Genomic DNA, 72,089 nt, shown 5'->3' with positions numbered 1-72,089 from the left:
CACTGTAAAAAACTGAGGTAGGAGAATATTGTCTCTGATAACAGACAACTACGTATTGCTGCTTTGGTTTTTCAAGCTTCCTCATGGCTCAGAGGAAGTAGTAGCTTTTATTGGACCACTGTATAGGCAGAGAATACAGGCAAGCTTTCAGACACCCATAAAGCAGGATATATATGGACAAAAGTTCACTTTGTTATTCTTCACCCGTAACATCCAATCCAGTGGAAGCTGTCAATCTCCCTACATTCCCTCCCTCATTTATGTTCAAAACCCACCACAACACCATGACTGCACTCAAGAGATGCCCAAGGCCCGCCGTGCCAGAATGAGTCACTTCTCTTTTGCAGGACTGCAGGATCTGATGTGGGTTTCGGAGGGGCTCTGTGCACACAGCCATGCCACCAGCCTGCTGAGAGGTTTATCAAGGTACAGAAGCATTTGGAGGAAGAGCCCACCTCTACCTCATGCACCCAGGGAATCAGGCCACACAGCAGCTGTATTCTGGTGCTGCTCTCCCCTGTACCCAGCTGCCACAGATAATCTAAATCGTGCAGTTCCCTCTGCTTTTGGCAGTGGACTTTATTTGGCTTGCTCCTGTGGTTTGTGGGGAACCAACAAACAGTCCCAGGCTGGGCAGTACCAGGCAGAGCCACTCAGACTGGTATCCTTTGAATCCTGGGCAGGTTGCTGTAAGGGCAGCAGCAAAGGAAGGGACAGTGAGGGGACAAAGCTCTGCCAGTGGTCTCTCCACCTAGCTATGCTGAATCAAACACCGTCTTTCAGATAAACTGATCATTGGTTTTTGGTGCGAGCCCTGAACACCATTCTCATCAGAAGAGACCATGACCTCTACTCTCCTGGCCCTCCTAGCATCCTATTCTAGCCCTTCATCCACATATGAAATGGCACCTATCTGTTTCCCAGGTCTCATTCCCAAATCATGATCCTCTCTGCCTTTCTTCCAGTTCCTCATTTTCACATAGAGGCCCAGAAGTGGCTCCAGCATGTCCACACTAGCAAGCCAAGGCGGTGTGGCGCTGACTCTGTCCATAAGGACTCCAGTAGCCCATGGGGCCAAGCTTGAGAGCATGATGCTGGGAAAGCCCACAGGCTGCCCTGCACCTGGCTCCAAGCTTGCACGTTTCTCCACACAGCAGAAGCACTCAGCCCTCCCCTCATTGCTGCCCCAGGACATCACAGCTCCATGCTCCTGCTGCCCTGACTCAGCCACCCTGAGAGTGCTCAGCATTGCTGCCTGTCGAGGCAGGAGCTGCCTGCCTGCCCCTGACCCCTCTGGCTCACCGCACACAAAGCCCACGCAAAAACACCAGCTTTTCTGCATATAGCTCAGCGTGCTGCCTCTGCTGGGGGCCCCATGGGTGGCTGAGACTCACCGGCACCGCTGCTATTCAGGTCTCTTGCAGTCTGAGTGGAGAATGGTAGGCAGGGGAAGAGACATTGCTTTCCCCCTCCTCCCAATGAGCTGCATCCCAACCCATGCATTGGGCTGCATGTCTAGCTTCTTTCATGTCCATCCCAAATATACAGCACCCTTCCCACTAAATTATAACACAGTCAGGGAGTACGTGACCAACGTAAAATAAATTTAAATTTACATTTGGCACTGATGCCTAAGTTGCGCTTTTGCTGCAGAATTGGCTTGGTAACTCTCAGCACTGAGCTAGTCTTTAGCTAGGCATTTCCCAGCCTTCACTGGTTGGGTTATAAAGGAAAAAGGGAAAAAAAAAAAGAAAGAAAGATTTAAACTTTTTTTAGGAAGCAACCCAACTTCTCAAATGCTCCAGACTTCCTGTGCCCGTCTTCCTTCTCAGGTCAGAAGGAGTTGTTCTGTCTGGTTTTCATAGACTCAAAGCATCAAGTGAAGGGTGAAACATGCCCCCCACACACACCAGCAACAAGCCCTTGCACTGCTTCAAAGAAAGGATGGGGCCAGACAGAGCAGAAGGAGCCTGCAGTGATTCACAGTGTACGTGTCCTCCTCAGAGCGTCCTCTGTCTGCAGGCGAGACCTCAAGCCCTGCAGCCGCCTCTCTGAAAGGCCTCAGAAGACATGCTTGGAACTGTTGATTTTTTTTGAGAAGGAAAGTTTGCATCCTCCGAGGACTTTCGCTGTTATAAATCACACCTTTCTTTTCTTGCACAAACACAAAAAATAGCTCTCTCACCAGCAAACTTGTTTTTTTTTTTGGGTTTTTTTTTTCTTTTCAAACGCACTGCTCCAAAATAAACAAAAAAATGGTTTGTTTTTTTTTTTTTTTTTTTTTTTTTTTTTTTAATGTAAGAAAAATATATAACCCAAGGCTGAGGTTCTTTGCTAAGAGCAATTTTAAAAAAGGACAGTTCTAAAGGTCCAAAAATAGATTTTCATAATTGGAAGTGCCTGCAAGGGCCTAAGTATAGCAGGCCTTATTACATCTTGGCTACCAGGTACTTAGGTGCTGTTCTCAGAACCTGCCATTAGCCAGGTCTTCTGAGCAGGGCACACAATTATTTTTGTTATGAAAACACTGGCTCCAGTTCACACGCAGCAAAGGTGCCGAGCCTTTGTTCCCCAGCTCCAGGCACATCCTTGAAAATGCCACGGGCTGATTGATGTGCCCAAGAAAAGGGAGATCTGCTGAAGGAAGGCAGCTGTGAGGTGCCTCTGGGCAGACTTTGTTCTGGTGGGGCTGAGCCACCAGGCAGAAGAGCCTGGTGAAAAGGTTGTCCAGCTTCTGCCAAGGGCAGGAGCCAGCTAGCCAAAACGTGCTCAGCTTCAGCACTGGCTTTCACCCTTTTTGCACGGAGCAGACTGCGGTTTGCAGCCTCCTTCCAGCAAGACACTAAGGGACTTGGAATGAAAATAGTCCATGTGTAAAAGATGGAAAGAGGAAGAAGAGACTAATTCTTTGATTTAGCTGTTGTAACATGGACTGTGTGTTTCAGTAGCTAGTAGGATGACAGAATAGAAGGGAGTGTCACCATGCAGAAATACTTTGAGCTCAGAACATAAAGGCCAACACTGTGGAAATGGGGGTCTAAACTTAGGAACCTAAATCTGTCTAGGAGCACCCTTTGATTTCAGTGGTTAGAGAGCAGCCGAAGCCTGGAGAGTCTCAGTGCTTGTGAGGCTTGTGATTTAGGAGACTGGGATCTTCTAATCCTGCTGTGGGGGTTCACCCAAAATCCCAGCGCAGTCACCTAGCTCTGCGCATCCAGATGTGAGTGGGCTCTGCAGTGCAGCATGGAGCAGAGCACACACTGGCTTTGAAGCGAGGCTGCTTCTAAATCTGCCTCCTTGAGGTGGAGGCTGCCCAGAGTATAAATCAATGGCCACGCTGCATATGTGTGTTGTAAATAAGTGCTGGAGAACATCCAAAGCAGCCAGCTTCCTGGCTGAGGCGCCAAGAGTTGAACCTAGGCTCTCCAAAGCCTCAAGCATGAGATAAGATAGCTTGGGTTGAAAAGCTAACCATCCGTAGCTGGGGGATGCAACCACCTGTAGCCTCCAGGATTCAGCCATGGAGGGTGAGCGGCATTTTCCCCACTGGTTTTTAAGAGGCTTCATTGGGAAGCTCAGGCTTCCCAAGTCTGGGGCCGGGAGGAAGAAGCGAAGGCTGCAGCTTGTGCCAATTGGGCCGGGCCTGAGGAGGAGCGAGTGCTGGCGCCGGCCGTGGGCCCTGGCTGCAGGCGGCTGGAGCCTGTGGCCACTGGATGCCTCTTAACATATCCCAGTGCCCTCAAGACAAGGTAAATTGGTGGTTGAGGCAAAACTCAGCTTTGTGTGCAGTTCTGCTGCTCTGCCTGAATTCTTGGTCAACCGATTTTTGTTTGTTTGTGTTATACACTCATTTCCCTTCCCACTTTAAAGGCCATTTTGTGCTGGCAGAGGGTGCCATGCTGGCAGCACTGGATGCCCCAAGAGTCAGATTCAAGCCTTCATGCAGGTAGCCAAATGCAGTGGCTGGGTGCATTGCCTCTCTTCTTGCTCCCCTTGCGTGTGTGTAGGGGGCAACATCCAGTGCCAAACAACATCCAGCCCCACATATGGCCGAAGTCCTTAACTACTGATGAGCTTCATGCCCCAAAGGATGCTGTAGCACTGCTGGCTGTGAGAAGCAGGGAGATATCTGCTTTTACATCTTTAATGCAGTCTCACTGCAAAAAAAAGTCTTTGTCTAGCTTCCAACAGCTTTGCAACTTTTCAATTTAACCTTTGCTGTTGTATCTTCAGACATTTCAATTGATCATGCTGACAACCAGCAACTCACTTTCCTGAGACTTACTGCTGCAAGTAACTCTGCTCTGACATTTCTTTTCTCTTGCATGACACTTTTTTTTTGTTTGCTTTTCATGTGCCCTTGATTGTGCCCTTTTCCCTGTGCTCTGATTCAGCAAGAAGCCTACTAGACCTTGTTTGTAATTATTAATTAAGCTTCTCTTCCAGGCTACATCCATCCATGACTTTGCACTCTTTGCAGCAGGCACTGAGCAAGACCTGCATGCAGAAGCTGAGTGGCAGCTGCATTAAAGGAGTTATCACCTTGAAAAACCCAAGCTCAGGTTACTGTAGGGTCAGTGCTACCCTGTGGCACCTGATCAGTTCAGAGTTCAGATAGTGTATCTCTATCTGGCTTAAAAATACCTTGTAGGCATGCCCATAGCCCCAAGTCTGATCTAAGAATAATCATGAATAATCATCCACCTAACTCCTTTACGCTTACTTTTTCCTGACAGATTTTTTATTTTTCTTTTTTATCTGGAAGCTTTGAGAACATCTCAATGATCATTTCAATCAGTTTAGCTAGCAGTTCACTGCCTCATTCAGAGGTGTGCTGGCAGCCTAACAAGATCGAGCTTCCCTTTGTGAAGATGGAGCTCTTTGGAATCTATCCTGTTGCAGTCAGTTAGGAAATTAATAACTCTGGTTTTAATTAATTGTCAGTTGATCCCATGCCCTTTATATGCAACATGCCTGCCTGGTTCCCACTGTTCCTATCCTGCCCATTTCCCATCTTTGTCTGAAAGGAAGCAGTGCAAGCATTCTCACGTTTTAAGCTCACCCATTTCAAAGTCATCAGAAGTTTTCGTTCCCATTAAGAGGTGACAAAATGTTTTCAAAACCATTTAACATCCAGGAGGAGAACGTGAGCTCTTCTGGAAACCTAGGTCAGCACAAGAGAGGAGAATGCTGTTCACTGTGACAGCAGGCAGGGAATGTACATGCAGTCTTGGAACATCCCCAGCTGCTCACCTGCAGCAAGATGGATACTTGCCGCTGAAGTGTTGCCACCTCCTTGGGGTTACACAAGGTTGTACACTGTACTCAGCATGGTGCTCTGCTGGGTGCTCTTGATACGAGCTCAGCCACTTGTTTGCCCCAGAGCAGTTCAGATATTCCTGCCTAGCCCGTGGTAAAATATTTACTATGCAGTCTTATCACCTCCCTAGAAGGCTTTGTTGGAGCTGGATGATGCATTAATTCCTCCAGGATCTAACTTGGGGTTTTTCTACAGGGGCCTGGACCACGTCCAACAGCATTAAGAAAGAAACCTTCCTTTCTTACTACATTCTTTCAGGCAGGCTTGCACCTGGAACCTGAACTGCATCTGGCACCAAGATGGCTGCACAGAGCTGCCTTCCTTTCTCATGAGGTTGGCTGTGACCATTGGTTTGCATGTGGGGAAAAACATCCACTTAACAAGCCAGTTGTCACCTCTCCAGACACAGGATAAAAATGAATGGGCTAAAGAAGAGCCAGGTTAGAATCTGGGGAACATTTTCTGACGCAAAGCGTATGAGGCAGTAGCCCTGGCTGCCCAGGAATGCACGTGTGAGAAGAGGTGAGGCACACACCTGGGCAGGGCAGCACAAGCCACAGGGTCCAGTGGCACTCTTGGGGCTCAGCTTCGTTATTTCTCTGATGCAATTTCAGCTTGACACTTAAAGGTTTCTGCAAGGTGCTATCGTTCCTGGATCTCATCCAGTCATACGAACAAGCAAGCCTTCACTCAGGATTATCAACAAGAAATTCCTTCCTAGGATAAATGAATGGCTGATGATGATGAACAGATATAGCCAGCCATTGTTTTGTGGTGTTTGGTAGCTATCAGAAAGTTTTCTATTCCATTTAAGTAGAATTTCTTATGAAAAAGCCCTTGTGAGCCAAAATGTTACACAAAGGCCACATTCAGCTCTTTCAAAATGTACATGAAATTTGAATTAACATCCAGCATGCTATATACTGTACCTGTGCAGCAGAACGGCTCCTGGGCAGGCTGAGACAGAACAATGTCACTGTCTGTTCCCTAGAGACCCCCACCGAAATCCTCACCTACATTATGGCATCATTCCACATTGCATTTCACCAGAGGGCACATCAGCTGTGGCACAGGATGCAGACTGAATCTGGGAATCCAAGCTGTGCTTTGGTCTCACTCTCTGCAATTGGCCCTGTGAAGCAATGGGAATTGAATGTCTGTCCAGCTCACAGTGTGACTGCACATATAGATGTTCTCATCAGACCCCAGAACCACGCGTGCTTCAGAGGTACAGACAAGCATAGTAACCCAACTCCATCATCACGAGCTGACCAGCTGCCTCAAAGCACTCATGCACTTATGTTGAAATGCTCACAATTCCTGGTGTAAGCACAACCTACCAGGAGCATTTACTATGATTTTTTCTTTCTTTCTTCAGCAGCTCATTCTCGTATACTCAATCTATCTTTGTGACAGAGCCTATGTCATTGGGTTATATCTAAATGCTGCACTGCCCCAGGGACACAACTTCTGCTCTGAGGACTTACAGTACTACATGAGCCTAATAGTAACTGACACAAGTAGCTCACAAAAGAGAAAGCTCTCTTTTGTGCCCTAAGTGGCACAGTATTACCATCCCTTGTTCCTGGGATCTCATTCTCCTTCCATTCCTCACCAGTAGGAAATGCAGACTCTCTCTGAAGACCTTTCTGCTTAGCCAGGGGACCGGCTGCCATGTCCTTGCTCACCTCTGCTTTTTGTTTGCTCTCTATTACAAAACGCAATACAACAGTCATCTGGCTGTCATAGTGCCAGCCATTGTATTTGGTGATGGAAGGAGAGGATTACCATCACCCCTGCATTCGTGTGCAGCTACCCCAAACAAGGATTAGCACATGGTTATACTAGGCACCATGCAAACAAATAACCCAAGCATGCAGCCTGGCCTGTAGACAATCTATCTCACAGGTGAGTAAACAAAGGGAGGATGAGCCAGGCAGGAAGGCAAAGACCAGTTAGAGGAGAGGTGCATAGCCCTCAGCCCAGAAAGAACAACCTCAGCAGCCAGAGGTGGAAGCCACAACCTGGACCCATCTCCTTGGAACAGGATTTATCCATGGGCACCCCATGAATTTGCTGTCCAGTCTTTATCTGGTAGCAGTCCTATGTCCTCTGCTGTCCTGAGTTTTTCCAAGAGCTCCCCCAGAGTTCCATCAGACATTGACCAGACCTTGCAGCAGGAGAAATCACCATCATGAAGTGTCTCTTTTTCGCATGGGCAACCGGGAGACCGGTTTGGAGGAGAGACCATTTTTCCACCCTGCAAAACCTAGGACAAAGGCATTCGGCCCCTGTAAAATAATCCTGGGAACACTTCATTCCTGCTGTAATCTGCTAGTGAGGGCAATATGTCAGGGAAACCTGCTATCTGTCTGAACATCCAGGGACTTGCTACCCACTCGTGTCAAATTGGGTCCCTTATACTGAAAATGAAGCAGAAAAACCCACAACATTACTTAACAAAACAAACATTTTCTGTAATAATTTGTTTTCCATTCATTTAATTAATGCTTTTTTATACATTGAGCAATTGAGCACAACAGTAGCAACATATCAGTGAAATCTGCTTTTCAGATTAACCTCCTTGCAAGCAGGGGCATGGGGCAGACAAGGAAAATTTTTTCCTTCTTCCTGTGCTACATTTTTTTCTATGGCTGGACAAGGGAGTTATGGTGCAATTAGAAATCACTTTCTTCTGGAATACCAAACTCTTATCAGTCACAGAAGATTGAATCTCTTGCCTTGCTAACTGAATGTTGAGGACTGACTGACTGTAACAGACTTCCCAGGCGAGTTCTCCATGCAGGTCGAGTCTCTGAAGGCCTTTTCTAGGGATCCAGGAGCAGAATAGGAAAAAAATATTTTCCCTAGTAGAAATGACACCAGCTGTGGTGAGGTATGCTTCAGAAAATACCATGGAAGTGAGAAGGCAACTGTGGAAAACAGGAAGCTGCGGAGAGCTCAGATTTCTGGGTTGATAGGGAAGCCTTGCAGAGGAAAGGGAGATGGCGAGGAAGGTCAGCAGACTCTAGGTCTGATACTTAGGTTTGGTAGAGAAGAAAAGAGTTTGGGAACATTTCTGTTTGTAGAGAAAAACTATTTTTGCGTACAGAACAGATAAAAATCCAAACAAATGAAGCTTATCCAAACCTTGCAGAAATGTTTGATATTCACCATCCTTTTGTGGGTCTAAATTTAATCTCTGGCTTTTTTCATCCAGATAAAGTTGGCGTTCATGCTGTACCAGAAAATAAGCCTGCCTCCCCAACTTGTTTCATTTTTTTTCTCCGTTTGGAATGTTTGTGTGGAATACTCTTACTTACTTACATACTTCAGGACAAATTATCTTACACAAACAGAAGACGAAGACCTGATTCCCAGTGAAAGACTGTGCACATTAGGACCCTAGCACAAACTTTCCATGCTTAAAACACCTCTGTGCAATGATATCCTTTGTGGTGCTTTTCATGTGAAAACACTTTCCTCATCTCTGTGCTGGCTGAATGAGGAGTAGACACAGCTGAAGCTATTTGAGAGAATACTGTCCACAGAATGTCAGATCCAAACCATGACACAAAGCAGTATTTGGGTCACTGAGAGGGAGCATGACAAAAAAACTCTTGAGTGTAAGAAAAAAGTGTTGTTTAAGCAAAAGAAAGAAACAGGAGTACCACATGCTGGAAATGGCATCCTACCATCAGTCGCCTTTTTATGGTGCCTTTCAGGACCTCCTGATGTGTCACAAAGAAGAAAGACCACTTTGACTTATTCCAGGCCAGATAACTAAAAGACAAATATCTGCACACCAAAAGACATGTACAGAAATTTAACATGTATTTCATCCTGCACTCTGGGCTTATGCCCTTAGATGCTATAAAATCCACATGGCTACACCGTTCACAAGTGGGCTTTGTTCAAGGAAACGCCTCTTTTTTCCCCTTCATTTTTTTCTCATAGTCCACTTCCTTTGATAGTTTTGCAATTCCCTCTTTGGGAACCCTCCTAGAAATAAGGTATATTGGTAGAAGTAGTCATAATTCCTCAGAGCTGCAGTACACTGTTTTCTTGCAGCTGGGGTCAAAACAAAATGCATTGGCCTTGGCTGTTGAGCAATGCTTACCTACTTTCAACATTAAGATTACCAGTTCCCAGTTTCTCTTCCAACCTGCAGCCCCTTTTCTTGTCCAGATGAACTTCTGCCAGATGGATGCACTCTTGAAAGACCTCTTGTTTGGAAGACCTCAGCTGTTAGATGTCATGGGTTTATACCCCATCCTGATACACGGTTGTCCGATCCTTCCCACATCAAGTCTTGCTGTTTGCAGTAGTACTAGAAGTGTCAGATCCTCTTAGTAATTCTCAAAAACTTGTGGTTTGTTCACATATCGTGTTGTGGGGTTTTACAGGATAATTCCACCAAGAATTATAAAGCCATCATTTTTTCTCAGAATGAAGGATGAGTTTCATTTCCCTGTCCCATTCTCTGTGTTCTATCTCTTATGCCATTTTACTGGTCTCATCTATATCCCTTTTCCTTTCCTGTGTACTTTCCCTTGACAAGCAACATTAAGTCATGCTTAAAAATATATTTACATATTTGAAAAATGTAAAAGTGATCTAACTTCTCAGGAAAAGCCACACACACGACTTTTTTTGGCTCCATTCTTACTCAACTTTTTCTCGGTTGTAGTTAGTGGTTTGGCAGATCTTTGCGTATTTTTGGATCAAACACTCACGCCAGGGAACACAAAGGGTCCTGGTATGAAATTCAGAGGAAGACCTCAAAGAGGGGTGTTTATTTTTGTTAAAAATAGTTCATCCCATCTCTATCTGTATTGAAATTGGCAAAAGAATGGGTATGATTTTCATTTTTTTGCAATGCTTCATTTTAAACATTTGATAAATATAGTCAATAACAAAAAAGCCAGTTTATTTTTACTGCAATGCAAATTTTTCCTCTTGCTGTTCAAGTCCTAGATGACAAATATAGGCCATGGGGATGGAATACTAAGAGGAAAAACAGAAGACTTTTCCTTCTCATTTCCACTAAACTAAGCACGTAACTAGAAGCCTGCCAATTCCTTCATCTGCTGTCTTATTTCTCCACATCTATACCACCCCCTATCCCATCTTCATGTATGCTTCCATGCTTATGTCTGGGATGGCACCTCTCTCAATTACTCTGCATTTCTCTCAGGAAGATTAATCTTAAAAAGAGACTCTTGCATGCCCAGCGACTACTATCTAACCAAACAGCATAGTCCAAGGCATTAGGTAGGAAGGGTTCCTCCTGAGTATTTTATTAACTCCTAGATCACTTTGTTCTCTGCTTACTGTAATGTCCTTCTCCTGAGAACTTTGTCCCATGGAAAGAACACCATGAAGCATGTGGTGGAGAAAGCAGTCTTTGTGGTGAAAGGCATATGTTTCCCACTTGCTTTCCATACTCCCCTATCTCTAAATCTCCCCAGCTCAGCTGCCAGAAACTGCTTATGCCCTACCAAAGAAGCACATGGCCATGCTGATTTACACCTTTTAAGGACACAGGTTAGTACCCAGAATGAAATATAGTTTTAATGCAACACATAGGTACTGTGGCATCTATTTCTGACTATTCCTCAGTAAGAAATCAGCAGTACACTCAGGGACATCTAAGGAAACTCAAGCTCTACAGTCAGCTGTGACTATGGTCTTCAGAGGATTGCAAGGACTGTGCTATAGAAGGCCATGTAGCACTGTGTGTGGTGCTGTACAAACACAGCAGAACAAAAGTTAATCCTTGCCCTAAAGGGTTTCGATGAGAGAAGAAAAGATTATTTGAAAAAAAAAAAAAAAAAAAAAAAAAGCCTCGCCCCAGACATTCAAGTGTACAGTAATGAGTCATCTGGTCAAATTCTGTAGTGGTACCTGAGAAAGAGGATGTTTCTCAGGCCACTGGCAAAAACTCTCCTGCCACAGATCATTTAGAGCACTCATACTGCGCTAAGGCAGATATTACATTCAAAAAAAATACAGCCCTCTTATAATATAGTCTACTTTTTCCTAGCAGACTGCTTTGTGCAGTGTATCAAGCCATCATCAGCACATTAGCTCCATACTTGTGGGCATGGAATACATCAGGAAATCACTGCATGTATTTTTAGGCCACTTGAATTCTGCCAACTGAAATCTGGGATTTCAGTTCAGTGTACTTCCAGCTATACCATCTTAAGCTATGCTAAAGGGAATGGATAAATTCTTCCTTTTGATGTTTTCCACAGTAAAGACAGGGAATTTCTGAAAAATCACATCCTGCTAGAGCAAACTTTGAGGCTGGGGAAGGGATAATGGCAACAACATTAATTTATTTTTCTTCACCTGGCTTCCATTTTTGATCTTCACAAAAGGACACAGAAACTGCAAAAAACTTTCCATAACATAATGCAGTCATTGAGAAAGCAGACAAATGAAAACCACAGGTTCTGCAGAGAGACTGCCTTTCTGCACTACGCAGAGGGTTATTTCTTTTTCTGAGGAAGTATATACAAGAGTAGGCCATGCACACCACACAAAAGGAAGATCACGTTTCCTTCCACCCTCCAGGTTTCTTTTGTTAATAATAATTATAAACCAACGCTTAGCCTTAGAGTCACATGCCTAGTGGTGAGAGATGGGCTCTTTCTCTAATCTCAATCCCCTCTCCCATTATTGTTTCATTGACTACTATTGACTTTATAGCATGGCTGGAAGCCAGAAATGAATGGGAGAATTGGAATGGCAAAACTGGTGGGGCAGGTTTCCCTGGATAATGTTGCAACAGGCTGAAAATAAATAAATAAATAAATAAATAAATAAGTAAAATAATGTCCTTTATCAACAGCCAGGATCCAAGTCCTTCTAGGGTCACTGTGCACATATGTCACAGCTGGAGGACAATGCCTGGAAGAACTGTTCAAGTCCTGGAAATACAATTCCATTTCCACAGGCATACTCCACACCTAAACATTAATGATTTTATTTGGCCTCTAAACTCATGTTAATGCCTAACAGAACCAAACTCATCCCTAAAAATATATTTTTTTCCAAATGAGGCTTTCAGATCACATCTTTAGGTAGCATTATCTCATTAGGAGAGTGAAAGAATTTTTCCAGGTGGGACTTTGTAACATGATGGAGTTGCTGTTGTGCTACATTCTGGAAAGCAGAGCCAGCATGGGACAGAGAACATTAATCTCTGCTGTGATCTTGCTGCCAGCATCCAAGGGACTAGATTCTCAAGCTGTGTGTGAATTGGCTCTTCATATTACAGTCATTTAAATGCATGAGTTGAGATTCTGTCCCAGGATTTTCCTCAGCTGTTTCAGTGCCCAATCTTAACCTGACCTACTACGTCCCCATCAGAGGGAGAGAATGCATTATACCAGGAGCGAGTGCAGAAATGTAATGTGTGAGCACTATAGGTACAATTAGCAGGTCTGTAATCTTTGTTGCAGCATATGCTTTGGGTCATAAGATGATAAAACAATGTCCCTGTTCTCACACAGCTTGCCTATGCTTTCTGGCTCTGCTCCACTATGGATAGCAGGGGTGCCCCATAGAAGATAAGTACAGTTCTCTAATGCTAGGACTTCAAAGAAAGCTCTGAACCATCCCTCTCTGCCTCCTTCAGCTACCCCAAGCCATGTAGTTGTTTACTCCAGGGGTATGCTACCCATTGAATGGAGCTGGACTCAGATCTAGGATATCACCCTGCTACTTACTCTGGAAACATCTGGGTTTGCTTGAGAGAAGGAATGGAGATGGCGAGAAGAAACTAACCCCTCTGGCTGAAGGTGAAGGGATCCAGGAGGTACTCAGAGCCTTTACTCAAGATTGGAGTCCTATGTCTGGTGCTGGTTAGGCAGACCATGTCATGTCAAATTGAGCTATACTACATCCCCCAGGAAGGGCAGCAGCAGAGTGCAGAGTGTGATGATATAGCTTTCAACAGACCGTCCAGGAAGCAACTCATATTTTAAACAAACAATTCAGCCAGACCAGACAGAACTGCTTCCAGCTCCATCTGGCTCTATTACTCACTGGATATCACACCTTCTTTAAGGCAATTCAAATTACTTACCCACAAATGAACTTACCTGAATCATCCATTGAGACTGGAAGTTCTCATAACAGTGAGCAGTGATCCCACTAAACTGTGCAATCTTCAGGGTACTTCAGAGTGACACAGGATGCTAGTGTTAATATGTAGTTATCCATGCACTATTCAGAACTATGGCACAGACTCTCAGTTCAGAAAGTCACGCATCCCTTACACAGTAATTTCTTATATGACTTGATCTTGACAGAGGAGAGGAACTGATCAGTGATCATATTAATAGTAACTTACATCTGAGTAATCAAGATTTGACTGGACTCACTACATTTATGCAATGTATATCCAAACCCAGTGCTGCGTGTGGGCTTCACTCAGTACTGCATGTGGAGACTTAGGTCAGGCTCCATAAAGCCAAGGCTGATTAGAAGAAAGGACTTCAGATAGGAAAAAAAATAATATTGAGGAACTTGTTTATAGGCATGCTGATGTTTACAGGCATGTAAAGTGATCTAGGAGGGATACCTGAACTCAGCAAGAAAATGAAACTGTGAAATGAATGAGGACTTCGGCATGAAGAAAATGAGGAGGGACGTCATATCCCCGGAGAAAATAACACGCACAGTAGGTACTAGATTTCACATTTTTCTAGCAAGTCTCATGGGTGACTATAAATAGGGTAATTTGTGATTCAGCATCATGGGGAGCAGTGCAGATTGCAGACAATTTGGGACACTCTTGGAAAGGAGCCAAAGAACAGCAGTGTTCACACAAGCTACTGGCAACCCCTTTAGCCCTACCAGTGATAGAATGCAAGGATGAACTAACTACTGGTTAGCTGAGGGAAGTGACATTGGAGGTCTGGGTTCTGTGGGGCACTGGGTCATGTCCCGCATATAAACAGGATGACAGGCTTATTGCTGGTGCAGGAGAACTAATCTTCCTAGCCTCAGTCTAGCAGTAATCAAGGCATTACACAGTGCAAGAACTGCGGGTTAAGTAACTACAAACAAGTTTGACATGTTGTAAAAAGATTTAACCATGTGACAAAGAATGTGAAAAGAAGACATTTTCCATTTGCTTTTCTGTAGACACTAGGCGTCCGAGTAGCAGGCAAGAGGAATTGGAAATTCTCATTAGTGAGAAGAAATGTGATATAATCAGCATTACTGAAAGCTGCTGGTTTCAATTTGCATGATCGGAATGTTAAAGTGACTGGTTATAACCTGCTTAGGAAAGACAGAGTTGGTGAAAATGAACTGAGTGAATCATGCCCTAACATCATACCATAGAGTAGGAATTACTCTACAGACTCAATGAGAATGCACGGAGAGAAGCAGTGTCACATGGACTTTAGTACACGGGGGCTCCAGACACTCACTGAGAAAACATCCTGATTTGGGGAACACTATTGACTATTATCTAACACAAGGAGCCATCATGTGGTAACTCTTCTGACTTTATTCTGACAAAGATGAATTAATTACTCGGCTGAGAGTTGACGGTTGTCAAGGGAACAGTGTGGATGACCTGATTATATTCAATATGGGCAAACAGAGGGCTGTCCCTAACTTCAAAAGAGCTAATTTCTCACACCCAAAGTAAATTAGGAATCAACTTGATTGTGAGAAAAAACTGAGACAGGAAAAGATGTGAATGGAAGTAGGATGTACAGGAAAATTGTATTTGATGGCCAATAGCTGCAAGCCTACAAAGAAAAAAAAAAAAAAGAACTAGTATGGCATTAGACAAAGGCTTTGTTGTAAAGTTAAGAGTAGTAATTAAGAATAATAATAGTAATAAAAGTAAATGGATAAGAAAAGAATAGAATTGTAAAACTTCAGAAAAATAGTAAGAACATCTATGGAGAAAACACGCAGCCAGTAAAATTAAGGTAAGCATTAGGACATTTTCAAAAGGATAATCAGAACAAAGGAAACTGCAGTAATCACTTAGGCCTATTACTGGGTGAAGATAACATGAAGAGGCAGAAATGGTTCAATAAATATTCCTGCTTTGGTGTCAAACATCTTTGAAAGTTGAGCATCGATTAAAGACACAGCATTTCTAAAACAGCAGACCCAAATAATGCGCATTCAGGGACCACAAAATTGTTAGCTGAGACCTCTTGCAATTAATTTTGAAAGTGCTTTGTGAAATGGGAGTTTCCAGGCTATGGAAGAAGCGCTATCACTATCCCAGTTCAAACAGGGCAAGCTGGATGAGCAAGGTAACTATAGATCACTTAACCAGTGCAAACAAAATGGAAAAAATGACGAATAGGAGGACAAAAAAGCAGCTAATGCTGATAACATGACATTGTGGAAAGTATGTCTCAGTGAACAAATAAAGATGCACACCTTCAATGACATTACAGGAACGACCAGTAAAGTCATTAGTTGGCTACTACATGATAGTCCTTGATAAAGCATCTTCATTAGTATCACATACAGTGTGATTACCATAACCAAACGTCAGGAGAGCACAGGTGAAACGGCACGAAGAACAAAGTGAGTGACAAATTTAAACAAGCTGTCAACAGACAGCTCATGCTGAAGGCAGATGCATTGTTGCTGAGATTGGTACTAGATTATCCTACTCAACGTTTTCATCAATGAGCCGGAAGCTTGAAATTACCACTGATAATTTGTTGATGATACAAAGATTGGCAGATGGGTAAACAGTGTTGGAGGCATTGCAGTAACACTGCCTGACTGCATCACTTGATTAATTGGGCCCTTCAAACAACACATGTTTAACGAATCAAATGCTAGTATATTCATCTAGGAATAAGGAATGCAAGCCGTTCATAGAACCCAGGGGTGGCATTCTGAAAAGAGATAATTCCAAAAAGGATTAAGGGAGGGAAGAGTATAACTGAACTTACCATGATCGGGGCTCTCTTACAGTTAATACTACAACCTGAGTTATTAAAAAAAAAGGCTCATAGGAGACGGTGATACTTCCACACTATTGCTGAAAATAATGCCAGTTGATTCTGCTTGCATTTTTTAGAAGATGATTGAGTTTGATGGAGAGGCAACTCAGAAAGAATCATATTGAAGATTTTATAGGAGAAAAGTTTCTTACAGAGTGAGACTTAGAAAAGAAAAAAAAAAAAAACCCACAAGGATCTGCTTCAAGCCTCTTCAAACAGGGCAGACTTAAAAGCTTGGTCTGCCTGCTTCAGGCATTGCCTGCCCAAGTTTTAAAACTCCCCATCAATCTCCAGTGCATTATGACTTTTCCAAGTGAGAAAGAACTTAATGTCCAATCAGAAAATGCCTTTGAAGCAACTTACACCCATTGCTTCTCATTCTTTTGTACTGCCCCTCTGTAAGAAGTCTGTCTCCACCACCTCCATAGCCACCCAGCAAGCAGCTCCTCCTTAGCGTTTGCTTCTCCAGGCTGAGTAATCCTGGCTCCTTCAACCTCTCCTCACACACTGTATGCCCCAGCTGCCAGTGATTTCAGTGGTCCCCTGCTGGAATTTCTCCAGTTTGCCAGAACCTTTCTTGTACTTATAAAGCCCCATTTCTTTTGCCTATCTAAAGCTAGAATGAGAGAAGATTTAAAGTCTTGAGGCCTCTGTAAGCCAGAAGGAAAGGAAGATCAAGGATCTGTAACTGAACGCTTGAAGTCAGATAAATGGATTACAGCATGGGCTCTTTGCTATTAAGCAGACAATACAGGTGCTGGATTCTCCATTTCTTGATGTAATCAAATCAAGACCAGATGTTTATATGAACATTTTTCTTCATCCAAGCAGCACAATCTTGCCTAGGATCAAGGCAAGGATAACAAATGGGAGATCATGAGTTGGTGATATGTGAACTGCAGGACTCAACTGCCTCTAAATTATGGAATATTTTCAGCATTGTACTCTTAAGGTCCAAGCCACTGTACATTTTCCAAAATGCCCAGCCCAGTCTAACTCATGGGAGAAATAACAGAAAGAAAGGAGAACCTAAATATATTATATATTGGATAGAAAAAAAGGAGAAGTTGATAATAGTGAATGTCTCTGATTGAGTTGTCTCTTGCTGGATACCCACTGGACCTCTGGAGTGTGTGTCTGAGAGGCTTTCTCGACCAAACTGTAGTGCAACAAGTGTCTGGGCTGAAATACATCCCTTGTAGCTGACCAACCTTTGGCCCTAAGGACTTGTTGCCCAACGCATTCCAGTTACTTAAAATACAGTCTTCTGGAACCAAAACTGTGTTCTTTAGGAATCAGAAGTTTTTGTCTGACCTGAAGCCACCATTTGTCTTTTCAGGGATATATAACAGATGTAAGTACACAGATATATTCTCCGAACCAGAGATTTTGAACATGTTTGGTCTTAACTCAAATGGCAGATATGGTATATTCAGGCCTCAGAAAATAATCTCATGAAAGGAGCACATTCCACTATTGCTCACCCAGAGGGAATAAAGTGAATCTGTGTCAGTTTAGACTGTAATCTCAGATTTTAGGAGATTTACAAACTCAGCCAGTGGAAGGAAGAGTTGATGTGATTTTCCTAAACTTCGGTGATGCATTTGGCTTGGAATCACACATTTTTATTAAGGAAATATGTAATACAAAGCACCCTTGAAACTGATTAAAAATCAACTGATAGGCTTTCAAGTGTCATTATAAATTGGGAGTTACTGTTTAGCTCACATATTTCCTGCAGAATTTCTCCAGATATCTCCTCTTGGCACTCTGCTATTTAACATCCTTATTGATGACCTGGAAGAAGACATAACTTCATTAATAACAAAGTCTCTTCCGTCTTTAGAGAGGTGTGACAAATGTGTTTGGCATGATATATTGCCCTCCAAATAATCCTGTATTTCTGTAGAGTTTATAGGATGGTCAGAAAATCAGATCAGACCAGTGGTGTAATTTTAGGCGGGTAGTTAGTCTAGATGAATCCTAGACTTAAAGCCTAAGTTGACATTTCTGCTGATCTCCACCAAAATAAATAAATAAAATAAAATAAAATAAAATAAAATTGATTGACATCTTTAGAGTGAAAGAAGTTTGACTGTCAATTAGACTGAAAAGCCTATGAAGAAAAAGCAAGATCTTGTATCTGGCGAAGAAAGAGGCAAACTAGAAGTGAGGCAGCAGGCACTCCATGGGTGATCTTTCATATCAGACTGCCTGTTTCCTAAAAGCTCCTCTGTAGTTTAATCAATTGGAAATTCTAGCTTGGTCTGTAGCTTATGTTATTTGTGACAGAAAACTAAATTACTCCTTTCCAACCTAATCAAGCTATGGGTCTCTCTATGCCATACCTGCAAGCTCTGTAGTTCATAGCTTTGCAGCGCTCTTTCTGTAGCAGCTGTATTGAAGGAGTAAGAGTGCAACCGCCTGGTTGTTCCTTGTGAGCCACCAAGCTATGTGAGCATGTGGTGACTCTGAAGAAGACATCTTATTGCCCAGTGATAGTGACTAGAAGCAGAGATGGCTGTATAACCACAACTGCCTGACATGGCCCATAGTATGATTTTCTGTTTGACATTTTTGACAGACAGCTCTATCTGAAAGATGGTGTCTGAGAAAGAGGAACTGGAAGCTTCACCGAACTGTATTGCAACAAGTGTCTGGGCTGAAATACAAGCCGTAGGCACCGCAAGAGGAGGCTGGGCATTTTATATGGAAGTCAAGAGCTTTGCTGATTTACTGTTTGGCAGTTTTCCTCCTAGTCAGTGAACAGGTGGCTCCAAGAACTCTTCCAGGGAAGGCCCACTGCAGGGATTTGAGACTCATTGCCAGGAGAGTTAAAGCACTGCTGGAGTTTTACCTAACAAAAGCCTCACTTTTGCTAGAGAAAACAGCATCTGCTATATTTTACACCTGTTTTTCCTTGTATTTATATTTGTGGCTTTTGCCCCTTTTCTCACGATAGTTACAAATCTTTTTCCAAAGGATTATTTTCAGGACAGAGGGAAGTGTTCCTTACCATACTGTCTTATGCTCCTGCTGGAAAAGGAAATGTTGTCTATCTGTCCAGGACTGTGGAAAAGTAGATCTGTTGACCAGAAAGAAGCTCTTACGCTCCTGCGCTGTCGTGAGGCCTTCCCTACCCAGATCTGGCATTCCAGGGTGCAATCAGTCTTCCCTATGTTGAGATGGCTGCTGAGCCAGGTCTTATCTCAGAGAGACACTGATATGCTACAGAATCAAATACATCACAGAAGTTGAATCAGCTAGAACAATAGCTTGCACTGCTAACTCAAACTCGTGCTCGAATGCAGCAACTCATACACATGTTATGGGGAACCATGGGATGAAACCAGCGCCAAGAGATTTACACACAATGGGACCAATTATGCACACCTTGTGTTTCCCATTATGTGTTACAATCCTGCCCTCATCTGTAAAGACAAGTACGTGAATTCTTACTGTCATGGCCACTCCAGTAGGCAATTTCGTTGGACAAATTCAGAATAGTAATAGCTGGAAAATAGCCACTATATCCTGAATACTCACAAAGCTGTGGGCTCACTCTGCAAAGAGGTGATTTTGTTTTCCCCTCAATCTGGTTTTGATGTTCTCTTTTTCCTCCCTTTTATGCAAAGCTCTCCACCCCAGAAGGCAGGCAAGCAGCCAATCTACCTCTCTGCCCCACTCCAAAATAAATGTTAGATGCTAAAGCGTGCACAAAAGGGAACTGTGAAAGAGTTTGCATAAAGGGTTGTGGGTTTTTTTTTTCCTAGTCTTGAGGGGGTTTGTGTGTTTTGCACAGCACACTCTACTTTGTTCCACTGAGGTCCTTACACTGTGGCTCAGCCTGACCATTCAGCAGGTCAGAGGACATCTGCCATAAAGACCTGATGATACACTGAAAACGCTACATGACTTTTCTCTATTTCATTCCTCCTCTGATGAAAGCAACATAACACAGGCTGTTCAAACAAGTGCTGTACTGAAAGATTAGTTCAAAATTTGGATATTTTTGTGGCAGATTTGAAACAGTGCTTGTTAGATCCATATCGAGGGCTATGCAGATCTGGCATAGCTTCACCTAGGGCCAGGTTTTTTAAATAGAACTAAAAAAGATTTACAGCAGCTACGGATATATGCCTATATTGCATATAGTTATGTGTGTATGGATTGGATGCTCTGTTTGCCCTACGTAACCCATGGAGTTGATGGTTATGCACTGACCACTCATCTTTAGTTTGAAGCAGCATATGTCACCTTTCAGTGTTGTGAATTTACACTCATAAAAATCATAGAATCTCAGAATCGAATGTTGGAAAAGATTTCTAAGATTATCTCATCCAAGCACCAACCCACCCCCATCATGCCCACTGACCATGTCCCTCAGAGCCACATCCACACGGCTGTTGAACACCTCCAAGGGACAGTGACTGCACCACCTCCCTGGGCAGCCTGCGCCACTGCATCACCGCTCTGAGATCCATTGGATGTGAGTGGTGAGCATACGCTGCCTGTGTTACTGCTCTGACAAAGGCAGCTTACACTGCCCGCAGTCAGAGCAGCAGCTACTCAGATAGGCAGGTGTCATCCCAGAGCACAACAAGGAGAGAATGTAGAGCCCTTGTAGAACTCTGGCATGATCTGTAGAAGGGTCACTGGGGCTGCAGTGTGGGATGTGTGGTGGAGGACAAATAGTCCTTCTTGCAACCCTTGATGCTACAGTTTCATCTGTGGATGGTCAGAGCCTCGATGGCTTGGCTCCAGGCTCCCTCACGAATAAAGCATGCAGAGATACTGAAACTCCAGCTGTTGTGCCCAAATTCCTTTCTGCCGCGGGGAAAGACAGATTGCTCACAAAAGGGCAAGTGTGAGTGGCTGGCCACGGAGATTTGTTCTCTCAATCCATCAAATATTTCCATGTGCTTCATTCCAAAATATTGATGTGTAGAGCCTTGGGAGTTTTATATTTAGCAAGGAACATAAATCACAGATGCAGGGGGGCAGCTTCTGTAATGTTTCCTGGCTTATCGACTGCACCACTAATAGCTCAGAGGGGCTTGTAAATCGGACTGTGAATTCCACAGTACAAGCAGTGGCGAGGAGAAAGCCATTTACCTCTGGTGGAGGCTGGGAAGCACTTTCTGGTGACAGGTCCTGGGGCATATCAGGATCCTCCTGGCAAGGCTCCCAGGGGGCTGTGAGGTGTCAGTGAAACACGTGGGACCCACTCATTCACAAGCCTGAGGGTGACACCAGCACATGGATTTCCTCAGACATGCTCAGAGGATCTTTGTGCTGGCTCCTCTTTTTCTTTATTCTTTGTTCATTTGCTTAGCAAAGAAGCTTCACACAGGTCCTGTTCCTTTCACTGGTTGGTGGCTTGTAAATCCAGAATATCAGATAAATTGCTTGAGATCTTGGGAACGCTCATGTGAGCAGCATCAGCCTTTCCCTGGCTGGGAGAATCATCAGCCTTCCCAGCACACTCACTGGTGTGCTGTTGCAAGGAAGACTTGAGGTCTTCTCCTTTGTAATTCATTGTTTTATGCCTCTGAATACCCAGTGTTTAGTTTAATAATAATTCTTTGTATTCTTGTAGTTCCATCCATCTGAGCACCAAGAATTGATTTGCCAACATCAAAGCCTCCATCCTCTTGTATTGAATTTTGGCATCAACTTATTTTCTTAAAATCCCCATTCTGACAGATTTCCCCTCTAGCAGCTTGTCCTGGCCTTTAAAAATTCTTCTAAGTAGAATCTGAGAATGGCTTTCCTGCTTCCCTCTTGAGTTTACAGCAAAACTTGCCAGCAGTGAGAAAGTGTGCATCCAAAACAATGGCAGTAATATGCATGAGGTCCTGCCAAACACAAGGGGTAAAATGCCTGAAGGAGATAACCAAATACTTGCTTATTGTATTCACAAGGCTCGCTCACTAACAGCCAGATTATAATTTTAGCAATAGGAGGTACCCAGCTTTGAACAGATGGGATCTGCGAGCTGGCACGTCCCTCACAGAGCTTCATTGTGACCCCATGTGGACAAGCGCTCGCATCACTGAAGTCAACACATCTGCACCAGGGCTGAGGAGTTGCCTGCTAGGCTAGCATCATGGGAGCCTGTGCTGGGGGATGCAGATCCATGATGTTATTGCATTCAGTTATCTCAAATTTAGGCAGAGCCTTGGTTCTTTTTAGGCCCTTGGACCAAAAAAAAACCCCAAGACCTGCCTTTCCATCTCTTCCCAGCACTATGGAGCTTCCTGATTTTTTCTTCTTGCCTACCAGGACCTTTGCAGAGATTTTCTAGGCATTAATGCAGGGAGTGAGACTGAGCGCAGTGATCTCCCTCAAACCTGAGAAAACTTGCACGTGGTATGTTGCAGGAAGAGTTTTGTCAAGCACATTTTCCTTTGTTCCTTTAATTGTCCCCTCTCCTTGCCTTACTTTAGAGATGGCTGCCCATGCAGCCCCAGCATCCACAGAACAAATGTCTGTAGGGCACGGCCTCTTTGTCTGAACCGTACCCACTCTCACATCATTAGCGAGCTGACAGAACCTCGCGCTCTAGATGCCCTTCTATTGTGCAATGGGATTTGATTCCATTTACTTTCCGTGAACTCTGTTAACTTTGTGCAGCGCTCTGTTTGCGCTCCTGTGTCTATTTTAAAATGACACACCTTGTGGACTTCTGTCATTCAAAATTTTACAAATACTTCACCCTGATCTTTTTACGACATGTTGACTGTCGAAGCTAACAACAACATTTTGTCATGGTCTTTTCTGCTGCCTCTGGCAGAGCTTATTTAACTCTTTCTGCGGTAATTAATATTTCCTTATATTAAGAGACTTTCCTTACCACAGATCTAGAAAGACATCTACTGCGCATCTATAAAAATTGCTGTCTTTATTTGTATTTTTGCCACCCGTGTCTTTTCTTTGGCTACCAGCTCTCCTGGATGTTACTCTCCCTCCAATTGGGCAAGGTTTCTTACCTGCATTACTGCTATGAAAGGAACCTTAGGAGTTTGGACCCCACAGTGCTGATGGAGGCATAAAACTAGCCAGGAATCGTGATCCTAGAGAACTAACAAATCTTTTTTGGCTCACTTTATGTTTTAATACCTTGACGTTGCAAAAAAAATAAATTATGGAAAGCTGTCCAAAAGTTTCCACTAGAAGCATTTCCCTGGGAACCTCATGTCTCTGCATGCTACGCAGCACAGTTCCATGATCCTGAGCATCTTGGGGCCATCAGGAGAACAACCTGTCATTCACAGCCTAACAAAAGGCTCCTCCTACCCCATGTTTAATTATTATCTGTGTTTGCAAGCATTTTTCCATGGAGTCTCATCATGGAAAAGGTTATCCATTGTCTATTGAAATTTCTTTGCTGTCCTTTCCCCCCACAAGCATTCAAAAAGCACCTCTCAGGCAGCCAAAAATGCAAGTCTGGAAAGAAATTTTGGATTTCCAGGATACATTTGAAGGAGAGGAAGTCATTCACTCTGATGCTGAAATTAAGGTGTTTCAAATTGTTAAAATTGGTTTTGGAGCTTCAAGGGTTAAAAACATGCATTCTAAAATGTGAATTGAGGGAATCTTATGATTTAGCAAAACTGCTGCCTGATAACACGCCCACTGCCTTTTGATGATAGGAAAGGAACTGCTGTAGGAACGGAAGAGGGTGCTGTCAGTCTCAGGTAAGATGCATTTAACAAAGCTGATAGCAGCCCAGATGGTCTCTCTTGCAGGAAGGTTAGGAAAAAGGAAGCACAGCATGTCAGTTGAACCCCAGTTGATGGGCTTGAGCTGCTCAGCCTGCTGCAGCTCCCTGCTCTGAATTCCACATGGTGCAGAGCCCAGCAACAGGGATGAACTTCTTGCTTGGCATCGGACGCCCAGAGGCACTGCATGGCATATTAAGCATCACGTAGGCATGTGATCCTAAGTCACTGGCAGCATCCCAGCAGAGTCATATTTCCATTGCATTCCTTGGATATCTCCCAGCCACTGGCCTGAGAAAGTCACTAACCTTCAAGTGCTTCATTGTTCTGGCAGGATGTCTCCATCCAGCTGGTGTCGCGTGACTTCTGCTGACCACTGAGCGTGCTCTTGCACAACTCATCCCAGAAACATCTGATCTAACAGACACGTCCTGGCAATACCATGCACCTTGCTCCTCAACACCCACCAGCAGGTTGCACATCTCTTCCAGCAGAGCAGCTGGGTGAGTCTTCCCAGCCACGGCACATTATCATCACTCCCACCGACAACCTCTCCTGCCTGAAAGCAGAGGAACTGCGGGCAGTCTAACGGATTTAAGGCTTTAGAATTTGCAGCGTTTGAAGAGAGGATCCCTTAAGGATGTAGGATATTATTTGGATATTAGGAAAAACTGCTTCTCAGAAAGAGTGATTACATATTGGAATAGGCTACCTAGGGAGGTTGTGCAGTCACTAACCCTGGAGATGTTCAAGAATGGTGTGGATGTGGCTCTGGGGGACATGGTCAGCAGGCATAGTGTGGATGGGTTCACAGTTGGACTAGATGGTTTTAGAAGTCTTTTCCAACCTTTATGATTCGATGATTTGAAGTTTGCTTCTGAAGAACAGGCCTGTGCTTGAGAAGGATGAGCAGCCCCACACATTCAGCTGTGGCTTGAGGAGCCTAAGGGCAGTTTGTCACCTGCACTTTGTGCAGTCTTGGAGAAGCACTGCAGCAGGTGGGTACTGTCTGCTGTGATCTGGTCAGAGACCACAGGTGGACACCTCCTGCCTTTGGTCACAACGGACAAGTAGTGAATAACTGAACCCAGAGGATGGACTGAATAAAAATGGGAGAAGTGGCTGCATCTACCTGAAGGATGGAGAGGAAGAGTTGAAGATGGTAGCGGTGAGAAGACTGAAAGAGGATCAACAACAATTAGGATGACACCATTAGCTGTCATGGAGATAATGTTATCCTCAAGCCTGACAGAACAGCATGGCTGTTGTGAGCTGTCAGCTCTCACAGCTCAGGGATGATACTGCTGTCAGCTAGAAATTCATACAGCCAATACATTTTTCTGATGGGGAATGAAAGGCAGGTGCTCTGCAGACATACAAGATACCCTTGATAGACAGACTTTTGGTTGAGGAGGAGGAAGACCTGAAGAAACCAACAGCTGTAGGAGGAAGAAGAATAGGTTTGCTGGGTGCAGGAGACCAGCTGTTCACAGAATAACAGAAGAAATGGCAAAATAAGTGACATTTGGTGCTGTGAGAACCAGAGACAGGATGAGAACCAGCTGACCTAGGATGGAGTGATGGATCACTTTTATCTCTTCATTTCCTATAATCCAGCAATTTTATTTGTACCAACTTGAGCTAGGAGTCAGGAAATGCTTCCCTTCCTCAAGCATTATTGCATTTATTTTGGTTTTGGGATATTAACAAAGAGACAGTAGTCTCCTCTGTGTTTGATACTGTTAAACTCTGCATAAGGTTGGAGAACTTGAACAAAGTTCAGTGACATTCATACAACAAAGGGTAGCATAGACTTCTGCCAGGCCTCTTATTTAATGTGCAGTAAGTAGATGTTACAATTACAGAAATGGAAAACATCCAAGACACTTGTAGAAAGCAGGCCCAGTTTAATTTTATCAAACTGATATAAAATGAAACTTAAATATACTGATGATATATATTAAAAGATAATTCTCCAGCTTACATGAAATTACTGATATATCATGTTGAAGAGGCTCTGTGCTGTCTTTGAAAATACGCAGAAAGAAAAAGACTGTCATCTCACACTTCCTGATATATGTGGACAGGAAAAGTCAGGATGAACTTCAGAGTCTGCTTCTTTCATGCAGTAAAACGAAGGGGTTGAGACAGCAGGCAACAAGCCAACCTGTAGGCACAAGGAGGGGTAGGACCAATTATTTAATGCAGAACAGGACATCCTGACTGGGGACCTCCATAAATCAAGCAGTGTGAAAGACAAGGAGGAGACACAAGGCAGATGCTCAGCTGGTGGGAAAGGGGGTATATTCCAGCACTGGATGTCTACTCCACATCCTCCTAGTGTTGGCACACAGGCACCTACCTACACTAAGCAAACATGCATCCAGTGAAGCTTGCCCATCGGAAGCTGGGGCCTGCAGACTTCACATTGCATCTGCAATCTGCATGCACAACCTTGAGCATATGGCACTGTACAGCACTCAGATTCATGATCCCATACTCTTTTTCAGCTGTTTTGATTCTGGGCATAATTATTCTGCTTAGCTGCCTGCCCTATCCAGTGCATGGCCTGCAGGCCTGTTTTCCACTGTTTTTTCCTTTTTCTTTTTTTTTTTTTTCCTCCTCCTTTTTTCTTTCCTGTTTTGTCCTGTAATCATTATTACTGAGTTTCCTTGTGGCCTTACCCTCAAATCAAACTGATGCCTATTTCTCCATAGCGAGCATGGGAGAGGAGGTGGTTCAGACACACAATAAAATAGAGAGGTCAAAGTTGCCTGATGTTTCTCACTAATTGTGGGTACCAAAATGAAGGCACTTCAGCTTCTGTTTCCCAAAGCTGCTGGCAAGCTTTCAGTGTTTTATACACTCAGCATACAGCTCCCACTAACTTCCTTTCCAGGTGTGCGTGCTTAGCACTGCCACAAACACTGTCTGCACGAAAAACATGGCATGTAGTGAGTGACAAACAAAGTCTGGGCTGAATGAACTCTGCCCAGAGAGGGAGGAGCACATCTGTTTCTCCAGCACAGCATCCCTCTGCCTCTCTCACAGGATGTTCCCTGCTGTAACATCATACTAATGGCATCGGGGCCACTCAACGCAGGTAACCCACAATGGCTTCCTCCTCCTCAGTCAAATCAGGCAGTGGTTTTATCAAAATACAGTATGTGTTCATGTAACTAGAGTGCAGCAAAATGCCTCTGAAGTTCACAGCAGAGGCATTCCTCAAGTTTTGCATCTCCTAGGCAAGTGATCAACTCTGCAGCTTTAACATGAGGCACCACAACAAAACCAAAGTTTTTTAGATAAGAACTGAACTAAATATTTTGTTGCATAGATTTATATTGATAAGCCATTTTGGCTGCCATGGAAAAGTTATTAGTTTCAGTCAAGTAATAAAGGTGTGCACTGCAGATCTGTCAGATTAGGAAAGCTGTTCTTTTCTTTGTAGACTAGCCACAGGTTGAAGAGAAAGAAGGTGTATAATCAATGAATTTGAAGATGTTATGAAACTATGAAATAAACAAGAGAGTTTGGTTAAGCAGGTTATAATAACAAAAAGAGAATAGATAGAATGCTTACCTGTGTCCTGAGCTTGCTACAAAACTCCAGAGGAGAGATCTCCAGAAAAGACCCTTTCCCACTGGTATTCAGCTCTTAAATGGGTCTAGGAGAGGTGCAGCCAGGCTTCACCCCTTCCATCAGCACAGGTGAAGGCAATTCACCTGTGCTCTGTGGCTGACTCATTGCTCGCCTCAGATGATCAATCAGAGGTTCAGGCCGTGATTCAGCAGTTCCCATACAGAAGGGGAATGAGTAGGACATTCATTCTGGGTAGGATTTTCTCAGCTATTTGCATTCAACAGATGGATAGGAAGACTGAGGTCTTGTATATCCACTTCCAGGGTTGTGATAGAGTTTGGGACAGGCAGTTGCACACCATTTTGCCACTACATCTTCTCTCATTTCTTTAATTCTGTAGACTAAAGAAAATAAATCAATTAATTGAAATATTTGTAATAATCCAGTCTTCACCTCCATATAGTTCCATAAGTGATACAAAATAGGACCGGGTTAGCACCTCTTCCAGATAGATTAATTTTTTTATGTTTTCATAATGAGTTTGGCCACTTAATTTTGGTCATTGTATTAAAAATATCTGAAGAAAGGCCAATTGCTTATGAATTTAAACAGTGTTCTCTGCTCTCGGTGAGTTTGATGTGTGGTCATAGAAAATAAAAATTGCACTTGGTTTTGCTAAGTAGCTATTTGAAAGTGATAGAGGTCTTTCCTTCACTCTCTAGGCTGCATCCGTTTCAGAGTGCCTCAGAGACGTTACCTCATTAATTTTAATGAGAAGCCCAGACGTGAATCTGACACAACCATAAATTGTTCTTTTTGTGTGTGCGTGTATGTGTGTGTTTAAAAGAGCTCCCTGTGTTACCCTGTGAAGGACCTGCCTGTGTTGTGTGCTGACGTCCACTATTTATGCACGTGTCATTCTGGCCTCACAACACAGTTCCCTTTTTATCCTTCAGCCACCCTTTGTGAATTACCTTCATGCTTCTCCCTGTAGTGTCTTCTGTGCAGATAGCTTATTCCATCTCTCAAACAGGAGCAAGAGGTTCTCCTACTCCAGACAGCCTCTAGATCAAAGCTGTAACATCACTCCAAAATACTCAGGCACACCTGTATGTTCTCTTCAGCCCTACCTTATGTCCTTGTTCAAGCTGCACATCCTCCAAGGAACCTCCTCAGACCCTCTTGAGAGGCATAAGCTGAAGGCTGAACTCAGGTTGCGCAGCTGAGCATGGGTGGCAGCCCTGCCAGCCTCAGGAAAGGAATAAGGGAGTTGAATGATGACTTCTCGCCCTCCTGTTTTCCATGTCTGACTGCCCAACCTGTTCTGTGGCTGACCCTTGAGAGGCAAGCCACCAATGGAAACTGTTGCCAAAGGTAAACCCCCTGCTCAGAATATCTGTAGTGGAAGAGATCTGGGTTTGTACATCCACCTATAGGAAGTCCTGGAAAAATAATGTCCTCAATACAGCCCATTCACCAGCTCCCATGAGATCAAATCCCAAGTGTCTGGTTTGGGCAGTGGGCATTGGCTGCTTAAGTGACATTGCCACAAGGTACAGCAACAATTTGTCCTTGTCGTATATAAGAAGCAAAATGAGCAGTGGAAGAACACTCACCACAATGTCTAAGCTCCTAGAATGCCTTCCTCCCATGTGCCTGCATTTCATAGGTGACCCATTTCCCCTTTCAGAAAGATCTTTGTTTCCTCCTATTGCATGACAGCCTCACTACTGCTTCCAGCTGTGAGCCATTTTTGACCCTGCTCATCTCCTCACCAAATTCTAATTCTACTCAGATCATCTCAGACTGGTGAAGAGGTGTTTGGTTTTTGCCCAGCTGGTGCCTATTTGCTCAGCAAATGCCCAAAATTTAGGTAAACTCTAACAACCTTCTCCGTCCTCATCGGTCTTAATTCTTACAAGTAGTTTGACTGTCATTAGGGTATTCCCATCAGCGAGAGGATTTATGTTGTTTTCAAACCCTCTCATAGTATTTAGGGCCACCCACCAGCTCTTTAAAAAGAGATGCTGCATCTGTTCGGTGAACAAGTTATGCATCTGCATTGTAAACTTTGATTCAACCCAGATATGCATGTGCCTTGGGCTTCCTCTGCTCTCTATGTCCTGATTAGCATCTGCTCTTCTGCAAACATCCCATGTAGCTTGGCAACATGGACTCTTCCCGTCCTGTGTGACTGCGTATGACTGCATTGCCATTTTGTCTTGATTAACATAGAATCATATAATCAGAGAACAGTTTATATTGGAAAGGACCTTAGAGAAGGTTTAGTTGCAATCTCATTGCCATGGGCAGGAACACCTTCCACTAATCCAGGGTACTAAAAGCCCCATTCAAATTGCTCTTGAACACTTCCAGGGATGAGGCATTCACATCTTCTCTGAGCAAAATGTTCCAGGGCCTCACCACCCTCATCATGAATAATTTCTTCCTTGTATCTACTCTAAATCTACCCTCTTTCAGTTCAAAGTCATTACCTCTACTCCTATCACTGCCTACCCTTGTAAAACGTTTCTCTCCAGCTTTCTTGTAGGACCCCTGTAAGTACTGGAAGACCACTAATAAGGTCTGTCTGGAATCTTCTCCAGGCTGAAGGACGCCAACTCTCTCAGCCTGTCTTCAAAGGAGAGGTGCTCCCACCCTCTCATCATACTCACGATCTTCCTCTGGTTTCACTCCAGTAGGTCCATTTCCTTCTTCTGCAGGGGCTCAAAGCTGAATCCAGTACTCTAGGTGGGATCTCACAAGAGCAGAGTTGAAGAGGAGAATCACCACTTTTGGCCTGTTCTTCACACTTCTTTTGATTCAGCACAGGATACAGTTGTTTTTCTCTGCTGAAATGCATATTACTGTCTCATAATTGAGCTTTTCATCAGCCAGCAACACCAAGTCCTTCTCCTAATGTCTGTTTGCAATGTTCTCTTCACAGTCTGTAATATAAGGGTAGAAAAGTTTCTGTTCATAATGACACTGTTTCAGAATTTGATGGTGTCTGTCTCACCTCAGTATCACAGGGCTACCTCTTCTTGAGCTTTATCATGTACATGTAAGTGGAAGCCTGAAGAACTTCTCTTTCTTACTTAGAATGTTCCAAGTCTTTGTTCCCCCAACTATATGTTCATAAATGCACTTTGGTTTTGTATGTCTTTGCAAACTGCCAAAAGCTGCATACTTTTCATGATATGGGATACTTTTATTGAGAGCTTGTAACTAAATAGCCTTCATCAAGCACATTGATTTCTGTTGCAACTGCTTCCATGTTTATTGCAAATTAATCTGTCCTCTGCTTTCTGTTTACCCTGGCTCAGTTTTTGTGCCCTGGTATACTTGTGTGAGTAGATTCAGTACCCCTGGCTCACTCCTTAACACTTAACACTTCCAGGGGCTGGTTTTCTCTAGACTCCTAAGCCTCTGGCGTTACTTGCCAACTCAAGTCCACTTCCACCTTCCCTTGTGGTCGGTCACCACAAATCACCCACTCTCCAGTTGATGCTAAACATCCAATAATAAGCAAGATTTGGTTTCATCCACCTAGCCCACCAAAATTTTGGATAGCATCTTCTGACAACTCTCTTGTAGAGTTGTTTTCAGGATGTTACTGGAGGACTGGAGACTTAATCTCTATCAGGCTGGAATGGGCTGCAAATTTCTCACATCTGAGATAAAAACTTCTTACTTTCATTTCCTTGAAATAATTCCCATTTTTAGACAACTTCAAACTTAATGCAACCCAATTCTGATTCTTCACAAGTCTCCTTTGAAACCCAGGGACTGAGTCTAGGTTTAGCAGATTTGTTTCCTGCTGACACTGCACAAGAAAGATACTGCCAGGGTGTGGAAGATCAGTCTTTTTACCTGGCACTCAGTGCATAGCAGCATGCAGAGAGTAAACACTTAGTCCCATTCAGGCAGGTCACAGCCAAGGAGACAGTGGCAAAGCTTGTCCTTTAACATTTGTTCTTTCTCCAGTCTTGTTTTTCATGTTCTCCTTCCTCAATCCTTCTCTGCCCTCTCCCTTTCTTGTTCTCACTTCTTCTAAAATCGTCTCTCTTCTTCCACCTTCAGCCTTGACTTTCTTTTTTTCTGACTGTGCAAAATCACCTCCCACCCAAGGAACTGCAATTCTCTACGGTTGGTGAGCTGCAAACAGGACTCTGTCAACAGAGCACTTGTGCTAGCAGTGCAAACCGTGTGAGCTCAGCCTGCTGCGTCAGAGGGAGGGAGCAACACTGCACAGAACACGGACCTCCTCCATGGCCAGGGTCAGCTGTTTGAGTTTCCATCCCTTGGGTGCAAGTGAATCTGCATTTAAGTGGGACATGTTCTCCAGTTCCTGCTTCTAAAAGTAGAACCCATTTAACTCAGCAGATTGCCCAGCTGGAACAGGCTATTTACAGCTATACCTGAAGCTCTGATAAGATAATGGTTATGTTGTAAATACCTATCCCATTATGCTGCCTTTGGTTAGTGCTTGCAGTCACACATGAACCAAATGGCTCCTCGTATACAATAACATCTGAGGGCTCCTTCATGAAGCAAGCTGGAAGTCCCATAGGATTTTTAAAATTTGTTTATTTTACTAGAAATTTCCTGAGACCTGGTAAAATCATCTGATTGCAGGGTAAAAAGCAGGCGTTGCAGCTGGGTCTCAAGGCAGGGAGTCAGGGTGGGCCATTTTTCCACTTTGGTAATTTAATAGGTGTACATTTCATTAACTGAGATCGGATCTGACATTTATTGGAATTATTAGAGAATGGTGAAAGGGGTGAGATGGAAGAACTTATAATAAGGTAACCATCAGAAAACACATGTGCACATCTCAGAGCAAAAGAGGATTTGTTGTTCCTTTCTCCCTCTGTCCTCTTCCTCTCCCAGATATATAGTCTGATTCCAAAGCAGAGAGAAGTGCTTCTACTTGGCCTCACCAAGCGTCTTCCCCGTTCTGTGTTGGTGACGAAAATGGTCAGCACTTGGGACCTCTGTCATGGCAAGAGGACAGAGTCTTCCAAGTGATCTGTGATGGGGAAGGGGCAGGGGAAAGACAATAATCTCCAGCTTGTATTTGAGGATGTTTGAATTTGAGGAACCCTTTCTCTTTCTCCTTTTCTGCACCACAGTCTCCACAGTTTACCAAGAAATATTTGCAGACCAGTGTTGTCTTGACATGGCAGGAGGCTGCTGAGGTGCTGCTTTCCACCAGCCTCCAGCATGGCTGCTCTCCCCTTGCCCAAAACACTTCATAGAAACTATCTCTTGAGTAGGTGTCCTTATGGGATTGCACACATAGTTACAGACCACACACAAGCTGCAGTCAGTGCTGGATGGTCCATTTGCTTCATGCTGTTCCTCTTGGAGAGAACGAGATCCCATTAAATGTGAAAGACATGCTCTGCTGTCTGCCCCAGTTTCCTGTTCACGTGAGGCAGCTCGTGCTAACCTTTGGGGCACCACGCAGAGCTCATCAGCATCTTGCCTGAGGTCATTAATAAGGCATTCTTCTTTTTCTATTTAATTGCTGGACCCATCCTTTCTTCAGCTCTGTGCGTCACTGTGGTTACATTCACACAGGCACTCCCAACCTGAGGAGCTGGAAAAAAGCATCCCCTGAATAATGCCTGAAGCATAGCAGATGTGGTTGTCTCCCCATACGAAATCATAATCAAGTTCATATGTGTCACTTAAACCCACTATTGTGTCTGTGCATCAAATAATTGCTGCTTGACCCATTAGGTGAAACAGCTACAAAACAGAAAGATCTTCTGGCGCCAGAGCTAGGACCGCAGAAAGTCAGGAAAAATTTTTAAGTGCAACAAAGTCAGCAGCTGGGATATCGTTCCAGGGTTCAGGAGACGTTTGTCCTGCCCCAGGTTCAGCTTCTGGGCCTTCATTTTTGCTCCCAGTCCTTGTCCATCCTTCCCGAGATACAGCCTGACTCCCTCATTAAGAGCTCGTACAGTGTCTAGCGTAACGGGGCCTTGACCTGATGCAGCCCCGAGCCCTGCCTCCATAAATCAAGTACAAGAATGGGATTACAGCACTGTCACCCGACAGTAATAACATGTGCTCCAGGTCAGAGACACTGAAGGGCAAGCCTTGCTCATTAAGAAAGAGAAAAATATGGGATTTTTCACTTGACATTATCAGGGAAACATGTTCATTCATGTTTACAGAGTTATTGTAAGAGCTTCCTACGACAAAGATATCCTCTTATGGTGAAAGTGAAACCCTATCTAGCTGCTCAGCCTGCTCTAGGCTGACCTCCAAAACTGAACAAAGCCCCCAAGACTGAAAGAAAGCAGATTTGGGGCCCCGAGAAAAGTCTCCAGCAGTGCTAAGCTCTTTGGCTGGATAAAGCCTCTGTACTATGCCAAACCACCCAGCAGTTGCATGTCTCTGGGATGAACCAGCACTCCTGGTAGAGCAAGAAACCAGCCCCCCTCTTATCTCTCTCATACCAGAAGAAGAGACTGGGGCCAGGGCCTGGTTTCATAGGCATTTCAGCCCCACTCCTAAGTGGATTTGGCCTTTTCCCACTTGGCTCAAAATGTAGTTCATAGGCAGTGGCAAAGGCTGCAGCTTCTGTTGGCCTCCAAGGGATTCTGGTATTGTGTACCCAGCACAAAACCCAAAATGTCTCAGTTTGAAAAAAAAAAAAAAAAAAAGATTTTCCACTGTAGGTTTCCTGCCTGACGTTTGCTTTTCTACAGAAGAGATTTTTGTTGAAACAAAGCAGTATGTCTTCTCCCCTTCCTAACATTAGCAAGAACTGATGTTCTTCCTGGACTCAAAGGAAAACTTTAAATTATACTATTACTGGAGTCACAAAAAAATAAAGGACAAGGCAACCTGTTGTGTAGTTTGCAAGCCAGGGAGTTCTTAGGGTTACTCACATCTATACCTGTTGGGTACCTGGTGTTCTGGTGAAGCATCAGAATGGTGACAGCTCTGGATCAGGTATGAGTTCCCCAAAAAGAGGAAAGGTACAGCTAAAGCAGACTGACATCCTTTGAAAACTGAAGACTGAGCTCTTCACCTCTGAAATCTATGGAATATTTCCCAGTTTCATGTTGTGAACAGAGTGACTCAGTCTTGGTTTGGAGCTGGGTATATCTGGCCCTACTGCTGAGGGAAGACTGCTCCTTCCCTTCACTGACCTGCTTGAAAGAAGGATCAAGATTTCCCAGGGCTGTGAGCAGGGCAAAGGCTAAGGTGAAAGCAAAGTCTGCAGCTCCTGCTGAAAGAATTAGTGATGGTCTAGGGCAGCCAGAGTCCAGACTGGCCAGATCCACTCAACAGTCAGAGGCATGCTGTTTCATCTCTCTGCACTGTGGTTCCCTGGTTGTAAAAGAGAAAACTTTTCCCTACCTCGGAGCAAATCCCTTGGTTCTTGTCAAGTACTTAACTACCGCAGCAGTGAGGGCCATATAAATTATAATTACACTGAGTGCCTGGTGCTGCTGCCCGGAACTAGCACTTCATTCTTTAGTGCACAAAATTTCTTTTTGGTGGGGAAATTAGCTGCTGCTGCTGCAACCCTAATTAGGTTCCCTGTCTTGAATGACTCATTTCAGCATATAGAAATCAGTTTTCTTTGTCTCTAAAGGAAGCTTGAAATCATGTTTTGGAATTCAAACCAGGTTATATTTGCCCATAACACACAACCCCCAAAGTCTGGTTAGGACAGGGTGGGGAGCCGCGGGTGTTAAACTTAGAAATGGATTTAATTAACCTTTGCTGTTTATTGCTTGCTTCCAGAGTTCAGCCAGGTTAGGAAAAGAACAAGGAACGGGTCACCCAGTGTTTACACAGGGCTTTTGAAGAATGGCCCAGACACTTTTTCCCCCCTCCTTTCTTTAAACATTTCAAGTTTAAAGCTGTGGCTTAATTTTGGAACCACGGAAGGGGAATGTTGATTCAGAGCATGGTAAATACGTGGTGGTAGGAGGCAATATGATCTCCTCTCTGCTGCCTTTCCCATCAGGCTATCTCTCTGCTTCCTCAGCCTTCTGTCTAGTAGGAGAGCTACTACCTATGAAGTGTCCATCTCTGCCCTCCCTTCCACAAGGAGCATCTGTGCCCTGATCCTGTGGCTTATTGAGTCACATCAACTCTTGGTTCAAAACATAGTTACTGTTGCATGCTGTTGCAGAAGGAAAAGTTGTTTTTCAGGATTTGATGAGCCCATCCAATGTTATTCAGCAGGAAGCCACTCAGTTTAAATAGACATCAGGCTGGTATAACCATTGCAAGAAGCTCTGAAGCTTAGGAGTGACAAAGGAAGATCTGTGAAATTATTAAATCAGCAAATTATACCATGAGTAGGAAAAAAAGAGGCAGCAGTTCTTCAGCTATTGATTTTTACTTTGTTCCTGGTTACTTAGAAAGGAGAGGAGACACTGGGAAAAATAAGAATAACAAAATGAAACAAAAAGAAATTTAGCACATTTCAGAAAGTAGTGTTTTTTAGTTCAACATGTGACTGATTCCCTCCTTAGTGACATTACATTACAGGGGCTTCTCCAAAAGTAATTGCCTCCTGTGTTACTACGTTGGCCTGTGATGTCAGAGGTGTGTGTTAGTGGTACGGCCATAGAGGTTGAACCTTCCTGTCAATATTCCCTGACATTTTGTCACCATGTGACAGATGGCAGCAGAGGGGCAGTCTGACAGAACAGTGTCTGACATGGAAGTTTTTATGAAGCAAAGGCGTGTCACCAAATTCCTCCATGAGGGAAAATATGGTGCTCATTGATGCTTGCTGAATGTTTATGGTGACCGAACAGTGAAAGTTGGACTGTGCAGGTAACATTTCGCTAGCAATGATGCTGTTGTATCAGCTGTGAAACAGTGGGTTATCTCTGCTGGTGCAGATTTTGATGAGTGCAGCACGTAGGCTCTTGTTCATCACCAGAGAAAGTGCAGAGCTAATGATAGTGACTATGTTGAAAAGTAATGTTTTGTGCCTGAGAATGTGCTCTATCAAATAGTGTCATTGTGCTCTGTGTATCTGTTGTAGTTTCCATGGAAATAAATTGGTAGGTATTACTTTCAGAGTGACCTACTTAGATTGCTGAATGACATAAATTGATATCCATTGATTTTGGTGAAGTTACATTCATTTGAAGCAGCCAAGAAGCCTGTCATGTATAGTCACGAAACAAAGGAAGAAGAAAGGAACCAAGACTTTGTCACTTTGAAGGGTGGAGATCACATAGGACAAGGCGTTCACTCCAGTATTGATTGTGACAGCAGCGCCTGTCTCCAGTAACTCCAATAGCTTCCACTAGGAGTTTCAAAGACTATAGGAGAATAACTCAGACTGGGAACTCAGTAGACAGAAGCAATGTTGTAAAGAAAGAAAGAATCTCCCAACAGAAAGGAAATTGCTGTAGCAAATAGCAAGGAAAAGAGATCAAATATCTAAAATATCTAAAATATCAGGGCATCCATATAGCAGACTACCGGAGCTTAGTTCCCTCTAACAATTAACCAGAAGATACCCCTTCATTTTGTAATGAACAAGCTGTACACTGGGCTGGAAGTAGAAAACAGAGGTTCCTCCAGTGGGATAGATGTGATGTTGTCTGCAGTCCTGCCTTACCTTTTAAATTTATGTTCACAGAAAGAAATGGAAGGAATGATAACCTGCGGGACAATCGTGAGTCATAAAACATTGATAATAATTGACTCAAAGAAAGAAAGAAGAGTTTTCTAGGAAAGCAAGCTAAATAAAACTGGATGGAAGGATGACTTAATGGCTACAAGACAACTGAGGAGACAGTAAGTGAACCTTTACTCCTTCCACAGAAACAGAAACAGACATAGTTCATTTCCCTTTGTTGATCTGTAATGTAATGGAAATTGAGATGGTCTTTCATTATGCTTTTGAACAGTGTCTAGGAGAGTGAAACCTCAGTCACAGCAAAGCACTTCTGGAATCCAAATGAAGATGGAGATGTCATGGAAACTTGGATCTAGATGATCCAAAGCATTCCTCCAGCCTTGCAGTGGAAGGCCGTGGAGATACTGCATGACAGTAAGTGGCAGTATTTGCAAAACAGAAGGGGATGCTTGCTCCTTTCTAATTATGGAGGAGAGCATGGTTGATTCAGCCTTAAATGGCCTCTGAAACATTCAAAGAGAAAATTTCCACTTGGACTGAAATATTGACTCAGTTGGTGGAAGCCAAATTCTTCAGCAGATTAGATGCACAGATAAAGTTTTTCAGATCTCCTTTGGCAGGGAAAGCCTGGGGCTGAACACCTTTGATATATTTATTGGACAGGTTCCAAAACATTTCACTATACAGATGCTACAAACCCTGTAAAAATTAAAGTGTCTGCTCAGGACATAATTGTCTGGGACAGAGCTGTCACTGAGTATCAGGAATTATTTCTGCACACACTTACTGTAAATTGTAAGCGGTAAAAGGTTTCAGTTGAACAAAATGAAGTTTTAGTTAAAAAAAAAAAAGTAAAAAAAGTAAAAGGCAAGGAAGGGAAAGTGAAAGGAAAGGGAAAGGAAAGGGACAGAGAAAGGGAAAGGGAGGGGAAAGTGAATGGGAATGGGAATGGGAATGGGAATTGGAACGGGAATGGGAATGGGAAAAGGAAAGGGAAAGGAAAAGGAAAAGGAAAGGGAAGAGGAAAAGAGCAAGAAATCTCTTATTTTTAACAGATATTGATACTAAAATTGTTAACGCAATGTTCTGGCTTTCAGAAATATTTTATCCATAATTCATAATGAGATTTTCACAACCTATAGCTTCCCAGACAAAACCAAGGCAGAGTGACAACAAGAAAAGTTTACTCACTTGTAGTATGTAATGATATTAATCCAAGTTGCATATTTTTTGACTTGTTAAGCATAACAAAGTTCTTCATGGATGCCACAGGTAGGGACTCATGAATATAATCAGTCTCCAATTTCATGAATCTCCAACTTCACTGAACTTGTTGCATGACTGAGCAGAGGCCTGAAGTGCACACAGAGAGAGCGGAAGTAAGAGAACGAGTGTTTGCACTGCTGAAGAAAACAATGCTAGGTCTTGCACGTGATTGTCTTGATTTGCCCAAGCATCTCATGGGTGATAAATAAGGCAGACAGCAGTTTCCTCTGAATCTAGAAGAACACTTCGTGAGGCTAGAGCTGATGGCCCAGGACATGATTAAATCATGACAGACATGCTGCTGAGATTAAATGCACTACTGATGATGGAAACAAGCAGGAACAGCTCATGCAAACACAGTAAAGCATTGTGTGCTGTATCTCCTGAGACAAACAGAATCTTCCAGAAATGAAACAGAGCAAGAACCAGTGCACACAACAACTGAAAATTTGTGTACACACTTACTCCCTCTATGTTTACATGTTTCTGGGATGAAAGAAGTAGGAGGATGACATGGAAGAGGAGGAAGTATCACAGAATCACAGAATCGCAGAATGGCCTGGGTTGGAAGGGACCTCAGTGAGTACACAGTTGTGTCTGACTATTTCTGCATTCATTTGGAGTCAGGGTTTGGCTTGCCCTCTGACACAGACCAGCCAAGCTACTCTGAAACCCAAGCCAACAAACCAGGTTTTCTGCTGGTATAAGTTGGCATTGGTCAACTGACTACAGCAAGTCTTGGATGACGTTTACTGGGATTGTCCCACTGAAGTCACTAGGCCACTGATCCAGCCTTGGCTCCAGAGAAGGGTGACAGAAGATTTTGGCCCTCTCCCATGCATCTTACAGAAGATTAGGAAGGGAGAGACTTCTCCAAAAGACCAGTGAGGTACACTGACAGTAGAGGGAAAGGGAAAGGAAGGCAGCATCAGCCTAAGCCAGCAGTGGACCAGGCAAGGAGGAGATTTCTTCGGAGGCTGATTGGGCAGCTGCCCTGAGGGAAAAGGCAGGCACAGAGGGAGCAGCTGCAGTGGGTGAGAAGGCAGAGTGCCCAGGAAGTGGGGCCAAGAGGGGAGAAGGGAACAGGACCCAGCAGCAGAGCAACTGGTGGAGAGGCACCCGCTGTCCTCTGACACATTCATGGTGTAACAGCAGCAGCTACTCACGGGACCTTTCTCACCCCACCACTGTGCTTCTTCAGCAAATTTTTTGCTGTGCTGAGTATTGAAAAATCATCTTTAAAAAGAGAAAAGTGACACGCTTTCACTAGAGGTGGTCTCACCTAATGCTGAAGTAGTCTAATAATTATTATTAAAAGTATGTTATCAGATACTTGTAACTGTCACACTAACAATATGGCTGGCAAATCCCTATGCTGGGTGTCTGTCTCAAGCTAATTTATTTTATTCATTTTTGGTTTTTGCATTTCTCCTCAAGTGGTGCGGCTATTTCTGACAACAAGAAGAAAAATGCATTGTTTCCTTCATCATGAAGCCGCCTTACTGTTGTATGACTCCTGTGCTTCAGAGCTGGCACCCAAATGAAGGTCTGCCTTCCTCTCAAGAATGTGCTTTTGGCAGCTTCCTTAAAACTGCACCTGCATGGCCAGCTCATAAGCCTCAGAAAAGTCAGCGTTAGCATTCTGTGAGCAGCAGAAGAAGGCCAAGCACTGTATTCCCTGAAGGATTCCAGGACATCCCTCCTGGCTCTGTGTCTTGTCTTGCAGGAGGTGGAGGTGCACCCATGTGCCCCCTCACAAGGACATGAGGGCAGTGGGACCAACTGCTGCTGCCACCATTGCCATTTGCTGTGGTCTCCAGCTCAAAGAGACCTGGACCTATTCTGTCTTCTGGGGCAGAAAGGTAAATGGAGATACAAATGGAAGGAGTTGGAGGCTAAGAGTGAGAAAAAAGTATGAGGCGTCATTCAGAGCTGAGAGGTGGGTGTGGGTGAGAGAAAGAGGCAAGACGAGAAGGGGAGCACCATGGTGCATGGGATGCATCACTCAAGACCACAGTGACAGAAAGAGGTGCATTCAAGACATTGAAAGTCATTTGTTGCAATTCCCCTAAAACCCTATGTACACAGGGAACTGTACAAAAGATACATTATGACTGCACAGTGGAGTGAGGAAATGTTAGTCTGGAGGCTTGCCATACAACATTAATTCCCCCTTCTTGTGCCTGTGCATTATAGTACAGCCCTTAAAGACATGATCACGTAGCTTTGTTGGATTTTTCCACAGGACCCCTGACTCCTTGACTGCCAAGCTGGGGGTGTGTAGCAAATGAGGGAGGGAATTGGAGGTGAAGAAGAGATTATCTGCTCATTAATGCAGCTGAACACTGCCTAGCCCTGCTCCTACGGCTGTCACTTAAGCATTTTCACAGTTGGCCAATAGCTCCTGCTGTGTTTGCCAGGCTACACCTGGGGTGTAGACACCTGGGGTCAGACTGGCAAAAGTACCAAGTGATCTGCATTGCAAGCAAAGTACCTTCAGAGTAACATTATGGGAGTCTCTAGCTCTAGAGGTTCAAGAATCCTGGGCATTCCCAGCAGAAACCCTGGCAGAAGTTCCCTATACCACAATCCCTCTCATTCCCTGATTCCCTCTCCAATTTGGGCGTCTTCAGCATCAAAGCTCACTAACAAGGGCATTCTAGAGGCTGCTCAGTTTTTCTTCTCTCATCTGAACTTCATGTCTTGCCCAAGGATGTTCTCAAGTGCTCTTATTTATTCTCTGAACTTTTCCCATCATTAGACTTTCTCGTCCACACACCATTCTCCACACTCCCTCCCAGTCCTCTCAACAATTTTCGTTTTCTTGTCCTTTTCTCACAGTAATTGCTCAGCTCTTACATTTGCCAAAAGCAATTGTTTTTGTTATATATCTGCAATTTTGTCTTTCACAACAGTAATCCTCTGCACTCTGTAGATTTTAATAACATGCCATTGTCTAAACATATATAGTGTGCACTTAAAAAAATGAAGAAGAAAAACAAACATGTAACTGTAAAGTGAATAGCCAGTTAGTGATCCCAGCTCCTCTAATCTCTCTGTCCTCATTTCACTTCAGTAAAATGGAAGTGGTGCTAGCTCCTTCTTCTTTTCGCAAGAGCTGCAGTAAGGGGAAATCTCTACATATTTGTGAACTGCTCAGATTTAGAGTGAAAGTGTCACAGAAAAGCCCATGAGGAAATGTAATCAGTTTGCACTCTACCCAAAGCTTAAGTGGTGTTCGGTAAACAAGGTCTGAGGTCAAGTGATGAGGGTAAGAAAAAATTCTGAATAGTTACTCAGGGAACACAGCAGTGATCTATCCTATACAGTGATCACCTTGTGACTGTGACACAATGCAGATGCATATAGAATGCTGAGGTTAGGCACAAAGAGTAATCGTGACTTTAGAATTTCTCGTTTCTGAGCACTTCATGTTTCCAGCCATGGTGCTCTTTTAATTATTAAAGTAATTATTAAGAGGTAATAAGAACATTGAGAATATAGAAATGAACATCCATCTATCTGAAGTACTATGCAGTTAACGTATTTAGAAAAACATTTCTCGGTTATCCTCCTGTCCTCTGTGACAACACAGAATTGGACTTCATGGAACGCAAGCCATTACCTTCTCTGGAAGCCTCAGGAACTGTTCTCATTCTTGTGAAATTCCCTGTTTAATCTTTTCCCCATGATATTCAAGGTAAATTTTCCTTTAACCCTATTCTCCCACCCCCAATTATACCTTTACAAACAGGCAAGCACCCTGTTAAACTCTCTGTCCTGGCTATGTAGAAACAATTAAGTGTGAGTAGGTACTACCATGCCCCATAAATGCAGCCAGCCATCATAGATCCAAACCAACAGGTTTGGGTCATTGTCCCACTGCAGTCTTCAAAAAACCTTGTGATCCATCCAGGCCCTCCATCACTATTGCTGGTTTGCCTGGCACAACACCCAGGTTAGCACTGGACCCTGGCTTGGTGTGCCACAGATTTCAGAGCAAGATTGCTTTGTGCGTGCTTTGCTTTAGTAGGACCAAACTCCAGTGACCGTCCTTGTGGCCAAACTGCATGCCAAGGTCTTATCAAGTCTGCTCCAATTGGTATTGGCACCTACTGTCTTCCATTTCTCAAGCCGCATGTCTGTCTTTAACTAGCACAAGTTCTCCCAGTATCACATCCACCAAGGTTTTCCTCCCTTCTTATAGGCTGTGTTTTTTTATGGGTTAATTAACACAGGTGTTTGTTTTGTGAGGGTTTTTCCAAGATCAAAATGCTAATTTTTTTGCTTGGCTCTCCAAAGTCACGTTGTATTTGTTCTCTGTCTAAACTTGCATTTGCAATTCAGCCCAGCTAAATAGCATTTGTTGATGCCATTAATGGCCTTTTAAGTCTCCGCAACCCGATTAATAGTGGAGATATTAAGTATACCCCAAAGTAATGTTTACAAAAGCACCCATGTGATTTAGAAGCATGAGTCCTGTCAAATATCTCCACGCCAACTCTGCCTTTAAAAGTAAAATTTACAGTCTGGCACAGACCCAGGGAAGTGGGAGCACGCTTTGTTTTTGGGGTGGTTGGGTTTTTTTTGTTTTTGCTTTTGGTTCTTTTGAAAGCCTATCTCACTGTAGCAGGACATCGGGGTGAACATCAAGTCAACAGTGCTCTGCATACATTCAGATTTTTTTCCTTCCCTCCCTGGCTTCTGACAGTTTTTAAAGGATCTTGCTTTCTGCCTTGCTTCCTGTTCAGCCACTCTTTTTTGTTTTGTCCTTGTGTTTTTAAAGAAGCAACAGGGACTCTCTATCATACTGGGCTCCACCTCCTTTATGTACAGACAGGGTCTCCAGTGCTACTCGCTTTCTCTACTCCTATTTGTAAAATTCTTTAATCTCCCCTTGGCAGAAAGAACTCCCTTTGCATTCCTCTAGCGTGCACTCTTTCCCTGCAGCAGTTAATGACTGAGCATTCTGATTTGGTTGCTTTCCCTGCAGCAAAGGATGTTAACATATCTAAACAAATACACCTGTTTATGCAGGAGCTAGACAGATACCCACAACAGAGAGTGCTTGCCCTGTCCCTCTGAATGCTCTCCTTTCTGACAAGCCTTACAAGTGCCTTATCTCAATTGAGCCAACCTCAGTTTACTTTCAGATCGCTGTATGAATCAGTCCCAGTTCTGAGGGAAGAACAAGAGGAGACACCTAGCTTCCTTCCTGGGCTCCTCCTACAGGAAGGGATTGTTTACACCTCGATACATCTGAATAATTTCCCAGAACAGAGGGTAGCAACATGGTGCGAATTCATCGCAGTGGGAGCCACGCAGTTCTATCTCACTCATTGCCCAGAAGCACTCAAGCTTCAGGGTCCCATATCCTGCTCCAGCTGTGAGTCCTTCCCAAACACCCATCAAAGCATAAGCTTACTACCTTTCCAGCCCTTCTCCAAGGGATTAAATTGTTGCAGAACTCCCTTTTGATATTCCCCAACCTCCGGACAGCATAGACCACCCTAAGGAACAAAAACAATCATTGCATCCAACCTCTTGTTGACATGGAATAGAAAGATGCCCTGCAGAGCCTTACTCAATTGCTTTCACCTCCTGAACTGGAGGCATGGATCTAGAGGGTCAACCACTGTGTTGACACAGAATCACAGAATCATAGAATCAATAAGGCTGGAAAAGACCTCCAAGATCAGCTGGTCTAACTGCCAACCCATCCCCACCATGCCCACTGACCGTGTCCCTCAGTGCCCACATCCACACGGTTCTTAAACTCCTCCAGGGAGGGTGGCTGCACCACCTCCCTTGGCAGCCCATTCCAATGCCTCACTACTCTTTCTGGTAAGAAGATTTATTCAAACCTGCAGTGACATTTCCATACCAGCTCTGAAAAGCCAACTTGTCCTGCTCCAGATGTTGTGTTGTATCTGAATGGCATTCATCAGTGATGTGGTAGACTTGATGCCTTTTGGTAGCTGCTTTGTTGTTGTTTGCATGGCAAAAGGATGGCATCATTCATGGATCTCACCCATGCTGACTTGCTCTGCATGTCTGAGATTTGCTATAGGACACAAATGGAATTTTCAAGGGATGATTATGCTAGAAATGCACATGTTTTCAGTTCCTCAAGGATCCTCAAGGATCCTCAAGGATCAGTTCCTGTGGTTCCATGTTTGCAGACAAATGCATGATATACTTGCAAAGCTGCTTCCCTCTCTCGTAAAGAGCTTTCAGTCACCACGATATGGGCTGTTACCTTGTGGTTGGAGTGTGCAATTAGTCCTATACCCATCTCATAGCAGCTGCCCTTGCAGAAAGAGGGCTAGCAAGGGACTCCAAAGTGCCATTTGGTATCTAGTAAGTGTGTGATACAGACCAGACCAGAAGTTAGAATGGAGAAACACAGAATGCACCCAAGGAGTAATCCTGCTGGAGTGCCCGCTGCTGCTCCATGGGAGCCTGCCAAGCACAGACCTACCTTGCTCAGGGAGGGCCCTTCTTCTGCTGAAGGGCATCAAGGTCATGCCAGTGCACTGCAAAGTTCTTTACAGAGAGAGCGGTGAGGTGCTGGAACAGGCTGCCCAGAGAGGTTGTAGATGCTTCATCCCTTGAGGTGTTAGAGGCCAGGTTGGATGGGGCCCTGAGCAGCCTGATCAAGTATTAAATGGGGAGGTTGGTGGTCCTCCATGTGGCAGGGGGGTTGGAGATTCATGATTCTTGAGGTCCCTTCCAACCCTGGCCATTCTGTGATTCTGTGAAACATGAATTGTGGCTAAGGAAACCTGAAAGCTCCAGCACTCTAAACTTCCTTCATATCCTATCACTTAGTGATCAGTTCAATGTGGAAGGGAAATGTGGGAGCTCTAAGGAGGCTCACTATCTTCTTGAAGCACTGAAGAAACTCAAACAACTTGATGGATGAGGTATGTCAGCGAGGAAACTGAGAATAGCAAGCATGACTTCTTCCATAACTACCACCTTTTTCTCAATGACAGGCCTACATACTGCAAGGATCTAATCTACTTCTACATTATCCCAAGTGCTATTAAATTTATTATTGTTATTATTATTTTTTGGGATCGCTTTACATTTAGCAATGCAGATGAAGATTAAGTACTAAACTGTATCAACTGTACTGATGTACTGATGACAGCTGTAACAGAGACACAAAATGTAGCATGGGAATAAATCACAGCATGGAGACCAATGGGGAGAGGGAGAGAATCAGGAAGGTCAGAGTGGTCGGATAATAAAAGAGTCAGCATATTTGTCTCAAGGGCACAGTTTGGTGGTGTATAACTCATGTGTGACCTGCTGGTATTGAATAATAGCCAAACTTCGCCTTTGTTGTCTTCTCCTTGCTTCACCTCTCATCATGACATCTAGTGGAAGTGAAACTTAGACCAAGCCAAGATCAAGGGGAAGGGAAACCAAGAGATGGATGTTTATGGCTTACCATGTTCTCATCTGTGTCGGTTTACCAGTAACCAACAGCTAGGAGGACGTCTGTCAATGTGTCCAAAGGTGTTGAAGAAATCAATATGACAAGTTGAGAGATGGTTAAAATCAGCACAGGGAGGTCAGTAAGCAAGAAAACTCAGGCTGAGACATTGAGAGTTGGCTGGCCCTTAGAAATGCAGCAGTGTACCAATTACCACAGCAAGAAACACAAGAGACCACCAGCTCCTTGGTTCATCGGTGTGGAAAAGGGGGGACATTCCCTGAGAGACAGCACTGAATCTGATAAGTCAAGGAACAGCATTACTGCCAAGGTGCAATGAGGTGGTGAAGAAAAGAGTGCAATTTCACTAAAATGTAAAGTGATGGTCTCTCCCCAAATTATACATACATTTTTTGGCTGGTTTGGTATTGTGAACTTTTACCACTAGCAGAACTCCAGCCTGTTCTATTTCGATAAGAGACAAGAGGGTGTTTCGCAAAACTTTGTGGCAGAACACGTAGCACAGGCCAGAGGGCTGTCACATTTGCAAAACTGGGTGAAATGTTGCAAACAGGCAGACTGGCGCCAATGGAGAGCAATTCCGAAAAACGAATGTCCGGACACTTCCTGGTTTCTGCCAGGCACCCAAACACCCTCCAGATACCCTGCTTTTAAAATACTCCAAATGCTGTCCAGCCTGACGGACCTCAAGGCATTGCCCCAGCACCCACAACAAGATATAAAAAGTAAATACAAACAGTGAAAAAAAAAAAAAAAAAAAAGAAGAAGAAGAAAAAGCCAGAGATTTGGCTTTAAGTGTTTTTTAAAAAAATATTGGCTTTGCAGTTGATAGTTGTGCAGGAAACTTGCCATACCACGATACCAATGACTGAAAAGGCCACCGAAATGTCCCTCTTAGGGGCCACCCAAAATGTCTGAGTAAATGGCCATGCCATTGTGTGATTCCTTAAAATAAAATGACTATAATTGTGGTTAAGCTTCAGCAATCCAGGAGCCACATGAAAGAACATAAAAGCCACAGAATAACTTAGCTACATTGTCTACTGGGACTTTGCCAAGGCTATTTCGGTGATGATGAAATCTCTATCTCTGTAGAACTCAATTTCAAGCTCCCGGATCTCTCATTTACCTCTCCTGGAAATCAGCTGTATTGCCTTGAGTTCACTGGTGTTCATTCCCCCGTAGTTGAATCCCATCGTGGAAATGTAATTAAGGATAAGCTGTTCTCTGGCACCAACCCTATTCTGGAGGCCTAAGTCCCTCCCCAAATTCAATGCAGACTTAAGAAGAGGCTCTCTGTTCCAAGGCACTGCTCTGGAGTGCATGGCTGTCCTGCTGAGTCACCCTGATAGAAAGAACTTCTGCCATGCAAAAGTATGCAATTAGTTTTGCTGGTGCCTGATCACATGCAAAGCCAAGCCAGATCACACAAGTGTAGGAAGGGGAAGTATAGGAGAGCTGCAGTTTGTGACAGGAGCAACACAAGGGGCATGGCTGTGCAAGTAAATCCACGCAGCTGGTGCTCTTGTCCACTCTTCCACCAACAGAGCAGTAACAGGAGTAAAATAAATAAAAATTACTACTCACAACTGGAAACTATACATTGAGAGTCATGCTTGGTGCTAAGAGATCTGAAAATGAATAGAAACCTTTTTTTTTTTTTTTTGCGAGTAGACTGGTGGAATCCCTGCATTTGGGTGAACTGCAGAAAAAGTTCTGGTCTGTTTATGGGGCATTTGAGAATGTTCTGTCAATTCTTTTTCCCCACAGAATGCAAGCAACCACAAAGGAGAAGCTGTTTCCAGAGGTTATCAACTGACTCAGGAGCCTAAACTTGCAATTCAGAAGCAGCTTAAGGTGAGGGCTTTTCAGCAAGAAGGATTTCTAAGGCCTGTCAGTTTTTGAAAACAAGATTTTGGACCAGAAAGATTTAAACCTTCAAATGAAGTGTTTATACCCTCAAATGCTTGTTTTAAAGCTGCAGAAGTCCCACCCCCATCTCCACGTTTATACCCTGCTCCGTTCCTCTGCAGAGCGAAGCTGTAGGCAGCTGCAGCAGCCCTCTTGCCCTGCTCTTTGCGTATCATTCCTGAGTTATTAGGGCAAAGTCAGCAAGTGAGCAGAGACGAAGTTATGACATTCAGGGTCGGCAAGTACAGTAGCAGTGTAAACAGCAGACAGGTCCAGAAACTCCACTGCCGTCCCTTCTATCTTCACGACTCCTGCTTCTCTGCTGTCTTGAATCTCTGGATAGTTTCAAACCTGATTCCAGCCCTGAGCTCTGCTCCCCTGGCAAAGCAGGTACAACCCCTTGCACTAACAAAAGTGTTTTTGTGGCGGGGGGAGGAATCCCTGCACATTACAAATGTTGGTTTCTCTTGTAAAACCTCCTCAAGCTGCCCTGCTGCTATATGGCCAGTGGTTAGAGGGAGTAGGACAGAAGGCCACCAAATGCTCTGCTACACACTGCATCTTCCACAGTTTGTCATAGGCCCTTTTGTACTGATTTTTGAACCTCCCACACGTCCATCTCTTCCAGCCACCTGACTCATGAAACCTCCTTGGAAAAAAAATGTGTTTACACTGATGAGAAAACTTTGACAACGTGAAAGCCATTGGCTTGAAACTCTAAAGACAAATAAATCCCCATGCCCCAATTACCTTTACTCTCAGCACTTGTGCTCTTTAAGGCATGCCTCCTCAAGTCTGACTCGGGTACGTGAGATAGCTGTAGTTGGCAGTAGTACGTAAGTGGCACTCAGGCATTGTGTTGCTTTCACAGAGGTGAATGCACCAACAAATAGGAAGGCAACACATAACATGCTGCATTAATTGTATATAGTCCTGTAGCCAGGGAAGGGTCTTTGCGTATGTCAGCAGGGAAGAACCCAGAAAGACAGGCACAAGATACAAAACTGCTTTCCTCCTTTCCTCTTCTCCTCTCCATTCAAGGCATTTCCAGAGAACACAATTAAGGATGGTATTTATTTATTTCTTTGAATGAAAAAGAAAAATTGTGCTTGTGATTTGGGGGGAGAGCTGCCAGAAGAGGAACTGGAGCCCTTCCAACACCTCACAGTCTAGTAGTTAAGCATTGCCTGAATTGGGCACCAGGGAATCTTGAGTCCTGCTTTCTTCCACTCACCGGTTTATAACTCTTGGCATTTAAAAGGCACCTTCTAAACATTTATTTCATTGTTCTTCAGCATATAATTGACTCTTTTGCCTGCTTACCTTGTTAGAGGGAGGAAAGCACCCTGCAAGAAGTTTTTTTTTTTTTTTTTCCCAGCAGCTCCTCTCCTGCTGAGGAGCAATGGCACCAGAAACTCTGTGTCTTCTGCTTCATGCAAGCACCTCTTCCCTTGAAAGCAGGAGGAGGTCACCTTGCAGAGGGTCTTCTGTCTGTGTTGCCAGCTCTTCGTCCACACCTCTATGGCACCCACATATCTGCCGACATCAGTCCCACCTCACTAATGAGCCAAGCCAGAATTTTCCACATGGTTGGCTCAAGTGGGACTGATGTAGAGATGTTGTTGCCTCCTCCCAGCCCTCTCTGCTGAGAAATGTGGTGGTGTTTTTTTATTCAGCATGTTCATGTTATCTACGTAAGGGAGGCACACACACCATCCTGTCCCCGGTGCATATGGGGTTGGCTGTCTCCCTGATCAAATTGATGTGCCTTTTTTTAATGTTTCCTCATTGTCATTACTTGCATTTAAGGTTCAGGCTAGGGCTTGTTCAATGCTGCTTCTCTTTTCCATCTTACATACAAAGTTAGCAGAGAAATTACTGAATTCCAGTAAGGGACTGAGTGACAAATCTGCTGGTTAATCATTTATTGCTGGGTGAACCTGCTGAATAGCAAATATGCTAAAAAGAGGAAAGGAAAGAATATGGCAAGAGATTAACTGAGGACAGTCAAAAGTCAACCAGAAGGGTGCAAGGATGAGGCTGGAAGGTCAAGTGGCAAGCAGGAAGGCTACTGCAGGGTAAACACTGCCTCTCAGAAGCATAGCTGCCATAGCCTGGACACAAACCACAGAATGGAGCAGATGGACTGCCTCACTCCCAGTTCAGTCCTTTCTGCTCCATGTTTGCAGGCACTGTGGTCTGTATAACGAGCTGCTGCCTCCAGATGAATTTAGTGGCTTGTATGCCTAGAAGAGCTTTTTCGATTGAGTAAGTTTCTTTTACCTTTCCAAGCCTTGGGTCTTAGCTGTCCCCAAAAAACATACTCCTCACTAGGAGAGTGCTGTCATGATCCTTACAGCCATCAAAACCCACATTTTCTCATGCGAAGTAGGTGTTCTCATCAGTGGCCCCAACTGTTAGTCCTGGGGCACTGAGGTGGTAGAAGGGGGAATCTACTTAAGTAGCATCTACTCAAGGAGCAGCAATTGTGGCCACTACCAACAATTATCTAAGTAACTACTCAAATGGGTTGTAGGCATGGCCACATGGGCAGAGTTTATGGTATGTTGTTACTGTCAGTGACTGACAAACTATGGCCTCACAGCAGTAATACAGGTAGGCAGCAATCCCATGTGAGCTGGACAGGGCCTCACATCATGCTATGCACGCCTCCAGCTAGGGAAAGCAGATGGGAACAGCACCCCAGGGGCAAGGAAAGAGCTCCATTTTGTCCCCTGTTGACACAGCAACTGAATGCCATTGCCAGCATGCCCAGGGCATGGTGGCGAAACATTGTACCATGGGATATCTGCCCAGAAAGTAGGGTATTTATTTTGAAATGAGCACAATACTTAGTGAATGCCACAATTCAGAGAGGGAAGTACTTCAGCCAACATAAACAAAGCAGTTATTGATATATTTACATGACAGAAGTTCCTGACTTGAATTATGACTGTCCACTGGATTCATTCTGCATTTTTTTGCTCATCACCTTAGCCTTTAGTGTTGATCTAGATGCAGAAGCAGTTCTGTGAATTTTGGTTGATCATCATACAGCTCTGTTAGCATTAAAAAGCTCTGATGAAGCTTATGCTGGTACTACCAGGCTAGCTGTCTTCAGCCATGCCGCTTCTGCTATGGAGAGGGCTGCGAGCACCACTGCTTACCCTTGCTTCAGCCATTCTGTGAGACCTTTGGTTTTAGCTGAGGTCAACAGCATGAGGTGGTGGGAAGGTGTCTTCAGGCAAAACAGGGTGAAAGTAGAGCCTGTTTTCTGCATCCTTCTCCTGAGGCGAGGGGTGGTGAGCAGTTGTGTATACCTTAGCCAGAGAAAAGAAGGCTACACCCATTTCCTGATGGTGAGCAAATACTCCCTGCCACAGGAGTCTATCTCCTCTCTTGGACTGCATTGGCTGGCCATTGCTTTGCTCATTATTTCTGTGAAGACATCTTAGGCTGTTCCTAGACCTTTTCAAATACTCGAACAAAAATAATGCTCTCATCTATGCAGCCATCAAGAAATAGAGCAACAGAGACACAGCTCAGGCTTTTACTGTCTTACTACCAGCCTTCATGCAAGCTGCCAGAACGTAGCTCTTTTTACTCCACATGCTCTTGCAAAATGGGTGTGAGCTTAAAACAACAGGAGATTTAACACATTTTCTTCCTCTTCTGTACATGATCCTGGTTTGATTTTCAGCTGGCTGGGAAGAAAGATAAGTTAGGAACGGGAGCAGAAACTAGTTTACCATCTATCTGAGTACGCAGCAGGCTGGCCCTTCAAAGGCAGAGAAGAGTTTGTTCAAAAAGGCAGTGGGCTTTACAGCCTCTTAAAAAGTATGAAGTGAAAGAATGAAACAATCTACTGCCTATTTGATGGTTCCAGAAGGATTATATTGCTTCACAGTGTGCATGGTAAAAACAAGCAAATACAAATATATCTCTTCTCCTCTCACCCTGGTCAATGCTCCATCAGCCACAATGTCCATCATGTGACTGTCCATCTGGCAAACTTCCAGCCTAGCTCTCCACAAAATGTTGCTGGATATTTTGGGTTCCTCCATTTAATTTTTTACCTTACAGACCCTGCCGGCCTTAGTAATCCAGTAACTACTGTTATAGAATTGTAGAATCATAGAATCTTGTAGGTTGGAAGACTTTTAAGATCATCACATTCAACCATCCACCTAACAGTCTGCAAGTCCACTGCTAAACAATGTCCCTAAGTGCCACATCCACGTGTCTCTTAAACACCTCCAGAGATGGTAACTCCACCACCTCCCTGATCATAACTTCCATGAAGAAATTCTTCCCAATATCCAATTAAAACCTTCCCTAGCACAAATTGAGTATGTTGCTTTGAGTTCTATCACTTTCCTGGACACATTTCTGTCTCTAGAAGCCCAGAACATACTAGATTTCCCATCAAATTACTAGGAAGCCATAACTCTCATTGTGCAAACCTAAGCTCTTCACAAAATAAGTCTATGATATCAAGGACATGACACCAATTGAGACTTACCTCCATCCCAAGCAGACTAGAGAATGGGGACTGAGATGCCACGTAACTGAGAGAAGGTACTGGAGTTGTTGTGAACACAGCTATAAAAAGGCGAGTGCCACTGCATGGCAGAGTTGGACCCTCTGTTCCCCTGTGCCATTTCAGACCAGGGAGTCAGTGTGATGAGGCCTTCAGTTCCACTGCTGCACGGGGGGAATTTCAGCCATTTTATTCTTTAGAACTGACAGTTTAGCCATAGAAAATACGAAGCTCTCTTCCTGGGGGACTTTCTAGGAATTCACTTCAGGATGATTCCTGTTGCTGAAAAGGACATGTATCAAAGCGTTTTATATCCTGTGGGAGGAGAAGGGGAATTCTTTTGCAGACATCGTCTCTTCCTTATGTAATTTAAAAAGTCGATGGGAAACGAATCCAGACATGAATATTTATCTTTGTCTTCCTGGTAAGCATTTTACTGCACTAATTCCCTTGGCCTCCTCCCAATTTGCTAATAGAGAGAACCCAGATACACTGGCTCCCCATAAAGACTTGGGTACCTGGGGACATGTAGCCTGGGAACCTGTTGACCCTCACATTGTCTGACTGGGCTGATACATGCATCTTCATCTAACGTATTCCCCAAAGACTCACCCCTCAAAGAAGTGTTTTCCATAAAGAGTAATGCTGCAGTGATTCTATTAAAGAACAGTGCTGTGAAACTGCTGGCTGGTCCCTTCCCACACAGCACCCTCATCCTGGAGATGTGTCTAAGTGGGTATGATGGAAACGGATCCATCAACCCAGCTGCATCAGTTTTAGATATTATTGGGACGCAGGCCTCCTGTGGTCCTGCTGTCACCTCTAATGACCAAATAATCAGGGCTTGGGAAGGGACCACAAACACTCCCCAAGGCAGTAGAGACAGCCTCCTGCTGTGCCTTATGCTTCCCGTATGCTCTCACCTCTAGGCAGACCCTGTGTCTTTGCTACCAGTCCTCCCATTCTCAAGGATGCTGCTACCTCCTCTGACTATTAGGTGCAAGAGAACTCCTGCCCTCTTCAACAGAACTTTTGTTTTTATGTACAAAAAGCTCTGCTCAGAAACAGGTACACTTTGCAAAGCTAAGGACCACCAGGTTAGGAGGAGCAGATGTTGGCCTTCTCTATGTAACTATTTTCCCTCCCAGGTGCAAACACTAAGATACCAACTTTACAAGCTTAAGGCCATCTACCTTTAACCCAGAGGTTTTCTATCCACACAAAACAAACTGTAATCTGTAACCTGCACATGTTTAATATTTCTTCCTGTTCTCCCCATGCCTATTTGCCACTCTGTCTTCAGCCTGTCTTGAATGTGCAATTATTCATTTCCGCCTGTGGTGTTTTCCCCATCGTAACTGCTCACTTCACAAACCTTAATGAGATTAAAGTTAACATGATGGAATTAAGACTCAGCTTTTAGTTTCTCTTCCAATTTGGATGCTGCTCAGTCTGGATCCCCCCATCCCACCTGGTGTCTCTGTGATGGCAAACTGTGATGACACCTCAGTAGTTAGCAGGCTGAGCCAAACACTCCTCAAAAGCTGACTCCAGCCATGTTGTTGACATGCACCAATGGAAGTAAAGACTCCATTCTGAGCAGGAGCAACCTATTCTGAGATGGCTGTTCCTTGCCATCCATCAGTGATTTCCTGTCACCTCTCAATAGTTTCTCTTTCTGAGCAAGCATTGCTCAGCTGCTCAAAGAGCATCTTCACTTTCCGGACGTGTGCATCAGAATGAAGTGGCTCAGGCTGGTCACAGCAGTAGTTCGCCAGCAGTGCACAAGAGCTGTGGGGATGGGAGAGCAGCCCAGCAGGGAGCAGAGGCAGGAGTTCTGCCAGGGTAAACCCTGCTCAATGAGTCAGTGCCCTTAACCGGCTCATATTACCTTACGCAGAGTTAACGTGACTCAGATACTACCTGATCACCTGATATCTGTGATAATGATATTACATGTCTACTTGGGAGCCAACAATGTCTTACTATTCTTTGAAAGTGAAAGAGTTGCACAGGGCATGATGGAGAAACACAGTGAGTCCAAGGGACTCATGCATGAAGTGATCACCCTTCTTCCCCAGTTCCTGGACACCCTAACCCTGTCTGTAGTCTGTGAGAATGGAGGATCACATATCAGAAAATAGAGGTGGGAAAATATGGAAAGGAAGAGGTTAGAAAATAAACATCCAAAAGGAATGTTTTTTTGGGCTCTGAGAAACAAAACTGATGGAAGACAAGTTTGTTCTCTTTGACTATGCAATGTGTTCCACAGAGAAGAAAGGAATAAATTGTTCACTTTGCCCACTTGGACAAGAGATCTGGGATGAGGCTGTTGTAAGGGAGAGCTGGGGCTGGAGAGTGAAGATGCAATGTCTTCAGGAACCTGTGATCTACAGTGCATGGGGAGGTCATGAAAGATGTGTCGGTCACATCTGTTTTAGGCAGTGTTGACTCTCTTTTGACAACGGGGTGGACCTGGTGACCTTCCTCTCCTCCTACCTCCTGCCTTTCTACATTGCAATCAGTATGCTCCTCCTCCCTGCAGTCTGAAGTCACATCCGGCCACAAAGCAGAGAAGGGCTCACCATAAGATCTCACACATCTGAAGATCAGTGGAGCAGCTGCAGGGAAAGCCTTGCTCAGCGAGGGTTCCCTGGGGCAGCACAGCTCCCCAGGGCTGTGCGCATGGCAGTTATTTGGAGCTTAAGATATGGTTAGCTCTGGATAACATTTTGTAGCAAGTATAGCTGCTAATAACATATTGATCACCTTCCAGAGAAGTGTCAAGATCCTTCTCCAAGGCAGTCAATGAAAATACTGTAAAAAGAAATACATGTGTGTATATATACATGTATGTATGTATATATATACACATGTAGATCACTCCAAATTTAATGCCTCCTAATTTATTTCCATAGAAACTACAGTAGATACAAAGAACACAATAACACTATTTGATAGAGCACATTCTCAGCTAAAAAACACTACTTTTCAACATAGTCATATTCCTTAGCTCTGCACTTTCACCAGCAATGAACAAGAGCCTGCGTGGCGCACTCATCAAAATTTGCACCAGCAGAGGTGACCCACTGCTTCACAGCTGCTATGACAGCATCATTGATAGGAAAATGTTGCCCATGCAATCCAGCTCTCCACTGTTCAGCCTCCATAATCATTCAGCAAGTGTCAATGAATGTCAGTGGGTGCCATTTTTTTCTGCATGGAGGAATTCAGTGACACACCTTTGCTTCACATGCACTTCCATGTCAGACACTGTTTTGTCAGACTGCCCCTCTTCTGCCATCTGTCACACAGCAACAACATGCAATGGAATATTGGTGGGATGGTTCAAACTCTACTGCCATACCACCAAGCATCTGCCTCTGATGTTGTGGGCCAATATAATAACATAGCAGTCATTGCTTTCAGAGCTGCCTACATACGTGTATGTATGTATATGTATGTATATTTTTAATATACAAATATATATACACATATATAATTCATTAATTTCATTGCTTTGACCTGTGTGTACACACACACATGCACATATATATATACAAAGCAATATCATTTTCCTAAACTTGTTCTCAGAAATCAATTAATCATTTTAGCCTTTTTAAAAAAATAATTAATTAATCACACTGAAGTAAGGGACCTAGAATGGAAAACGTTAGGCTCAATACTTAGTGACTGGCAATGTTATGAGCAACTATGAGGGAAAAAACAAACCACAGAATAACACAAAGAACCGGCTAACTTTACGCAGCACTGCCCCTAATATACAGATGGCATTTTCACAAGGGAAAGCCTCTCCTGTTGAGTTTATCACCACGGTAATGCTAGAACCAACTTAGTGGGAGCTTTGCCTAAATAAAAGCTAAGAAAAATATTGAGTAAGGATTTGGATGTTGCCTCATAAAATAGTGGTGTAAATAGAGTGCAATGACACCAGGTGTTGTGTCTTACGAGGGCTGCACTTCCTTGTCAGTCAGGAAGCCCAGGTAGTTTACAGAGCACACGAGATCAGGAAGTCCATCAAGATGTTCCTGGCACAGATTAGTCACAGGGCTATCTATCCAAGGGTCAGTCACATGCATGGAAAATAAAAAATAGCAGCTGATGATCTGTTAGTCTCCGAGCACAGTCAATGTGCACGGTAATGCTCCATGAATCACGCAGTGCACACATGCAGGCCTCCTCTCAGATTGAGACTCCTTCATGGCAAGAAGAGGATTTCTGCATAAATCCAAACAGTGAAGTACAATGCTGAATTACCAAAAAAAAAAAAAAAAAAAAAGAAGAAGAAAAAAAAGAGGACCTCTCACAGAACTGCCAGCATCGTTTCCTTTACAGGCAGATGGCAAAATTGCCATAAAGAAGCACTTGAAGAAGAATTTGCCAGTAACACTTGGAGGGCTGTAAAGAGACCATCCGTTTGAATTGGAGAAGGAAATGTCAAACCAGTAGCTCCAGACTGTTATATCCCTGTACTTGCTGTCCTCAGGGAGGGAAGTCATATTTTTGCTGCCTGGGGACACATCAGTGCACAGTCATGTCTAACAACCCAACTGTTCCAGCATCACACCTGCAGAGCAATGGACCAGCATAACACAGTCAGGGAGGTACAGGACTCAGTAACTAGAAAACTGTAGGTTCCAGTACTGTTCACCAGGCTGCACAGTATGGTTTGCTTTCTTCAAGACTCCTTCTGCTGCAGAATCCCATCAGAAGAACAGACATAGAAATAGGCAGTGTGAATGGCACCTTCCCCAGATAGATTCACACTTCTAAGGCACGAAGAAGCTCCAGCTCTGTGGAGTAGAGTTAATGATGACCCATCACTCCCTGCTGGGCTTGACAGATAGTTTGATGTACCCACTCTAGCAACACCACCATCAACAACATCGTTACCACCTTGCTGGCAGGGCATAACACCTGATGGACAGTGCATGGTGAATACAGAGCAATGAAACAGTTCTGGAGACACTGTAGGCTTCATAGGGAGACCAGAATGCAGCATCTGTTGTGGGAGTAGCACAGCATCTATCCTGGCTCTTTCACAGCCAGCTCACTGCTTTTCTTCACATGTATGAGGGCTTGTGAAGGTGCTGCTTCCACCCAGAGCCCACAAGAGCCCTAGGGTCAATACCATCTGCATGCTGAAGGGATTTCATAGAATCATAGAATCATAGAATCACCAAGGTTGGAAAAGACCTAAAAGATCACCCAGTCCAACCGTTCGCCTATTCCCAATAGCTCCTACTAAACCATATCCCTCAACACAACATCCAAACGTTCCTTGAACACCCCCAGGCTCGGTGACTCCACCACCTCCCATTTCAGTTCACATCTCTAGGGAAAGATGGACCAATAGGATGTGTGGACGTAAAACCATTCCCCTGCTATCATGAGGGCTCAGTCAGATTGGGAACAGGAGGTCCAAATATTCTCTACAGCCAAAAGTACACTCTGCAACCTCGAGATCCTTGCTGCAGCATCTCTTGTTCCTCCAGCACAGCTGGCTCACAAAGGTCTGCAATAGACATGATGAGCTATCCTTACACCAGCTCCACTCCCAGAGCCCAATCCTGCTACATTCCCACTGAAGCTGCTGAATGCAGATGATGCAACAGGTATTTGTGTCACTATCACCGCAGAAGGATTCCTTTGCTTGGGATAACTTCTCCATCAGCGTTATCTAGAGAGTGCAGCTGTACCTTGTACTGTGAAACAGAGATCTCAGTCTCACAAACTGTTGGCATCAACCACTGTCACATCAAAAATTGTCCCTGCTATTTCTTGTGTGATCTGGGTAATGCGCCAAAAAGCAGAGGCCATGTGAGGGCATCCTTAAGTGTGAGCACACACTTTCCCTAGAATGACAGCTAAAATATTCGCCATGACATATTAAAATAAACCAATCCTCCCTCCTTCAGAGCCAACTTGTGAACATGTAGGGTGTGTGCAGTCAGATGAATGTCATTGCCAGATAACAACATCTCGCACAATAATGCAGTGTGAAGAGCCAAAGTGAATGCCAGTGAGTGATCACTGTCACGTCAGTATATTGCAAAATAGAGACTGCTCTGTTTGCTGTTGCTGCACTGTGATTTTACAGAACCTCAACACTCACCCATGGGCAGCCTCCACAGGGAGTATTCCTCCTTTTCATTTGTCCTTGACCATATCTTTAACCAGGTGATTACAAAAACAATCATGTGCAGGGAAGGGAAAAACTGTAGCTGAACAATAAAGCAAGCATGGCTTAGGAACTGTTGTCCAGAGCACACAGCAAGAAAACTTTTGGCTGAAGCAAGAGCTTGTTAGAAATCATGGCACTACGTAGTCGATGATCATTCAAGAAGTGGGTCGGTAATTCTCTAGCCAAAATTCCTGCTTCCATCATCTCATTTCTCAATTTAACTTTGAACTGTGCCAGTTTCCAGTGAAAGTCTAAATAGATGTCCAGTGGAGACACAACCACCATAGCTGGGGAACAGAGAAGGAGTCAGCCTGTTCAAATCATGGAAGTACCCATAAGAAAATAGCTAATTTCACAACATATGGGAGGTTGTAATATGCCTCCTCTGAATGGAAAAGACACAGTCCTTTCAGAGCAGATTTCAATCCAAGGGAAATATTTATTTTAAAAGATAACAAAGGATTCACAGTTGCATTGTTGAGAATAAGAAGGTAACAAGCAAGGCCACGCAAGAGGAGCTCCTCACTCATTGCCCACGTACATTCAGGGAGTGTCTCAACCCAATCCAACATCTGTCCAGGTATTTGAGCAATGACTTCAGCAGAGATCAGCACTTGGTAAACATTTCCTATCTGAGCTGGGGCAGCACAGACGGAGTCGGGGCAGCAAAGAAAGTGTAGGCTCAGGTTGTACCTGTACAACAGCAGGAGGTCTGAGAGCAGCAGCTTGCAGCTAGCTGAGGTCCACAGCTGAAGACATATACCCAAGGGTGATACGCTGTCTCTCTGAAAGAGCTGGGCTATGTAGGAGATGCTACATTCACATGCCCTCCAGAAATGCTCAGAACATCTCTATAAATGTCCGCAGGTTTCCTGCATTACACAGAGCTTGGGTTTGTGAGGCAATAAATCACTGTTCCAGAGATATTTTTGTTGCATAGAAAAATCATCATTAACAAACATTACACATTTTGCAGTGTCCAGTGGGAATATGCCAGGATTTGATTCTTGCAAGTTGGTTTCTTGGCTTTCCCTCACTGAAGAGGTCAGAATAGTTCCACTCTGATTTTTAACTCATCTGGCTGCCTTTTCTATCCTTCCCACAAATACCGTGCTCTGCAACTCCCATTTATAGCTCCAAACTTTTTTCTTTCCTTTTCCTTTTCCTTTTTTTTTTTTTTTTTTTTTTTTTTTTTTTTTTGCTAGTACTCCTTCCCAGGAACATTTAATATTGTAAATCCAATAATTCTCTTGTGGCCATAGATTTAATCGAGGAACCAGCATTCTGGGAGCAGTTCATACATCTCACCAAAGCTCAACTGGGTTTATTAGAATAGGAGAAAAAATAAAGATTCTTCAAGATATCGGAATGCATCACCTATGGTCTTATTAGAATTAATTCCTCATTGCCTTGGGTAGGTGTTCTAAGTCTGCAGGACAGAGCTAAGAGGGTGTATTTAAACCATAGAAGCAACAGCCTGAAAGGAGCTATGAGAGTATTTCAGTCATCACATGGTCTGAGAAGCATCCTGGCCATTTCTTTGTTTCTGAGACAGAAAGTGAAAGTTTGTTGAGGGAACAAAGGCAGAAAAGCTGGAGGGATGTGTCATGGCCCAGGCAGGGGCTGGAGAAACACCTTATGGAGAAATTTGCAGACCCCTACTGGGAAGAAAGGAGCTTAATTCCCATTGCAGAGGCCCTGTATGACAATGAGACACACACTTCCTCTGTGACACATTGGAAACAATTTCAGCTGCAGTTCCCCCTCTGGAAAAGGGAGCATCTGATACTCATGTTCCACTCATCTCTGCGTGGATCAAACAACCCATGGAGAGCCCGGAAAGCACAGAGCAGCTCCTCCAGCAGGGCACATCCAGGTGGCCTCATTGACTTTGCACTGTCCTGGCTGGGCTACGCCTCCCGTGCTGTGTTTCCTGAAATAGGGATGTCTGGCTCGAGGAGAGCAGGCTGTCCTAGCAGTGTTTAGAAGCGATGTAAGTGGAAGGCATTTTCACATGAGCTAATTTGACGTGGAGCATTTCAGGAACTCGCCATTTATTCCATTCACATTTCTAGCCAGAGATGGTGTCTTTATTTTTATGGTTTGTGAAAAAAAAGAAAAAAGAAAAAAAAAGAAAAAGAAAAAAAAGGGGGGGAGGGGGGAGAGAAAAAGGGAAAAAGAAGGGGGAAAAAATTTAAAAAAAAAACAACCAGCAGTTAAAAAAAACAACAACGAATACTGAGCAAATAACAACGTGTGGGTGTGTGGGTGTGTAACACCCCAACCACACGGCTACAGCAACATTTGGTCCCACTGACCTTTTTGCTCAAATTAAGATAATTACTCAGCTACTGACAATAATGTGCTGGTTCACATCTGTGGGTTAGTCTATAGAGAGGTACGTGATAAATACTTTATAGTTTGACACATGGAGGTGACTCCAGGTTTGAGCCAAAGTCTAAGGACAAACTGTCCTTAAGTGCAGAATGATTAAACCTTCATTAAATGCAAAAGATAGAAAGATGGAAAGATTGATAGACAGATAGGTAGAAAGACAGACAGACAGGTTTTACATATGTTAAAATAGACCTAGTCAGGAAATTTCTGCTATAATTTATTCCTGAGGGAAAGAGACTTCCTACAGACCTCAGCAGTTTTTGTTTCCCAAGGGATTTATTTTTCATTTTTCCAGTAGGAAAATCAAACCCATGTATTTAAAATCAGATAATTCAGTGTGAATGATGATATATTATGTCTTTGACTTGGCCCAAAATACTCTTTGAGTGCATTTGCATACTATGATGCATCGTCTCCTAAACATCTGTAATCCTTTCCCATAATACTTCTGGTTCATATGAGAAAATGCAGCTACTGCTCAGCCTGGGTCATGTGCCTCCATGCAAAAATTCTTTGTAATGCTGAACTGACTCAAGCATTCAGGCAAAATGAACAACCTGACTCAGAACACTGCAACCTTGAACAGTCACATAGGCCATTCCCCTCAGACTTGTCAATAAAAGCAGTTTCCTGGAATGAAAGTTTTAGAAAACGTTTCAGAAAATGTTTCACTTTCAAAAATCTTTATATTTCAAATCCGAATCTCAGTCTTTTCATAAAACAAATGCTGAAACATCTATTTCATTAAACAGAAATTCTGATTTCTGTTCTGTTTTCTTGCTATGAAAGAAGAAAACATAGATCAAGGAAAAAAACAAAAAGGTAGTGTTTTCCTACCTCAAGTTGTAGGGTTGATGGCTGCTATTTAAAACAAAAAAAAAGCTCTAACCTGGAGATCATATAATTTACATATGTACACAGTGTTGACTACCCTTAAATGAGTCTTAGAAACTTTTGCTGATTGAGCTTGGATATTGCATCCTTGCACTATTTCTCCTTACAAAGGCGAAAGTGCCCACAGCACACTGCTAATGCTCATTTTCTTTTTACAGTGATGAGACTCACAAGTCCTCAAGTGATAAAGTTTGTTGCATATTAAATTCTGGCATTGAGTACCATTCGGAGCGAGCACCAGGAGCTCGCTAGCAAAGCAGCAAGGTTCATCCTGAGGCCTAGTTTCTTCTGGCAAACCCTTCTGGTTCCGAGCCACCTGGTCCCAAGGCTCCGTTCATGTTTGCAGCTTGCCACTGTAATTTGCACACTCACAGTTTGACACCTCTTGGTAAAACAAGGGTAGTTTTGTAGTGAGGATTTGGGAGTTCGTCTTTGTTCTTCTCAAGGGCTGGGGGCACCTTCGTGTTCACAGATGTGTTTGGCAATATTCACTGACTTTGGTGCAGTTTAGACTGGAAGATGGAAGTTTTACCAACTTACTAGTTTTGATGCAGGTACAGAATAGGCCTTTAGGAAGAAACAGAGAGAAGGAGGAGCTGAAATGAGACCTACGAACCTGAAGGCAAGAAAATGTAGAATATGTTGGCTTCTTGTGGACACACTCCAAGCAGATGAGTGGAATATTGGTGGAAGTCAGCACTTCTGTCTTATTCAGAGTGGATTTGAACTAGTCCTCTCAGCTAGATCGTCAGCTGAGAATATCTGGGGTCAAAGCGTCCAGGGTGGAAGTGGTTGTCAAGCAGCACAGCTCCCTAGGATGTTTTAGCTTAGCAACAGAAGAATCACAGGAACCGAAAAAAATGGGTCCTTCCCTGTAGCTGACGGTAGCTATCCCTGAGTGACTTTTGCCCTGTGCTCTTCATAGATGTCCACTGCCCTTTGGGTCAATCTAAGACAAGCTATGAGACTAATTCCATAGTCCAAGCTGCTAAATCCATGCACTGATTTACTCTTTGATTGTTTGCTCCTTGAAAACACATGCCAGAAATACATGTGGGGTTTTGGTTTTTCTGGTGGTTCTGGAGGTCTCACCTCAATCCAGAAGGCAACAAGTTTCTACCACCTCACAACTCCCTCCCGGTTTTCCATCCCCTCACACCAGACCAAGAACAGCAAGCAGAAAAATCCAACAAAACAAAGCCAAACAGCTTCCCACTGTTATTTTAAGCTAGGAAATGCAATGGGAGGAGGTGGGGGGAGAACAAACTACTCTGCGTAAGCTGGGAAATCATTTAGTTTTGGCCGATGGCCCCTTGTGGCTGTGGTTTCCACAATGTCTCTGTATTCTATCTGTGTCAAGATGGAACCAACCTCCTGAAATAGACTGAACAAGCTAGACAGGAGCTATTTTAATATCTGGAGCTTGTTCTATTTAGGCTTTGCTGAGTGAGGGGAGGGGGTAGAAGAGGAGAGACAACAAACCAGGATGATGTTATTTTAATGCATGCAGCAGAACTGTCAAAATGTAGCAGTTTGGCTGCCTTAGCACACACCCCCATCCACACCATGGCTACTACGTGCAAGGACGCACTGAGCTAGCACCCATGCAGACCAGAATTAACCTAATTTCTGTACGCACAACTCTTATTGGAAAAGCATCATGGTTTCTTTCATGTCACACCAAGGATGAGTTAATGCCTCCAAATGTGTTTGTGCAAGGCATGATGGATGACCCAACAAAAAGTGAGAGGGACCTTCATGACATGAGACACAAACACATCAGTCCTCCCAGCCATGCCCCTAAAATAACCTGATCATCGTGGCTCTGCTCAGAAGAAGGGGACTCAGCATCAGGTGTTTCAAAGCTGGGAATCATGACAGGACAGTACAGTCTCTAGAATTCCAGGTGCTTTAATGCAACACAAGTTCTGATTCTATCTGGTGCTGTGTGATAATAAGGTAGAACTTTCAGATATTTCATGCACTGAAACAACAGACCAGTTTTCTCCCTAGGCCTGCCTGGTTCCTGGTTTCATAACAGCTCAGACCATAACTTCCACTCAGTTCTTCACTAGTTTTGCAGCATTTAATAGTCTGTCTTGAAAGTGTTCTCCCAGACGACTCGCCAGTGTCATCTGAGTCTCTCAAATCTCAGTGCAGGAGGAAGTATAAGCATTTGCACCTAGAGTGTTTTCGTACATGTGTGGGAGAATTTATCCTAGTGTCTTGCTGATGGCACATTATACTGAGGGGCCAGCCCCTCAATGACAATCTGGAACTAAGTTATTGTCAGTATCCTGAGAGGCCTGATATCATAACAGCACAAAACAGCAGATCAGCTGTACCCCTGACACATAACAGGCTCCTTTTCTTTAACTGAAGAGACAAAGACCATTTAACATCTTATATTACCTCTAGGTTTCCCTGGAGACGCACAAGGACAGGCTGAATGGGGTTTTGAGCACCTTAGTGGAGTTGTAGGTGTCCCTCTTCATTGCAGGGAAGTTGGACAAGATGGCTTTTAAGGGTCCCTTCCAACTCAAATGATTCCATGATTCTAGATTGGTCAGAGAATAACATGCTCTAAGGAGGATATTTGTCAGAAGCAGACAAAGACCCTTTGGCATCGTCTTCTAGTGCTAAAGTCACAGGGCATATATCTTTTACAACCCCAGTATCTGGATTTCTCTTTTCCTTTGCACACCTTCTGTATTAAACAATTGCCTGAATCCCAAGTGACACCTCTACATTATACAGCAAATCAGACCAAAAATATATGTGTGCCACTATGCTTCTTCTTCTTTCAAGGTTAACTCTAATTTCTTTGCCCTTGCAATCATACCTCCCCAACACAGCCAGTGAGGTCATCTTCTCTATCAGATGGAAAGAGCTAAAACGTGACATGGGAGATCTCAACTCCTTTGGCTGCTTATCTCAGTACCTGCGGCCAAAACAGAAAGCTTACTCAGGCTGCCAAATAAAAATACTTCTTGTAGGCACATTCCTCGCAGAGTGCATGAAAGAGCAAGAGGAGACAGCAAGGGAGGGCAGCAAGCGACAAGCAGATTGAAATAAAAGAAAAAAATAGATAGATAGGCAGGTAGAAACAGATGAGACAGTGGATGAGAAAAAATAATGCAGGGGAAGACCTATGAAAACAGAGATGAGTGACACAAGGGACATACTTGTTGTTTTACTAGCAGTAAATGTCATTGCAGACAATACAACTGTATGATGCAGTGCTTTCTGAGGTATGCTCAGTGAAACTTCAGCCTTATTGAAGACTATGGCCAAAATCCCATTGAATTTAGTAATGCCAAGACAAATGGGGCTGCCTCGTGTCTCCCAGCACTAGTTCTGGCCCTTCAACCTGTCAAAATCACGCCTGCAACCTGACGCTTGTTCTCCAGTTTCATCCATCACTCTGCCAGAACAAGAACCAAAGGAGCAAGGAGGGAATAACCGCATAAATGGCCAATGTGTGTTTTTCCCATCTTCCATGTATGGTGACAATCGGAGCGGGCAGCTAAGAGCAGAATTTAGCACCTGCAGCCCATCACCCTTCAGAAAGTTCTTCAGACCCAGCAGCATTTCCTTCTCAACGTCACTGCATCTTGTGTCTGCCTAGGGAAAAGGAACAATTCCTAACTTCTACAGAGGGTTCCTACAAAGTTCCAGCTAGTTCAGAGCTTTAACCAAAGTAACTGGAAAGATTTCCACCACTTTGGGGAAGCACAGTATGCCGTGACACCGCACTGATGCAGAGTGGCAGACGTACCACAGCCAGCAGAGCCAGCTCTCACAACAGAAAGGACTCTGAGAGCCTGCTCTGTCTTATTTTTCACTGTGATTTGATTACACAATGGTCATAGCTGTGCAACGTGGCAGGGCACAAAAACTTCAAAGCAGAAAGGGTTCCTTGCAGTGCGGAGCTACCACAGCACAGAACCCAGCTCTCTACCTTTCCCTTGCTTCCCACTTTATACCCAGTTAAGTTCAAGGTCAGAGCCATTACCTTCAGGGTGTCCCACTGCAAGGGCCTAGGTAACTGAAGGGCCAGCTAGCACTTGACTTCTGCAGCATTCAGGAAATCTCAGCTGCAAGATGAGCCCACTTCCAGATGGCTGGAACAGACTCAGAGCCACTCACAGAGGGATCTTCTGCAACAAGACACCGCATGTCTTTCTACTCCATGTCCTTCTTTTGTCCTTCAAAGATACAAACCAAAAGTGAAAGGAAAAATAAACACCTGAAACACCCACCTATGTTCTGACAGCAATCATATGTGCTGCTGGTGCTGCTCAGGTGTTCAGAATAGCAGGTGATAAAGGGGTTGTAAGGATCTTTGCACAGAATGCTCAGTGTTTCTCAGCATGGTAGGAAAAAAAAATATTCTGCTTTCCTGGAACAAACTGCTGGCTCAAATGGATGGGAGGAATCCACTTTGCTGCTATTTCTGCAGCGGGAGTGAGGGGAAAATGTTGTTCAACTCCTCTCAGTAGCCGCATGTCCCAGCACCCCTACTCTAACCTCAGACGGAGAGAGAGGAGAGGAAAGGAAGAGAATTTACAGTTGCAGCTGAAGCACTGATTTGCAGCCCTGCAGCTCTGGTGCTTTGGTTTCAGTAAATGCACGTAACGCTCACAAGTGATCTGTGGATCCAAAGGCCATCATGGACATTAAGTGGCATGTGGCCTGAGCACAAACAAGTGTCACCTTGTGAGGCACACGTGCTCAGAACCAGGTGCGTGTTGCTACAGCAGCATTGGAAGATATTGCCCTGACTTAGCTATAAAAGGAAGGAGGGGGATCTCAGTGCAGCAGGTACTGGAAATTGTTCTTGGCTCCATGCTGCATTGTTTGATCTGTTCAGTGGGTCATGCGCCAGCCAGTCGCCTTTCTACGTGTGTTTAGGCAGCTCTCGCATGTCTGAATTCTCCTGGACAGCTGGTTGGTTTAACTCCTTCCACTGCCTTGACTTCCCGTGGGAAGGCAGCACTGGAAGCAGTAGAATGAACACCAGCAGGGCTGGAAAGCAGAAAAGGGTTTGACTTAAGTGAAGATGCTTTTTGGATTGGTAAATGAAATGGTGAATTTGCTGGAACGCTCAAATTAATGGTGCTCTTGCTGCTGATAAAAAAACTGCCATGATTGTGATCCTTCTGAAGAGTGTTTCCTAATATAATTTGATGGCAAATTAACCAGAGTGGCCTCAGCTTTGTCAAGCTTTGAAGTCCTGACACTGAAACCTGTAGCACAAGCTGAAGAGTCATGGATAACAGAGGTGGATAGCACAAAGATGGGAACAAAGAAATAACTAGCAGGGAATTATTTCAGCTTGCCAGCAGCACTGTGAGGGGTGAGTGTATCCCACTATTTCCATCTCTTTGGCCTTATGATGAGCTGATTGCAAGGTGGACTGTGACATCTCACACTTCAGACCGTGCACCTGTGTTTGCCCTGCTGCAGCCTGAGGAAATCAAGCTGGCATCCTGGGAATGCCAAGCATCAATGAAGGCTTCTCCATTCTACACCCTCCTTGTGGGAAACCTGTTGCCTGTTCATGCAGCTCAGTAAAAACAAGGGAAGAATCCTGATTATGAAGGATGAGCTGGGAAAATCCCACAGAAAATGAGAAATAAACGAAGGGTGGGGACATCCTTCCACTCATCAAAGAAGCCTGGAGCTGTCATGGTCATGCAGTGTGTGAATGTCCACAGCATGAAGACACCACAAGAAAGATGTGGAGCTGTTGGAGTGGATCCAGAGGAGGGCCATAAGGATGATCAAAGGACTAGAGTACCTCTCCTATAAAGAAAGGCTGAGGGAGCTGGGCTTGTTCAGCCTGGAGAAGTCCCCATTTACCATGATCAGTGAGTGTTGCTGGCTCAACTAGGGTGGAAAATTAGGGGCCAGCCTTCTGACTGCAAGTCTCTGTAGGGTAGTAGTAAGGGAACAGGACCAATGCAACCTGCATCTTCTCAGGGACAGAAGTGCCAGCAGATTCTTCCAGACAGATTCTCTGTCATCTCCAGGCCTCCCTCTATCTTTGGGTCTGCCATCAAAAGTATTATCCTTCTAGCTCCTTACCCAAACATCTATTCCCCATACCAGTTGTCTCCAAAAGTAAAGCCTAGCTGCTATGCAGATTGTGGAGGAGTCCTCGCTCCTTTGAGAAGCAACCTTTTACTCTGTGTTCTGCTGAAATGATTGTCATTTGCATAGATTCTTCTGGGGCTGAACTTCTGGGGAACTGGAATTGTGTGTGAATTCCTTTATGGGCTCTGCACATGTGGAAGATGCTAACACTGTTTAGTTTTTGTAGCTAGAATTTTGGGAATATGGACCTCCACAAAGAAAGGTCCCATGTATTTTTCTAAAAGCATCTATCCATGTACAGAAGACAATCATAGGATCACTAAGGTTAAAAAAGACCACTAAGACCATCTTGTCCAACCATCAGCCTGTCTCCACTGTGCCCACTGACCATGTCTCTCAGTGCCACATCCACACATTTCTCCAAAAGAAGCTTCCCAGAAGGCTGCATTACGAGACAGAACAAGCCTAGATAAGCTGGTCTGCTCGAATCAGCAGCAGCTATATAAAAGCCTGGAAGAGCAGTGGAAAGACCCTCTTGCATCCAGACCCCTGTCACAGCAGACAACCACGTCACATTAATGTGCTCAAAAGCACCTTTGTTAAACAGGCTGACAGCTGCAGTCTATAAAATATCCTACTGGAGTGGCAGCTCCACATGCCACACAGCCAGCAGCAAAGAGCTGGTGGCAGGGCATAGCGGCTGCAGTCAGCTCCAGCAAACAGGGTGGATTTGTGAGATAAAGACTGCTCCTGATAAGTGTCCGTATGAAACATCAGAAGCATCATGCTGATTTTACCATTGATAAATTGTTTGCATGAAGGTATAGCTTGAAGATTATGAGGAACTTCCATCCTCATTAACCTCTCATGTCCCAGCCCTACGTGCTACTTGTAGAAGAGAAAAGAACCACTCCTTTGCTCCATCTTTCTACTGTCCACACATGCCATTTAGAAAATAAATAAACATTTTTTTGTTTTTTTCTAAAGGAGGTGGGGGGTGAGAACGTATAAACCTCTAGAGCTCAGAATTTATCAACCATATCAAAGTCATTGTAGGCCTAACAAAATTCCCCTTGTTAATTGGGAGCAGCCTGCAAGGAATTATAAGATAAAGTCAAATATTTGAAATGCTTTTTCCTATTGTTATACTGCTTTGCTTAACTGCCCTGGCAAACCTGCTGTCAGTTATAAATTTCTGCCCTGTGCCAAACCATCCTGGTAATAACAAAATGTGCGTGCTCCTGACTTACCTGGCTTGCTGGCCTCCTGGCAGGTTACTCTTTCCTACCCGTGCCTGCGGCTTGGGCGGTGCCCTGAAACAGGTGTATGTTCATGGAGGCTGCAGCCCATGAAGAAGACACCTGGTCGCATGCAGACTTCTCATCAAGGTTCCACCAGTATATGGCATCCTCAGGCTGGGCCTCTCTGGCATCTTCATGCTCAACTGCCATGGCACAGCTCCCCAGTTCCTCTGCAGTCTGACCCCTTCCCAGCAGTGCCTTCTACCTTCTACCTCACCCCTTCCACACCAGCTGCCCATCTATTTCAGCCCTGTATCTCAACTCCTGCTCATGCAACACTTCCTTCTCTTGGCTGTTTTGGAGACAGGACACCTTGGTGTAGAATCATAGAATCACAGAATCAGTAGGATTGGAAAAGACCACTAAGATGTTCTGGTCCAACCACCAACCCATCCCCACCATGCCCACTGACCATGTCCCTCAGTGCCACATCCACACAGATCTTGAACACCTCCAGGGACGGTGACTGCACTGCCTCTCTGGGCAGCCTGCGCCACTGCCTCACCACCCTTTCTGAGAAGAAATTTGGTCTGAGCCAGTGAGGCCCCTGCTATGTTTTCTTATGTGCCATGCGCAATTCAATAGGTCTGTTTTATTCTTTGATGAGAACGTAAATTCACCAGAAACTCAAATACGTCTCACCTGTCACGCAGTGACAGATTTCTCCAGATGAAGTGCCTGATGCACCAACTGCTTGCACAGCCTGGCCACAGAGTTATCTTATGTTTGTCCAGATCATGTGTACTGTGACTTCAGTGAATCCCCCCATGCATTAGTCAATCAGGGCAGCTGCTCCCATCCAGAGGACAACAAAATGTCCACATCAGTTAAGCTCCACACCCTACTCACACTGCAGCTGAGCAGAGCGGCATCTCCCCCTTTTGCCTGCATGCCCAAAGCACCGTGAAGAACACGCGTGGAGCCCCACGCCCATGCCCTATGGACTCTACGTGGGAAGCCATCCAGCCACTTGCCCTGCTGGAGGTGGCGGCCAGGAAGCCACACCTGGGAAGTAACGCAGTGCCACTGTCAGCCAGCCTTCTGCCACTCTAGCTGCCAGGAGGAATCACACCAAGATGGGATGACAGGCCACCCTTCTTGCTTATCTCCCTGACTCAGAGCTGGGCTGAGGTCAGTGCCTCCTATCAGTACCCATTGGCAACTGCCAGGAGAGTGCCGTGCACAGCCTCTCAGCAGTGCCTCCAGGCATCCCTGAAGTGAAGATCCACCGTAGGCATCCCTTGTCTGCATTCTGCAGGCAGGCAGCTCAGCATGGTTTCCCCCTTAGGTCATAAAAGCTCACCTCAAACATCCATTTCTCAGGGAATACCAAACTCCTTGGTAAGACTTGGGTTGTGTGCAGTTCCCTCTACCTATCAATGCATTTTGCTCCTGGTTCACGTGCAAGAGGAGTGGCCATATCTGCATGGTCAGAGACTCAGTCACACCTTTGCCCTGCAGTCTGGTGCCCCACTGGAAACTTCTCAGAGTAACACTGTTAAGGGATAAAAATCTCAAGAGAGGAGTCAGCTAACCCTGACTAGGTGCATCTTTTAGAACAAACCTAATTCTGATTTCTCTTTAGGCAACAATGACTTCCATACAGGTCTGGAATAAATATTTGTTTCATGTGAGTGCAGAGGAAGGCAAATTCTGTCCTGTGCACTGCACTGTGTTGCACCTAACTGGATGCAAGCCCAGCAGATGCCTTAGAAATTGTCCTCACTTTCAGACATGCTGCCTGGGGGTACTGTACAGTAACAGTGCAGTTGCAGTCTCCATTGCCTGCCGCCAGGTCTAACTGCTCTGCCTGGGCTTTCCTTGGTTGAATGACTTAGAGTTTCTTTCATGGCTCAGGATGTTTCTTGTGTGTTCCCTCTACTCGTACTTTTTAAGAAGGGTCAGGCATTAAATTGTGTGGTTTTATAATTGATGTGCTTGCACCTGGAAGTCACAGTAGCTATTTGCACCAGTAAAAACAAAGCACTCAAATGAAAGCTTCACTCATTTTCTGCACCACAAGGGAAGTCCCTGGACCCTGCACATGACTCAGCCGTGGTCCAAAGTGACTGCAGGTTTCTGGCATCAGCCCGGTGGTTTTGCAGAGCTGCCTGTTGCGCTCTAATCACCTGCTGTCACCAGGCAGCTGCATTAGTGTGGCAGGCTTTCCTGCCTCTTCAAAACACAGTGCTGACCAATGGGCACAGGCAGAAATTACTGTTGTCACTCTTCTGGGAGGTGCTGGCTCCCTTGTACGTCCTGTGCGGTACCTTTACATTGCATCTTCAGTGTAAACGTCAAGGGCTGAGATTTCCGACATGCCTCAAAGGCTTTGAAACTCATCTCTACATCATCTCCATGCAAGAACTGAGGAGGCTCAGGGGAGACCTTATCATTCTCTACCGCTTCTTGAAAGGAGATTGTGGCAAGGTAGGAGTCAGCCTCTTCTGGGTTAACAGTAACAGGACAAGAGGTGGTGGCCTCACATTGCACAGAGGAAGTTCAGGTTGGGTATGAGGAGAAATTTCTTCTCAGAAAGAGAGGTGAAGCATTGGAACAGGCTGCCCAAGGAGGTGGTGCAGTCACCATCCGCGAAGGCATTCAAGAAAAGGGTGTTTGTGGCGCTGAGGAACATGGTCAGTGGTGGGGATAGGTTGGTGGTTGGACAAGATGATCCTAGAAGTCTTTTCCAACCTTAATGATTCCTTGATTCTAAGAACTGCAAGCAAAAATACC

At 44.2% G+C, this 72,089-nt stretch overlaps 2 long non-coding RNA genes across 3 annotated transcripts; both read right to left on the bottom strand.

Moving 5' to 3' along the window:
* Positions 1-25,870: 25,870 nt before the first annotated feature.
* Positions 25,871-27,679, bottom strand: LOC122162956. The gene is made up of 2 exons (XR_006169754.1): positions 27,636-27,679; positions 25,871-26,220 (listed from the first exon to the last, which is right to left on the bottom strand). It is a non-coding gene; the product is annotated as an uncharacterized LOC122162956 (long non-coding RNA).
* A 107-nt stretch (positions 27,680-27,786) lies between these two features.
* Positions 27,787-38,773, bottom strand: LOC122166221. Of its 2 annotated transcripts, XR_006170731.1 has the most exons (4): positions 38,467-38,773; positions 31,509-33,240; positions 30,311-30,583; positions 27,787-28,036 (listed from the first exon to the last, which is right to left on the bottom strand). It is a non-coding gene; the product is annotated as an uncharacterized LOC122166221 (long non-coding RNA). The 2 variants fall into 2 exon arrangements; XR_006170730.1 differs by lacking the exon at positions 31,509-33,240 and having other exon boundaries at positions 38,467-38,764.
* Positions 38,774-72,089: the final 33,316 nt, after the last annotated feature.

This window comes from Centrocercus urophasianus, unplaced genomic scaffold (genome assembly GCF_019232065.1).
Source record: "Centrocercus urophasianus isolate 14NV4802_14NV808 unplaced genomic scaffold, USGS_Curo_1.0 seq_10, whole genome shotgun sequence".
Taxonomy (NCBI): Eukaryota; Metazoa; Chordata; class Aves; order Galliformes; family Phasianidae; genus Centrocercus; species Centrocercus urophasianus.
Note: the sequence above shows the minus strand (reverse complement) of the source record. Positions and strands in the feature narration are given on the sequence as shown.